The 72,089-nt window shown below is 43.9% G+C and overlaps 1 protein-coding gene across 1 annotated transcript; it reads left to right on the top strand.

The window, feature by feature from the left end:
- Positions 1 to 12,193: 12,193 nt before the first annotated feature.
- LOC124046731 (thyrotropin receptor-like) lies at positions 12,194 to 50,661 on the top strand. Its single transcript, XM_046367443.1, has 12 exons — positions 12,194 to 12,566; positions 13,222 to 13,293; positions 13,529 to 13,603; positions 17,733 to 17,807; positions 20,824 to 20,898; positions 29,400 to 29,477; positions 29,812 to 29,880; positions 30,746 to 30,823; positions 32,166 to 32,354; positions 45,389 to 45,420; positions 45,752 to 46,806; positions 47,096 to 50,661. The coding sequence occupies exons 1-12, from the start codon at positions 12,358 to 12,360 to the stop codon at positions 47,348 to 47,350; spliced, it is 2,262 nt and encodes a 753-aa protein (XP_046223399.1). The 5' UTR covers positions 12,194 to 12,357; the 3' UTR covers positions 47,351 to 50,661.
- Positions 50,662 to 72,089: the final 21,428 nt, after the last annotated feature.

Raw genomic sequence — 72,089 nt, 5'->3', positions numbered from 1 at the left:
ATTTAATCTCCGATGTGCTTTAATCCCCAATATGCTTTAATCCCAGATGTGCTTTAATCCCAGATGTGCTTTAATTCCAGATGTGCTTTAATCCCCAATATGCTTTAATCCCCGATGTGATTTAATCCCCGATGTGATTTAATCCCCAATGTGATTTCATCCCCGATGTGATTTAATCCCCGATATGCTTTAATCCCCGATATGCTTTAATCTCCGATGTGATTTAATCCCAGATATGCTTTAAACATGATTTTGTTCCATCTCGGTCTGGGTGTTTGTTGAATGGAGGGAGCAAGGACTGGCCGCAACTGAAAATGTATACATAGTTAAGCAATTAGCACCATTCATCCAATGAAATAATACATTCAAATTCTCCCATTCACATTCTCCTATTATTGAGAAGTCAGACACTATATCAAAGGGAAAATTCTAAATGTTGATACCCTCCCTGTATAACAATAGTTTAATGATCTCTACAGCACTATCCCAACTCAAAACACCTCATCTCACAGTTTGTCTCCTTTTTCTCCAACTACAAAGATACCTCTACTGGTCATCTCAAGGGCACCTGGGGTAAATAGTTAAATATAGACATATCCGATGATCTATAGGGAGAAGCCCTCTCTAGAATCACTCATGTTCCATCAATGACATATATTAATTGATAGAACACAAAGACATGCAGAGACTTCATCACTCCAAAACCAAATGAAATACACTTTACCCCAAGGTCTCCCCACTGTGTGACAGATGTAAACCCTCAGAGGGTTCATTAACCCAGAACTGTTTTGGCTCTCCCCCTAATTAATCATTTTTCAGAGGAACATCTTTTATTGAAATTCAAAGATATATGAGAGGGCCATTTGAACCTGACCAGAACTTGCTCTTTTTGGCTGTTCAGAGTCTGTTCTAAGATCACCCTACGAGGAACAACAGGCTCTGATGTTTTGAAAGGTGTCTGAAAAAAATAATCCTCACAGAATGGAAGTCACCCACACCCCTTTGCTTCCGTAGATGACTAGCAGAAACTCCTCCAGCAGACTAACTGCTCCAGCACTAACTCCTAACTCCTCCAGCACTAACTCCTAACTCCTCCAGTAGATGAACTCCTCCAGCCCTATCTCCACCAGGACTAACTCCTCCAGCAGATGAACTCCTCCAGTAGATGAACTCCTCCAGTAGATGAACTCCTCCAGCCCTATCTCCACCAGGACTAACTCCTCCAGTAGATGAACTCCTCCAGCACTAACTCCTAACTCCTCCAGCCCTAACTCCTAAATCCTCCAGGACTAACTCCTCCAGCAGATGAACTCCTCCAGTAGAGTAACTCCTCCAGTAGATGAAGTCCTCCAGCCCTAACTCCTAACTCCTCCAGGACTAACTCCTCCAGCAGATGAACTCCTCCAGTAGATTAACTCCTCCAGCCCTATCTCCACCAGGACTAACTCCTCCAGCAGATTAAATCCTCCAGCCCTAACTCCTAACTCCTCCAGGACTAACTCCTCCAGTAGATGAACTCCTCCAGCACTAACTCCTAACTCCTCCAGGACTAACTCCTCCAGCAGATGAACTCCTCCAGCAGATGAACTCCTCCAGTAGATGAACTCCTCCAGTAGATTAACTCCTCCAGTAGATGAACTCCTCCAGCACTAACTCCTAACTCCTCCAGGACTAACTCCTCCAGCAGATGAACTCCTCCAGTAGATGAACTCCTCCAGTAGATTAACTCCTCCAGTAGATGAACTCCTCCAGCCCTAACTCCTAACTCCTCCAGGACTAACTCCTCCAGCAGATGAACTCCTCCAGCAGATGAACTCCTCCAGTAGATTAACTCCTCCAGCCCTAACTCCTAACTCCCCCAGGACTAACTCCTCCAGCAGATGAACTCCTCCAGTAGATGAACTCCTCCAGCCCTAACTCCTCCAGGACTAACTCCTCCAGCAGATGAACTACTCCAGTAGAATAACTCCTCCAGTAGATTAACTCCTCCAGCACCAACTCCTAACTCCTCCAGGACTAACTCATCCAGCAGATTAACTCCTCCCTCACTAACTCCTAACTCCTCCAGCAGATTAACTCCTCCAGGACTAACTCCTACAGCAGATTAAATCCTCCAGCACTAACTCCTAACTCATCCAGGACTAAGTCCTCCAGTAGAATAACTCCTCCAGTATATTAACTCCTCCAGCACCAACTCCTAACTCCTCCAGGACTAACTCATCCAGCAGATTAACTCCTCCCTCACTAACTCCTAAATCCTCCAGCAGATTAACTCCTCCAGCACTACCTCCTAACTCCTTCAGGACTAATTCCTCCAGTATATTAACTCCTCCAGCCCTAACTCCTCCAGCAGATTAACTCCTCCAGCACTACCTCCTAACTCCTTCAGGACTAACTCCTCCAGTATATTAACTCCTCCAGCCCTAACTCCTCCAGCAGATTAACTCCTCCAGCACTACCTCCTAACTTCTTCAGGACTAACTCCTCCAGCAGATTAACTCCTCCAGCACTACCTCCTAACTCCTTCAGGACTAACTCCTCCAGCAGATTAACTCCTCCAGCACTACCTCCTAACTCCTTCAGGACTAACTCCTCCAGCAGATTAACTCCTCCAGCACTACCTCCTAACTCCTTCAGGACTAACTCCTCCAGCAGATTAACTCCTCTGGCAGATTTGTCAAGATTGTGGGTCCCTTTCTGGACCTTCTGGACAGAGATTGTGAACACCAACTAGGCATGCTTATTGTTGTTGTAAATGTCATTGTTCCTCTATTCTTGTCCCATGTCCAAGATTGTTTAAATATATACAGTACCAGTCAAAAGTTGGGACACACCTACTTATTCCTGGGTCTTTCTTCATTTTTACTATATTCTACATTGTAGAATAAAAGTGAATAAATCAAAACTATGAAATAACACATATGGAATCATGTAGTAACCAAAAAAGTGTTAAACAAATCTAAATATAAGTTATATTTGATATTTGATATATTCTTCGAAGTAGCCACCCTTTGCCTTGATAACAGCTTTGCACACTCTCAACCAGCTTCATGAGGTAGTCACCTGAAATGCTTTCCCAACAGTCTTGAAGGAGTTCCCACATATGCTAATTACTTGTTGGATGCTTTTCCTTCACTCTGTGGTCCAACTCATCCCAAATCCCAATTGGGTTGAGATCTGGTGATTGTGGAGGCCAGGTCATCTGATGCAGCGCTCCATCACTCTCCTTCTTGGTCAAACAGCCTTACACACACGGGAGGTGTGTTTTGGGTCATTGTCCTGTTGAAAAACAAATGATCGTCCCACTGAGCACAAACCAGATGGGATGGCGTCTCGCTGCAGAATGCTGTGGTAGCCATGCTGGTTAAGTGTGCCTTGAATTCTAAATAAATCACTAACAGTGTCACCAGCAAAGCACCACCACACCATCACACCTCCTCCTCCATGCTTCACGGTGGGAACCACAAATGCAGAGATCATCCGTTCACCTACTCTGCATCTCACAAAGACACAGCGGTTGGAACCAAAAATCTAAAATTTGCACTCATCAGACCAAAGGACAGATTTCCACCGGTTGAATGTCTATTCCTCGCGTTTCTTGGCCAAAGCAAGTCTCTTCTTATTATTGGTGTCCATTAGTAGTGGTTTCTTTGCAGCAATTTAACCATGGTGGCCTGATCCACTCAGTCTCCTCTGAACAGTAAATGTTGAGATGTGTCTGTTACTTGAACTCTGTGAAGCATTTATTTGGGCTGCAATCTGAGGTGCAGTTAACTCTAATGAACTTATCCTCTGCAGCAGAGGTAACTCTGGGTCTTCCTTTCCTGTGGCGGTCCTCATGAGAGCCAGTTTCATCATAGCGTTTGATGGTTTTTGATTTATTTTTTGAACCAAATAATTTGGGACTTTTACTCAAATAGTATTTTACTGGGTGATTCTCACATTTACTTGAGTCATATTCTATTAAGGTATCTTTACTTTTACTCAAGTATAACAGTTGGGTACTTTTTCCACCACCTCAGAAGAGCGTGAGTTAAGAGGAAAAAGTGATGGGAGGTGTAGTGTGAAAATGTCTGTGTAAAATAACATCCAAATGTAATTGTAAAGCACTTCTTACATCAGCTGATGTTTATTTTACCTTTATTTAACTAGGCAAGTCAGTTAAGAACAAATTCATATTTTCAATGACGGCCTAGGAACCGTGGGTTAACTGCCTGTTCAGGGGCAGAACGACAGATTTGTACCTTGTCAGCTCAGGGATTTGACATTGCAACCTTTCAGTTACTAGTGCAACGCTCTAACACTAGGCTACCCTGCCGGCCCACAAAGTACTGTACAGAAACCCAGCCTAAAACCCCAAACAGCAAGCAATGCAGGTGTAGACGCACGGTGGCTAGGAAAAACTCCCTAGAAAGGCCAGAACCTAGGAAGAAACCTAGAGAGGAACCAGGCTATGAGGGGTGGCCAGTCCTCTTCTCGCTGTGCCGGGTAGAGATTATAACAGAACATGGCCAAAATTTCCAAATGTTCATAGATGACCAGCAGGGTCAAATAATAATAATCACAGTGGTTGTAGAAGGTGCAACAGGTCAGCACCTCAGCAGTAAATGTCAGTTGGCTTTTCCTAGCCGATCATTCAGAGTATCTCTACCGCTCCTGCTGACTCTATAGAGTTGAAAACAGCAGGTCCAGTGAACAGATCAGGGTTCCATAGCCGCAGGCAGAACAGTTGAATCTGGAGCAGCAGCACGACCAGGTGGACTGGGGACAGCAAGGAGTCCTCAAGCCAGGTAGTCATGAGGCATTGTCCTAGTGCCCTGGTCCTCCGAGAAAGAAAGAGTTAAAGAGAGCATACTTAAATTCAAACAGGACCAGGGATAAGACGGGAGAAATACTCCAGATATAACAGACTGACCCTAGCCCCCCGACACATAAACTATTGCAGCATAAATACTGGAGGCTGAGACAGGATGAGTCGGGAGACACTATGGCACGTTCCAACCATACACCCGGACAGGGCCAACCAGGCAGGATATAACCCCACCCACTTTGCCAAAGCACAGCCCCCACACCACTAGACGGATATCTTCAACCCCCAACTCACTACCCTGAGACAAGGCCAAGTATAGGCCACAAAGATCTCCCCCACAGCACAACCCAAGGGGGGGAGCCAACGCGGACAGGAAGATCACGTCAGTGACTCAACCCACTCAAGTGACGCACCCCTCCTAGGGACGCCATGGAAAAGCACCAGTAAGCCAAACCCTGTAATACGATTTGAGGCAGAGCATCCCAGTGGAGATAGGGGAACTGGCCAGGCAGTGACAACATGATCAGAATGTGATCTGTAGCTTTGAGAGAGGGGAACTGGCCAGGCAGAGAGAACAGAGTGTGATCTGTAGCTTTGAGAGAGGGGAACTGGCCAGGAGGAGACAACAGAATGTGATCTGTAGCTTTGAGAGAGGGGAACTGGCCAGGCAGAGACAACAGAATGTGATCTGTAGCTTTGAGAGAGGGGAACTGGCCAGGCAGAGACAACAGAATGTGATCTGTAGCTTTTAGAGAGGGGTTTCCGGAGGGGCGAGAGCGGACGCCAAACTCAGTATTCACAGTCACGGGCTTAGCTATATTCTTGTTGTGGCAGGGTAGCCTAGTGGTTAAAGCATTGGACTTGTACCAAAAGGTTGCAAGATCAAATCCCTGAGCTGACAAGGTAAAGATACGTCAGACCACTAATAGAATATGTTTTTTAATTCATCAAGAATCAATGGGTGCATATAATTAATAATGAATCCAAACATCGATGTGGCTACTGCAGATGGCATGTAAATGTCTTTAAAGGGGCAATAGGCAACCCAATTTAAGCAGGAGACAGCATTCTTATTATTGGCTGATCTCTACCAACCCCCAAAAATGCCCACTAGGTTGACAACTTTGAAATGGTGGAAGCCCTCAATGGCAAGGTCTATTCTAAAATGGGTTATATGCATCTGGAGCCCTCTTTCTACCTCTATGGGACAAACCTCTGGCACCTCGTGATATTTGGGCTCAGTTTCCCAAAAGCATCTTTCTAAGTATAGTATTAGAACCTTCATAAGAGCATCTTTAACTTTCCATCTTTCGTCTTTCATTGCACTTGAAATCTCTCCGTATTTAATGCCTGCCTCAGACCACTAATAGAACAGCGAAGTGCGTCCTTAGATCATCGTTTACCCTCCCACGTCAATTTATACACTAAAGACAGAATGAAGATGTTTATCTCTCTGTGACCAGTGAACCTAGAAAACGTCATATAAATAGCCTAAACGTTTTGCAATGTTATAAACAAGCAAAGCTAGGAAGCTTTAAAAATGTTTACATCCAAAATAATCAAATTATAATAGCTAGATTATTAGGCTAAATATTGACATCACTTTCAAATACACTACATATGTGGAGACCTGCTCATCGAACATCTCATTCCAAAATCATGGGTATTAACGTGGAGTTGGTCCCCCTTTGCTGCTAGAACAGCCTCCACTCTTCTGAGAAGGTTTTCCACTAGATGTTGGAACATTGCTGCGGGGACTTTCTTCCATTCAGCCACGAGAGCATTAGTGAGGTCGGGGACTGATGTTGGGCAATTAGGCCTGGCTCGCAGGCGGCGGTCCAATTCATCCCAAACGTGCTTGATGTGATGCTGGACAGGCCAGTCAAGTTCTTCAACATTGATCTCGACAAACCATTTCTGTACGGACCTTGCATTGTGCACGGGGGAATTGTCATGCTGAAACAGGAAAGGGCCTTTTCCAAACCGTTGCCACAAAGTTAGAAGCACGGAATCATCTAGAATGTCATTGTATGCTGTAGCGTTAAGATTCCCCTTCACTGGAACTAAGGGGCCTAGTCCAAACCATGAAAAACAGCCCCAGACCATTATTCCTCCTCCACCAAACTTTACAGTTGGCACTATACATTCTGGCAGGTGGCAATCACCTGGCATCCTCCAAACCCAGATTCGTCAGTTGGACTGCCAGATGGTGAAGCGGGATTCTTCACTCCAAAGAACGCGTTTCCATTGCTCCAGAGTCCAATGGTGGCTAGCTTTACACCATTCCAGTCGATGCTTGGCATTGCACATGGTGATTTTAGGCTTGTGTGCGGGAACCCATTTCATGAAGCTCCCAACAGACAGTTCTTGCTCTGACATTGCTTTCAGAGACAGTTTGGAACACGGAAATTAGTATTACAACCAAGGACAGACGAGTTTCACATCCTATGCTCTTGAGCAGTCGGCGGTCCCGTTCCGTTAGCTTGTGTGACCTACAACTTTGTGGTTGAGGCGTTGTTGTTCCCAGACGTTTCCACTTCACAATAACAGCACTTACAGTTGACCAGAGCAGCTCTAGCAGGGAAGAAATTTGACCAACTGACTTGTTGGAAAGGTGGCATCCTTTCACTGAGCTCTTCAGTAAGGCCATTCTACTGCCAATGTTTGTCTATGGAGATTGCATGGCTGTGTACTCTATTTTATACATCTGACAGCAACGGGTGTGGCTGAAATAGCCAAATCCACTAATTTGATAGGACGTCCACATACGTTTGTCTATATATTGTATGTGCAATCGATAGACCAACTTAGTATTAAGTCATAAAGCTACTGAGTCATAAGGCTACATCTGAGCTGCTTCAATATTTGTATCTATTAGACTTATATATTAGTATCATCTAAAAGCTCCCTCATTTCACTGTAGCCTAACCAATAGCTTGAAGGTCAACATATTAGGTTTCATGGCAACACAGCAACTTGCTACTTCATGTTTAATTACATTTTTTATTTTTATTTCACCTTTATTTAACCAGGTAGGCAAGTTGAGAACAAGTTGTCATTTACAATTGCGACCTGGCCAAGATAAAGCAAAGCAGTTCGACAGATACAACGACACAGAGTTACACATGGAGTAAAACAAACATTCAGTCAATAATACAGTATAAACAAGTCTATATACAATGTGAGCAAATGAGGTGAGAAGGGAGGTAAAGGCAAAAAAGGCCATGGTGGCAAAGTATATAAAATATAGCAAGTAAAACACTGGAATGGTAGTTTTGCAATGGAAGAGTGTGCAAAGTAGAAATAAAAATAATGGGGTGCAAAGGAGCAAAATAAATAAATTAATTAAATACAGTTGGGAAAGAGGTAGTTGTTTGGGCTAAATTATAGGTGGGCTATGTACAGGTGCAGTAATCTGTGAGCTGCTCTGACAGTTGGTGCTTAAAGCTAGTGAGGGAGATAAGTGTTTCCAGTTTCAGATATTTTTGTAGTTCGTTCCAGTCATTTGCAGCAGAGAACTGGAAGGAGAGGCGGCCAAAGAAAGAATTGGTTTTGGGGGTGACTAGAGAGATATACCTGCTGGAGCGTGTGCTACAGGTGGGAGATGCTATGGTGACCAGCGAGCTGAGATAAGGGGGGACTTTACCTAGCAGGGTCTTGTAGATGACATGGAGCCAGTGGGTTTGGTGACGAGTATGAAGCGAGGGCCAGCCAACGAGAGCGTACAGGTCGCAATGGTGGGTAGTATATGGGGCTTTGGTGACAAAACGGATTGCACTGTGATAGACTGCATCCAATTTGTTGAGTAGGGTATTGGAGGCTATTTTGTAAATGACATCGCCAAAGTCGAGGATTGGTAGGATGGTCAGTTTTACAAGGGTATGTTTGGCAGCATGAGTGAAGGATGCTTTGTTGCGAAATAGGAAGCCAATTCTAGATTTAACTTTGGATTGGAGATGTTTGATATGGGTCTGGAAGGAGAGTTTACAGTCTAACCAGACACCTAAGTATTTGTAGTTATCCACGTATTCTAAGTCAGAGCCGTCCAGAGTAGTGATGTTGGACAGGCGGGTCGGTGCAGGTAGCGATCGGTTGAAGAGCATGCATTTAGTTTGACTTGTATTTAAGAGCAATTGGAGGCCACGGAATGAGAGTTGTATGGCATTGAAGCTTGCCTGGAGGGTTGTTAACACAGTGTCCAAAGAAGGGCCGGAAGTATACAGAATGGTGTCGTCTGCATAGAGGTGGATCAGAGACTCACCAGCAGCAAGAGCGACCTCATTGATGTATACAGAGAAGAGAGTCAGTCCAAGAATTGAACCCTGTGGCACCCCCATAGAGACTGCCAGAGGTCCGGACAGCAGACCCTCCGATTTGACACACTGAACTCTATCAGAGAAGTAGTTGGTGAACCAGGCGAGGCAATCATTTGAGAGACCAAGGCTGTCGAGTCTGCCAGTGAGGATGTGGTGATTGACAGAGTCGAAAGCCTTGGCCAGATCAATGAATATGGCTGCACAGTAATGTTTCTTATCGATGGCGGTTAAGATATTGTTTAGGACCTTGAGCGTGGCTGAGGTGCACCCATGACCAGCTCTGAAACCAGATTGCATAGCAGAGAAGGTATGGTGAGATTCGAAATGGTCGGTAATCTGTTTGTTGACTTGGCATTCGAGGACCTTAGAAAGGCATGGTAGGATAGATATAGGTCTGTAGCAGTTTGGGTCAAGAGTATCCCCCGCTTTGAAGAGGGGAATGACCGCAGCTGCTTTCCAATCTTTGGGAATCTCAGACGACACGAAAGAGAGGTTGAACAGGCTAGTGGCAACAATTTCGGGGGTGGCAACAATAGGGGTGGCAACAATTTCGGCAGATAATTTTAGAACGAAAGGGTCCAGATTGTCTAGCCCGGCTGATTTGTAGGGGTCCAGATTTTGCAGCTCTTTCAGAACATCAGCTGAATGGATTTGGGAGAAGGAGAAATGGGGAAGGCTTGGGCGAGTTGCTGTTGGGGGTGCAGTGCTGTTGACCGGGGTAGGAGTAGCCAGGTGGAAAGCATGGCCAGCCGTAGAAAAATGCTTATTGAAATTCTCAATTATGGTGGATTTATCAGTGGTGACAGTGTTTCCTATCTTCAGTGCAGTGGGCAGCTGGGAGGAGGTGTTCTTATTCTCCATGGACTTTACAGTGTCCCGGAACTTTTTTGAGTTAGTGTTGCAGGAAGCAAATTTCTGCTTGAAAAAGCTAGCCTTGGCATTTCTAACTACCTGTGTATAATGGTTTCTAGCTTCCCTGAACAGCTGCATATCACGGGGGCTGTTCTATGCTAATGCAGAACGCCATAGGATGTTTTTGTGTTGGTTAAGGGCAGTCAGGTCTGGGGAGAACCAAGGGCTATATCTGTTCCTGGTTCTAAATTTCTTGAATGGGGCATGTTTATTTAAGATGGTTAGGAAGGCATTTAAAAAAAATATCCAGGCATCCTCTACTGACGGGATGAGATCAATATCCTTCCAGGATACACAGGCCAGGTCAATTAGAAAGGCCTGCTCGCTGAAGTGTTTCAGGGAGCGTTTTACAGTGATGAGTGGAGGTCGTTTGACCACTGACCCATTACGGATGCAGGCAATGAGGCAGTGATCGCTGAGATCTTGGTTGAAGACAGCAGAGGGTTATTAAGAGGGGAAGTTGGTTAGGATGATATCTATGAGGGTGCCCGTGTTTAAGGCTTTAGGGAGGTACCTGGCAGGTTCATTGATAATTTGTGTGAGATTGAGGGCATCAAGTTTAGATTGTAGGATGGCTGGGGTGTTAAGCATGTTCCAGTTTAGGTCGCCTAGCAGCAGGAGCTCTGAAGATAGATGGGGGGCAATCAGTTCACATATGGTGTCCAGAGCACAGCTGGGGGCAGAGGGTGGTCTATAGCAGGCGGCAACGGTGAGAGACTTGTTTTTAGAGAGGTGGATTTTTAAAAGTAGAAGTTCAAATTGTTTGAGTACAGACCTGGATAGGAGGACAGAACTCTGCAGGCTATCTTTGCAGTAGATTGCAACACCGCCCCCTTTGGCAGTTCTATCTTGTCTGAAAATGTTGTAGTTTGGAATTAAAATTTCTGAATTTTTGGTGGTCGTCCTAAGCCAGGATTCAGACACAGCTAGAACATCCGGGTTGGCAGAGTGTGCTAGAGCAGTGAATAGAACAAACCTAGGGAGGAGGCTTCTAATGTTAACCTGCATGAAACCAAGGCTATTACAGTTACAGAAATCGTCAAAAGAGAGCGCCTGGGGAATAGGAGTGGAGCTAGGCACTGCAGGGCCTGGATTCACCTCTACATCACCAGAGGAACATAGGAGGAGTAGAATAAGGGTGTGGCTAAAAGCAATAAGAATTGGTCGTCTAGAATGTCTGGAACAGAGAGTAAAAGGAGGTTTCTGGGGGCGATAAAATAGCATCAAGATATAATGTACAGACAAAGGTATGGTAGGATGTGAATACAGTGGAGGTAAACCTAGGTATTGAGTGATGAAGAGAGATATATTGTCTCTAGAAACATCATTGAAACAAGGAGGTGTCATTGCATGTGTGGGTGGTGGAACTAATAGGTTGGATAAGGTATAGTGAGCAGGACTAGAGGCTCTACAGTGAAATAAGCCAATAAACACTAATCGTTTAGTATGACTCAATTGTATAATATCTGTAGGCCTACACAGGGCTCAATTCCTGTCCGTCCATTAGGCTACAATGATTTGTTGCGCAATTACGAAAAACGTTGTCATCATATTCTAGTTATAGCTGATAGTTGATATTTTCGATTTAGATTTTTATTCATTCTTGCACACAGTTTACATAAACTGAAGAAATTCGGAGTTTACATCAATCAAACATCGCATAGAAAATAGCACGAGAAAATACTTAGATTACATAACATAACACATGGCAAACATATAGTACAGAAAAATACATAACAGGCTCCAGTTTACTCTTTAGCCTTTATTCTGGAATAATTGTCAGCATTGGACAGCTCTTGTAACGACACAGGTACGTTTCCGTTTGTATCGAGTGCCCTTCGTGGTGTTTTGGGAAACGTGTGTGACGTCTACGGCCGTTATTTTGTACAATGCATCGCCATCGGGAAACGGGCCATAGATGGTTCATATGAATCTACAAATCTCCTGGCCCCAGATCCTACAATCTGTCCAATATTAAAATATTATTGGAACTGCATATTTCCAATAAATAACCTACAGTACAACGCATTAATTTAAACATCCTGAAAAGTCCGAATGCAACGTAACAGGCTATATAGCCTGTAAAAGTAACTCCCCACCCCATGCCGTGTGATTCAGCCACGTTCAACGCACGCAAGTTTCAGATGAACGGAACGCCCCCGTACCGCATCTCTATCAATTTTGACATCGACTTAACTTGGGAGTACATGTCCACATGAGATGCTATACGGGCGAATACAACTGTAATATACCTTGACATTGGAAATTAAACTTTAATGTGCCGAATATGCGTTCATAGGCTTCACGCAATACCAAATAATGAGCGAGTATATCGATTCAGTAATCTATCTGAAAATGAATCTAATTATTCGTATGTTTATACTTTTCATCGCTTCACCGGTCGATTCAACTGATAACATCGACGTTTGCCCAACTTTTTGCGACTGCACCAAATGGGACAGTACGAAAACAGTGTCATGCTTCGAAATTGACGTCCTACCTGCATTCCATCCCAGCACTAAAGAGGTGTAAGTACTCTCGTTTCCGTATCTTTCTACTGTTTCTTTTTACCGGCCCTGTCAGTCAGTCGAAGTGATGCTGATTTAAAGGAATAACTCAGCAAAAGAGAAGTTCACTTAATTGACATACGACGAATAATACCTAGTAGTGGGTTTCAGTTTTAAGCTACAGTCTGGGATTCAAGAAATCTGTTGGTGATGTGAATTCTTTATATTTACCTATTGATTCTTACCTCATGGGTTTAACACAGCTGTCTGTTTTTATCATTACCCAACATACAAAGAAGGTATTCTCATCTTGTAAATGTGTATAATCTAATAATAACAATAATAATAATCAGCTTCTATTGGATACTATGTCTACAGAACAATCCCTCTCTCTTTCTGCAGATCTACACTGACCAGTAACCATCACCCCATAGCCCCCAAATATGTTTCTATTAACTATATAATGTCTATGGATGTAACAGGTCAGGCAATAGTTACTTTGTATTTGCAGATAACTAAATTACAAACAAAAAAAGCTAATGCGGTATAATAATGTGTTGCATGGATATTATAGAGATGTGAAAACTAGAATGGATGCCATTACACGAACAACACAAATGAAATGAAAAGCACTATAAAAACAATGCAACGGATTATCGATGTATTATCACAACAGGTGGCTTGTGGAGACAAGACTGACCTCCATATCTCAGGATGCCTTCGCCAACTTGATCAACATCTCTCACATGTAGGTTTTTGTTTATAACATATGCTACTGTGTTATATCTGTAGTGGTAAAAGTATAATATCGTAGAACTGAACAGCCCGTCATTGATGATCTCACTTCCATACACTTCCATAGGGCCTACAGGGGAACAGCCTGGGATGTAGATGTAGCTCAGGACTGTACACAATGTATTTCTACCCAATCTGTTCTTGCAGTGAAAAAGTTATACATTTCCATTCTATATTTTCCAAATCAGTTACATATCAGATGATGAAAGTCTGAGGAGTCTGGAGAGACATTCTTTTCACAAGCTGCCCAAGGCTATCCACATGTAAGTACTAGAGGGTAGGCGGCCCCGCCACAGTCCCTCTTTTTCCATCGGAAACCCTTTTCTCTCTTATCTCATATATCTATCTACCTCAGCTCAGGGTTGAAGCGCATAACAGAGCCTCCAATCTACCATTAAGAGTTTGCGTTTTAACCCAACGGTATGTGGTTTGGAATTGGAGGCTGTTTTAGACCAACCATGTGGTTTGGAATTGGAGGCTGTTTTAGACCAACCATGTGGTTTGGAATTGGAGGCTATTTTAGACCAACCATGTGGTTTGGAATTGGAGGCTGTTTTAGACCAACCATGTGGTTTGGAATTGGAGGCTGTTTTAGACCAACCATGTGGTTTGGAATTGGAGGCTGTTTTAGACCAACCATGTGGTTTGGAATTGGAGGCTGTTTTAGACCAACCATGTGGTTTGGAATTGGAACAGGAGGTGCCTGAATCTTCATTTAGCCTAAAAGGTTTAGAGAAATATCAATTACATGACCAAACGAGAGTCTGAATAAAAATATTGGAAAATAACATGCATTTACATGAATTCTCAACGGCTGGCACAGAGGCAGGGCCCGGATTACCGACCGGACCACATGCCCCGCGGCCCCAGGTGACGTCCACTGATTTTATTATACTGTTTGAGTTACTCAGACAACATAAGAAGAAGGCATAAGCCATGTCGAAATGTGTAAATCTACAGGAAATACGAGCACATTTTTCTCTCAAAGGCAAAATGTGTAGAATTGCTAGAATTCAGTTTTAAAACAGCAAAAATGTATTTCTACCACAAAGAGTAAGGGGCCCCAGATTTGGTTAGTCCGGCCCTGCACAGATGCTGTTGTTGTTGTGGTTGCAGTCTCCCAAACAGCCACGGTAGACATGCACAGACTCTGGGTTGTGGCTTAAGGAAAGGGAAAGGGGATACCTACTCAGTTACACAACTGACTACATTCGGCTGAAATGAGTCTTCTCAAGAGGCAATATTCAGCTGCTATATCCTTTTTGACTTATAGGATGATGATATGTACCCTTTGATTCTTAATGAATATAACTTATAAATGTCTCATGAGCTTAGTTCAGCTGTTGTACCCCATCAGATCCCAAAATATAAGCTTGTTTTACTCAAATGTTTGTAAACATAGTAAATGTAAACAAACACTATATAGCCTCAAAACATAGTTAAAACTATACTTTGGATATTATATATTATATATTATGTATTATATATTATATATATATATATATATATATATCATGGATCCCTGTATCCGTAGCTCTGTCTATGAATTTGAGAGTGTTTACATGTCTCCAGCCCCGTCCCTCAGCTTTTTACCAAAACAGGGGCGAGGATTACTGATCCAACCCTATCTTTTCTCTTCCTGGGTGATTATGATTGCATTTCAGTATGGTAGAAATGTGTTTGGCAACATGGCAACATGGCAACATAGAACATGGTAACATGGTAACATAGAAGATGGTAACATAGAACATATAACATGGTGACATAGAACATGGTAACATAGAACATGGTAATATGAAACATGTTTTAACATAGAACATGGTAACATGGTAACATAGAAGATGGTAACATTGAACATATAACATGGTAACATAGAACATTGTAACATGGTAACATAGAACATGGTAACATGGTAACATAGAATATTGTAACATGGTAACATAGAATATTGTAACATGGTAACATAGAACATGGTAACATGGTAACATAGAACATGGTAACATGGTAACATAGAACATGGTAACATAGAACATGGTAACATAGAACATGGTAACATGGTAACATAAAACGTTGTAACATGGTAACATAGAACATGGTAATATAGAACATGATAACATGGTAACATAGAACATAGTAACATGGTAATATAGAACATGGTAACATGGTAACATAGAATATTGTAACATGGTAACATAGAACATGGTAACATTGTAACATAGAACATGGTAACATGGTAACATAGAACATGGTAACATAGAACATGGTAACATGGTAACATAAAACGTTGTAACATGGTAACATAGAACATGGTAATATAGAACATGATAACATGGTAACATAGAATATTGTAACATGGTAACATAGAACATGGTAACATGGTAACATAGAACATGGTAACATGGTAACATAGAACATGGTAACATAGAACATGGTAACATGGTAACATAAAACGTTGTAACATGGTAACATAGAACATGGTAATATAGAACATGATAACATGGTAACATAGAACATAGTAACATGGTAACATAGAACATAGTAACATGGTAATATAGAACATGGTAACATGGTAATATAGAACATGATAACATGGTAACATAGAAGATGGTAATATAGAACATGGTAACATTCAAGATGGTAATATAGAACATGGTAACATGGTAACATAGAAGATGGTAATATAGAACATGGTAACATGGTAACATAGAAGATTGTAACATGGTAACATAGAAGATGGTAATATAGAACATGGTAACATTCAAGATGGTAATATAGAACATGGTAACATGGTAACATAGAAGATGGTAATATAGAACATGGTAACATAGAACATGGTAACATAGAACATGGTAACATGAAACATGGTAACATAGAACATAGAACATGGTAACATAGAACATGGTAACATGGTAACATAGAACATGGTAACATGGTAACATAGAACATGGTAACATGGTAACATAGAACATGGTAACATAGAACATGGTAACATGGTAACATAGAACATGGTAACATTCAAGATGGTAATATAGAACATGGTAACATGGTAATATAGAACATGGTAACATTCAAGATGGTAATATAGAACATGGTAACATGGTAACATAGAAGATGGTAATATAGAACATGGTAACATGGTAACATAGAAGATTGTAACATGGTAACATAGAAGATGGTAATATAGAACATGGTAACATTCAAGATGGTAATATAGAACATGGTAACATGGTAACATAGAAGATGGTAATATAGAACATGGTAACATAGAACATGGTAACATAGAACATGGTAACATGAAACATGGTAACATAGAACATAGAACATGGTAACATAGAACATGGTAACATGGTAACATAGAACATGGTAACATGGTAACATAGAACATGGTAACATGGTAACATAGAACATGGTAACATAGAACATGGTAACATGGTAACATAGAACATGGTAACATAGAAGATGGTAATATAGAACATGGTAACATAGAACATGGTAACATAGAACATGGGAACATGAAACATGGTAACATAGAACATAGAACATGGTAACATAGAACATGGTATTATAGAACATTAACATGGTACTATAGAACATGGTAACATGGTATTATAGAACATAGTAACATGGTATTATAGAACATGGTATTATAGAACATATTACATGGTATTATAGAACATTGTAACATGGTATTATAGAACATGGTAATAATAATAATAATAATATATGCCATTTAGCAGACGCTTTTATCCAAAGCGACTTACAGTCATGTGTGCATACATTCTACGTATGGGTGGTCCCGGGAATCGAACCCACTACCCTGGCGTTACAAGCGCCATGCTCTACCAACTGAGCTACAGAAGGACATGGTAACATGGTATTATAGAACATGGTATTATAGAACATGATATTATAGAACATGGTAACATGGTATTATAGAACATGGTAACATGGTATTATAGAACATGGTATTATAGAACATGGTATTATAGAACATGGTATTATAGAACATGGTAACATGGTATTATAGAACATGGTATTATAGAACATGGTATTATAGAACATTGTAACATGGTATTATAGAACATGGTAACATGGTATTATAGAACATGATATTATAGAACATGGTAACATGGTATTATAGAACATGGTAACATGGTATTATAGAACATGGTAACATTGTAACATAGAACATGGTAACATGGTATTATAGAACATGGTAACATGGTATTATAGAACATGGTATTATGTAACATGGTAACATGGTATTATAGAACATGGTAACATTATGGACATTTTGGACTGTGTGCTGTGGTTGTTTTTCAAGTGTGTGCGGATTACATTAATTTACTGTGTGTGTGTCTGTGTGTGTGTTTGTGTTTATGTTTGTCACAGAGAGATAAGGGGTATCAGAAGCCTGTCTTACATTGACCCAGAGGCATTCAAGGACCTAACAAACTTAAAGTACCTGTAAGTGGGGGAAATTATTTAATTTAATTTATTTACCCTTATTTTACCAGGTAAGTTGACTAAAAACCTATTTTGATGCAACAATTAACTGTCAGCTTCAGACCTTATTCACACATTTTTAAAATATATTTATGTTCATAATTTTTAATGGGGTAAGAATGCTCCCATGCATAAACCCTGCAGATCAAAAACCGCTTCACACCGCAACGATTAATATTTGTATTTGGATACTCAGAAAAAATAATTCTAGCCATGATGTGATGGTTTTTAAAAAGACCCAACCGTTTATCAGCTACCCACAAATAATGTAAAATTCAGGTGCTACCATATTAGTCAAGTAAAACCTCAGGTGCTACCATATTAGTCAAGTAAAACCTCAGGTGCTACCATATTAGTCAAGTAAAACCTCAGGTGCTACCATATTAGTCAAGTAAAACCTCAGGTGCTACCATGTTAGTCAAGTAAAACCTCAGGTGCTACCATATTAGTCAAGTAAAACCTCAGGTGCTACCATGTTAGTCAAGTAAAACCTCAGGTGCTACCATATTAGTCAAGTAAAACCTTCCACACGTGTTCAAGAAAAGGAAGAAGCAGAGAACTGTGAAATGGCTACAAGAAACAGTGGTCCAGTCACTTAATGAGTATGTCTCCCAGGAGCCCTTTCATCAATGAAGTGTTGTCTTGTTCATGTTGGTATTCTCCTGTCCTTTTACAGGAAGATGCATTAGATTCGGGCTTCACTTTGACTACCTAATTTATAATAATTTAATTTAATCATTTATCAGAACCCTTTTATCCAGAGCAACTTACATTGATGTGTGCACCATGCTCCATGCTCTACCAAATGAGCTACCTGGTCCCATACAGTGGGGCAAAAAAGCTTTTAGTCAGTCACCAATTGTGCAAGTTCTCCCACTTAAAAAGATGAGAGAGGCCTGTAAATTTTCATTATAGGTACACTTCAACTATGACAGACAACATGAGAAAATAAATCCAGACAATCACATTGTAGGATTGTTAATGAATTTATTTGCAAATTATGGTGGAAAATAAGTATTTGGTCACCTACAAACAAGCAAGATTTCTGGCTCTCACAGACCTGTAACTTCTTCTTTAAGAGGCTCCTCTGTCCTCCACTTGTTACCTGTATTAATAGAACCTGTTTGAACTTGTTATCAGTATAAAAGACACCTGTCCACAACCTCAAACAGTCACACTCCAAACTCCACTATGGCCAAGACCAAAGAGCTGTCAAAGGACACCAGAAACAAAATTGTAGACCTGCACCAGGCTGGGAAGACTGATTATGCAATAGGTAAGCAGATTGGTTTGAAGACATCAACTGTGGGAGCAATTATTAGGAAATGGAAGACACAAGACCACTGATAATCTCCCTCGATCTGGGGCTCCACGCAAGATCTCACCCCGTGGGGTCAAAATGATCACAAGAACGGTGAGCAAAAATCCCAGAACCACACGGGGGGACCTAGTGAATGACCTTCAGAGAGCTGGGACCAAAGTAACAAAGCCTACCATCAGTAACACACTACGCCGCCAGGGACTCAAATCCTGCAGTGCCAGACATGTCCCACTGCTTAAGCCAGTACATGTCCAGGCCCGTCTGAAGTTTGCTAGAGAGCATTTGGATGATCCAGAAGAAGATTGGGAGAATGTCATATGGTCAGATGAAACCAAAATATAACTTTTTGGTAAAAACTCAACTCGTCGTGTTTGGAGGACAAAGAATGCTGAGTTGCATCCAAAGAACACCATACCTACTGTGAAGCATGGGGGTGGAAACATCATGCTTTGGGGCTGTTTTTCTGCAAAGGGACCAGGACGAATGATCTGTGTAAAGGAAAGAATGAATGGGGCCATGTATCGTGAGATTTTGAGTGAAAACCTCATTCCATCAGCAAGGGCATTGAAGATGAAACGTGGCTGGGTCTTTCAGGATGACAATGATCCCAAACACACAGCCCGGGCAACGAAGGAGTGGCTTCGTAAGAAGTATTTCAAGGTCCTGGAGTGGCCTAGCCAGTCTCCAGATCTCAACCCCATAGAAAATATTTAGAGGGAGTTGAAAGTCTGTTTTGCCCAGCAACAGCCCCAAAACATCACTACTCTAGAGGAGATCTGCATGGAGTAATTGGCCAAAATACCAGCAACAGTGTGTGAAAACCTTGTGAAGACTTACAGAAAACGTTTGACCTCTGTCATTGCCAACAAAGGGTATATAACAAAGTATTGAGATAAACTTTTGTTATTGACCAAATACTTATTTTCCACCATAATTAGCACATAAATTCATTAAAAATCCTACAATGTGATTTCCAGGATTTTTTTTTCTCATTTTGTCTGTCATAGTTGAAGTGTACCTATGATGAATATTACAGGCCTCTCTCATCTTTTTAAGTGGGAGAACTAGCACAATTGGTCGCTGACTAAATACTTTTTTGCCCCACTGTATGTGTTGTGTTTGTGTTTCTCATCAGAATGTGTGTGTGTAAGTGTAAGCATGTGTGAAAGTATGGGTAGAGACCAGTGTGTGTGCATAGAGTCAGTGCAAGAGAGTTTGTTTAAAAAACAAGTTGTTTTGCAGTCTTATCGCTTCTTTTTCTTTTTTCTTTTTTTTAGTACATAATGTAGAAAAACACTTTTTTTATCAATGAGAAACTGGGTATACAGTACTGGAGATAATGAATGTGAAGTTATTAGCTTGAGCTTGCATGCCCAGTTAGGTGGAATTTAGCCAATCACAGACGTTGATCAATTAGCTCAGTTGGTAAGTCATTAGCAGAGTTAACTGTGCATGGTGCTCGTTTGTAAATAAACCCTGCCGTGTCATTCCAAGACGTTGGTCATACCTGCAGGGTTGACTCACAGAACACTAGATAAAACCCTAGAATGGAAATTGTCATACAGTCGACTACACCACGACCATCTGGGTTAATATTGTATCTCTATGGGTAGCCTAGCCCTGATGGAGACTGATACTGTATTTGTTCCACTGCAGGGGTATCTTCAACACTGGCCTGCCCTCCTTCCCTGCTCTGGGACAGATCCGTTCCAGCCAAGACGACTTCATCTTGTAAGTGTGTCCGCTTGTTGGTCCTTCTGTCTGGGCTTTTCTATTATATCGCCCCCACACCACCACCCCAATTATCATCACCACCACCATCACCACAAATACCAGCACCACCACCAATACCACCACCAATACCATGACCACCACCACTATCACAACCTTACCATCACCACAAATACCATCACCATCATCATCACCACCAATACCATCACCACCATCACCACCACCCCTATCATCACCTCTCCCATCATTTCCAACATCACAACCACCACCATCATCACCACCATCATCACCACCAATACCATCATCAATACCATCATCACCATCACCACCAATACCATCATCACCATCACCAATACAATCATCACCACCATCATCACCACCATCTTCACCCCCATCATCACCACTCCCATCATTATCCCCATCACAACCACCACCATCATCACCATCCCCATCATCACCATCACCACCACCACCACCACCAATACCACCATCACCACCATCACAACAACCATAACCACCATCATCATCATCAATACCATCACCAATACCATCACCACCACCACCATCATCACCACTCCCACCATTTCAAACATCACAACCACCACCATCATCACCAATACCATCATCACCACCACCATCATCAACATCACCACCACCACTACCATCACCACCAATACCATCACCACCACCATCACAACAACCATAACCACCATCATCATCACCAATACCATCACCACCATCATTACCACCCCCATCATCACCACTCCCATCATTTCCAACATCACGAAAACCACCATCATCACCACCAATACCATCACCACCATCACAACCACCACCATCATCTCCACCAATACCACCATCATCACCACCATCATCACCACCATCTTCACCACCATCATCACAACCCCCATCATCACCACTCCCATAATTTCCACCACCACCGTCATCATCACCATCACAATCACCACCATCATCATCACCACCAATACAATCATCACCACCATCATCACCACCATCTTCACCACCATCAGCACAACCCCCATCATCACCACTCCCATCATTATCCCCATCACAACCACGACCGTCATCACCATCCACATCATCACCACCACCACCACCACCACCACCAATACCACCACCACCACCAATACCACCATCACCACCATCACAACAACCGTAACCACCATCATCATCACCAATACCATCACCAATACCATCACCACCACCACCATTATCACCACTCCCACCATTTCCAACATCACGAAAACCACCATCATCACCACCAATACCATCACCACCATCACAACCACCACCATCATCTCCACCATCACCACCACCACCATCACCACCACCATCACAACAACCATAACCACCATCATCATCACCACTCCCATAATTTCCACCATCACAACCACCACCATCATCTCCACCATCACCACCATCACAACAACCATCACCACCATCATCACTCACTACCAATATCATCATCTCCACCCTCATCATCACAACTCCCACCATTTCCACCATCACAACCACCATCACCACCAAAACCGACACCATCACCACTACTGTAATCACCACCATCATCACCACCATCACAACCACCACCATCATCACCACCAATACCACCATCATCACCACCATCTTCACCACCATCATCACAACCCCCATCATCACCACTCCCATAATTTCCACCACCACCGTCATCATCACCATCACAACCACCACCATCATCATCACCACCAATACAATCATCACCACCATCATCACCACCATCTTCACCACCATCAGCACAACCCCCATCATCACCACTCCCATCATTATCCCCATCACAACCACCACCATCATCACCATCCCCATCATCACCATCACCACCACCACCACCACCATCAATACCACCACCATCACCAATACCATCATCACCACCATCACCATCATCACCACCATCACCATCATCACCACCATCACCATCATCACCACCATCACCACCATCATCACCACCATCACCATCATCACCACCATCACAACCACCACCATCATCACCACCACCATCATCATCACCAATACCATCACCACCATCATCACCACCCCCATTATCACCACTCCTACCATTTCCAACATCACGAAAACCACCATCATCACCACCAATACCATCACCACCATCACAACCACCACCATCATCTCCACCATCACCACCACCACCATCATCTCCACCATCATCTCCACCACCATCACCATCACCATCACAACAACCATAACCACCATCATCATCATCAATACCATCACCACCATCACCACCACCCCCATCATCACCACTCCCATAATTTCCACCATCACAACCACCACCATCATCTCCACCATCACCACCATCACAACAAACATCACCACCATAGTCACCACATATACCATCAACACCACCATCACCCCCACACACATCATCCCCACTCCCATTATTTCCACCACCATCACCATCATCTCCACCACCATCACCACCCACCGTCACCACCATCAATACCATCACCACCATCATCACCACCCCCATCATTTCCACCATCACAACCACGACCACCACCACCATTATACAAATACCAATCTCCATCACCACCATCACCACCATCACCACCATCAACACCATCACCACCACCAATACCATCACCACCACCATCACCACTATGACAACCACTACCACCATCATCACCAACACCACCATCAACACCACCATCACTACCAATACCAACACCAACACCACCACCACCATCACCGCCACCATCATCAACACCAATACCATCATCTCCACCATCATCACCATCACCATCACAACAACCATAACCACCATCATCATCATCAATACCATCACCACCATCATCACCACCCCCATCATCACCACTCCCATAATTTCCACCATCACAACCACCACCATCATCTCCACCATCACCACCATCACAACAACCATCACCACCATCACAACAACCATCACCACCATAGTCACCCCATATACCATCAACACCACCATCACCCCCACCCACATCATCCCCACTCCCATTATTTCCACCACCATCACCATCATCTCCACCACCATCACCACCCACCGTCACCACCATCAATACCATCACCACCATCATCACCACCCCCATCATTTCCACCATCACAACCACGACCACCACCACCATTATACAAATACCAATCGCCATCACCACCATCATCACCAACACCACCATCAACACCACCATCACTACCAATACCAACACCAACACCACCACCATCACCGCCACCATCATCAACACCATCAACACCAATATCATCATCACCACCCTCATCACCACTCCCATAATTTCCACCACCACCACCATCATCAACACCACCACCATCATCACCACCAATACATTCATCACCACCATCATCAACACCACCATCACCACCACCACCATCATCACCACCACCACCACCATCATCACCACCAATACATTCATCACCACCATCATCAACACCACCATCACCACCACCACCATCATCAACACCACCATCACCACCACCACCATCATCACCACCAATACCATCATCACCACCACCAATACCATCACCACCATCTCAACCACTACCACCATCACCCTCATCATCACAACTCCCACCATTTCCACCATCACAACCACCATCACCACCAAAACCGACACCATCACCACTACCGTAATCACCACCAATACCATCATCACAACCACCAGCATCATCACCACCAATACAAGCCCATCACCACCACCATCATGACCACTTCCATCATTTCCACCATCACAACCACCACCATCATCACCACCATCACCACCACCAACATCATCAGCAGCACCATCACCACCACCATCACCACCATCATCACCGCCCCATCATTAACCCCATCACAACCACCACCAGCACCATCATCACCATCCCCACCACCAACATCACCATTACCACCATCACCACCACCAATACCATCACCACCACCATCATCATTACCACCAATACCACCACCACCACCACCACCATCATCAGCAGCACCACCACCACCACCACCACCATCATCAGCAGCACCACCACCACCATCATCACCACCCCATCATTAACCCCATCACAACCACCACCAGCACCATCATCACCATCCCCACCACCAACATCACCACCATCCTCACCACCATCCTCACCACCACCACCATCACCACCACCATCCTCACCACCACCACCATCACCATCACCACCATCACCACCACCATCATCACCACCAATACCACCATCACCACCACCATCATCATTATCACCACCATCACAAGCATCATCATCACCACTCCCATCATTTCCACCAGCACAACCACTACCACCACCATCACCAGCAATACCATAATCTCCACCACCATCATCACCACCACCACCACCATCACCACCATCATTACCACTCCCATCATTTCCACCATCACAACCACCACCACCACCATCATCACCATCATCATCACCACTCCCAACACCTAACAGTATGGTCCCCATCCCCTAACAGTATGGTCCCCATCACATAACAGTATGGTCCCCATCACCTAACAGTACAGTCCCCATTACCTGCCAGTACAGTCCCCATCACCTGCCAGTACAGTCCCCATCACCTAACAGTACAGTCCCCATTACCTGCCAGTATGGTCCCCATCACCTAACAGTATGGTCCCCATCACCTAACAGTATGGTCCCCATCACCTAACAGTACAGTCCCCATTACCTGCCAGTATGGTCCCCATCACCTAACAGTATGGTCCCCATCACCTAACAGTATGGTCCCCATCACCTAACAGTACAGTCTCCATCACCTAACAGTACAGTCCCCATCACCTAACACTATGGTCTCCATAACCAAACAGTATTAACCCCATCACCTAATAGTACTATTCCCATCACCTAACAGTGCAGTCTCCATCACCTAACAGTGCAGTCCCCATCACCTAATGGTATGGTCTCCATAACCAAACAGTATTAACCCCATCACCTAACAGTACAGTCCCCATCACCTAACAGTACGGTCCCCATCACCTAACAGTACGGTCCCCATCACCTAACAGTACAGTCTCCATCACCTAACAGTACAGTCTCCATCACCTAACAGTGCAGTCCCCATCACCTAACAGTACAGTCCCCATCACCTAACAGTGCAGTCTCCATCACCTAACAGTGCAGTCCCCATCACCTAACAGTACAGTCCCCATCACCTAACAGTGCAGTCCCCATCACCTAACAGTGCAGTCCCCATCACCTAACAGTGCAGTCCCCATCACCTAACAGTACAGTCCCCATCACCTAACAGTACGGGCCCCATCACCTAACAGTACAGTCCCCATCACCTAACAGTGCAGTCCCCATCACCTAACAGTACAGTCCCCATCACCTAATGGTATGGTCTCCATCACCAAACAGTATTAACCCCATCATCTAACAGTACGGTCTCCATCACCTAATGGTATGGTCTCCATCACCTAATGGTATGGTCTCCATCACCTAATGGTATGGTCTCCATCACCAAACAGTATTAACCCCATCATCTAACAGTACGGTTCCCATCACCTAACGCTACAGTCCCCATCACCTAACAGTGCAGTCTCCATCAACTAACAGTGCAGTCCCCATAACCTAATGGTATGGTCTCCATCACCAAACAGTATTAACCCCATCACCTAACAGTGCATTCCCCATCACCTAATGGTATGGTCCCCATCACCTAACAGTGCAGTCCCCATCACTGAACAGTCTGGTCTCCATCACCTAACGCTACAGTCCCCATCACCTAACAGTGCAGTCTCCATCAACTAACAGTGCAGTCCCCATAACCTAATGGTATGGTCTCCATCACCAAACAGTATTAACCCCATCACCTAACAGTGCATTCCCCATCACCTAATGGTATGGTCCCCATCACCTAACAGTGCAGTCCCCATAACCTAATGGTATGGTCTCCATCACCAAACAGTATTAACCCCATCACCTAACAGTGCATTCCCCATCACCTAATGGTATGGTCTCCATCACCTAACAGTACGGTCCCCATCACCTAACAGTACTTTCCCCATCACCTAACAGTGCAGTCCCCATTACCTAATGGTATGGTCTCCATCACCAAACAGTACAGTCCCCATCACCTAACAGTACAGTCCCCATCACCTAACGGTATAGTCCCCATCCGTTTGAAGTTTTTAGATTCAAGATCGGGATAGGAGATGGCAGGATCAACAGTCCACAGTAATCTGCAGTACTGGAATAGTTTTTAACTGAAGAGGGGGGAGATGTAGAAATACTGTATGGTGAGTGTAGAAATACTGTATGGGGGGATGTAGAAATACTGTATGGGGAGTGTAGAAATACTGTATGGGGAGTGTTGAAATACTGTATGGGGGGATGCAGAAATACTGTATGGGGGATGTAGAAATACTGTATGGGGGGTGTAGAAATACTGTATGGGGGTGTAGAAATACTGTATGGGGGTGTAGAAATACTGTATGGGGGTGTAGAAATACTGTATGGGGAGTGTAGAAATACTGTATGGGGAGTGTAGACATACTGTATGGGGGGATGTAGAAATACTGTATGGGGGGTGTAGAAATACTGTATGGGGATGTAGAAATACTGTATGGGGGGTGTAGAAATACTGTATGGGGAGTGTAGAAATACTGTATGGGGAGGGTACAAATACTGTATGGGGAGTGTAGAAATACTGTATGGGGGTGTAGAAATACTGTATGGGGGGTGTAGAAATACTGTATGGGGGGATGTTGAAATACTGTATGGGGAGTGTGGAGCATTTCATAAAACAAATGAACTGTGTAGGCCTAATATAGTGTGCTTAATACAAATATATATATATATATATATATATATATATATATATATATATATATATATATATATATATATATATATATATATATATATATATATATATTGTAATTTCCCCCCACCCTCGCTCTTCACTCAATTTATAGCCAGTCACTAATTTACATCAGTGAATGTTGCAGCGTCTTGTTGCAGCGAAGGACCCATCACCAACATTAAAGCAATTTAAGAGAAAGAGTCATGTTTTAACAAAATGTATTAGAGTTTTTCTTTGGCATGAAGGAACCGGGTACGCGGCAGCAGTTTAATTAAATACCAACCGGAGAGCGGGACACGCGCCCTGAAGCGGCGTCGCTAGCTCTTCCTAGTACCAACAACGCTTCCGGTCAAGCCTAATTGTTCCTTCAAAAAACACTCGGAGACAATTGCACAAGGCCATATCATGAGTTCATCTGACTCTGAGTAAGTAGAAGAGGGCTACCTTCGTTGCCAAAGTCTGGTCATGTAGTTGCTATTAGCTGTGTGTGCAGGGCAGGCTACTGTCTGGTGAGAACTGAACAGCAGCCAAACAGAGCAGTTGCTATGGTTACTCACAATGCCGTCAGGGCAGGTCTGCTGGTTTTGATGAGCATACACAGCAGGTTAGGATCATTAGGTTAAGGTTGAGAAAAGGATTATAGTTAAGGTTAGCTAAAATACCAAAATTGTCTAGGACGCCACTTCAACTTAACGCATCTAGCTACAACCAGATCTGCTCTGAGAACAGTCTTGGTTTATTTTTGACAAGACGGGACAGGAATTCTATTTTTACTCCATTTGTGTCAACCTCTAGTCCCGATGTCTTGCTACTCCAGCCACTTAAGCCAATTGTAGACAGGCTGTGGTGCAGAGACCCAGGAGTATCTCTATCTCATAGAGATCCTATTAAATTACTAGAGGGGCTATGTCATAAACCCTCATATTGGTAAGGGAGAAATCCAAACCGGTCACGTTGGAATGATTGGCAGCAGAGGCATAATCCTGATTTTACTATGCAGGAGAATAAAAGTTATGTATTAGAAATGGTATAATATAATTATTGTCAACTTAATACTGTCATATGATATAAATATAGTTTATGCAGGTTTTATTAAAGAAAAATCTGTATAAGAACATACACTTTGAGCAAATTGAAGCGAAGGTAGCCTACTCTTTTCCCACTTGCAAAATGTTCTGATCCTAAAACTGTTTGGCAAGCTAACTGACAAACAGAGTGCATTTGAAAAAAAATATGGTTGACCAAAATGGCTGACCTTTATTTAGCCTTTAGTCATTTAGCAGATGTTCTTATCCAGATGTTCTTATCCAGATGTTCTTATCCAGATGTTCTTATCCCCCCTCTGTTCACCGTCCACCATAGAATTTCTCCTCTTTGTGAAAAAATATGATCTGTAGTTGAGCCAGTGATATAAAACAATGTTTCTAGCCATTGCATCAATAGCTCAATAAAGTTTGGCCATTGGGGCTGGTAGATAATAATCAGAACAGACATTGATTCTCTCTCTCCCTCTCTCTCCCCTCTCTCTCTCTCTCTCTCTCTCTCTCTCTCTCTCTCTCTCTCTCTCTCTCTCTCTCTCTCTCTCTCTCTCTCTCTCTCTCTCTCTCTCTCTCTCTCTCTCTCTCTCTCTCAGGGAAATTGTGGATAACCTCTTCATCAGAGAAATTCCTGCCAACTCATTCAATGGGATCTCAGAGAATGAAATCACCCTGTAAGTGAACTGTGGATTGTTTCATCTAGTTCTGCTGTACATACTATGTGTATGATTGGAGCTTGGCCTGATCCATTTCCTCTGGTCGTTAACATACTAACTCAACAGCTCTGTCCTAGTAGGTGGTATCACACATGTTCTCTCAGAGAATTACTATGACATCATGTCAGGGTTTAACAGGTAAGTGCAACCTAGCTACAGTTTATCTCTTTGGCCAGTTGGCTGTGTATGTAACAGAAGAAACTAGGAAGATGAACGGCGATGCTGTAACTCTAGTGAACACCTGTATTTGTATTTATTATGGATCCCCATTAGCTGCTGTGTTGTTTGGCAGGATGCTGAACAGCAACGGTCTGACGGACATCCAACCCTACGCCTTCAATGGAACCAGACTGGAGGAAGTGTATGTAGTAACAGTAGTAATACTAATGGATGTATATAGCGCCTTTCAACCAACTGTGCTTTAAATAGTAACGGGGAATCTCACCTCATCCACCACCAATGTGTGGCACCCACCCGGGTAATGCATGGCAACTGTTATTGTGCCAGAACACTCAGCACACATCAGCTAGCATGGTGAGGAGGTGAGTAGTGACAATGTGATTTGCGGAAGGGGGGGGTCTGTAAACAAGACTATCTGGAGGTCTCTTTAGACTATTTGCCTGGGTATTTTACTGATCGAAACTCTTACTGGCCGAAATAAAACTATTGGTGCAAAGGCAGGTGTTATAAAGCATTATAATGGCAGGGGTTATAAAGCATTATCATGGCAGAGGTTATAAAGCATTATAATGGCAGGGGTTATAAAGCATTATAATGGCAGGGGTTATAAAGCATTATAACGGCAGGTGTTATAAAGCATTATAACTGCAGGAGTTATAAAGCATTATAACTGCAGGAGTTATAAAGCATTATAATGGCAGGAGTTATAAAGCATTATAATGGCAGGGGTTATAAAGCATTATAACTGCAGGGGTTATAAAGCATTATAACTGCAGGAGTTATAAAGCATTATAATGGCAGGGGTTATACATTATTTTAACTGCAGGCTTTAAGTAAAGTGTCACCCATCTGTTTACTCAACCTTCCTCTCACTGTCTTTGTGAAGCCGGCATCAGTGTGCTAACCTAGCAGTATTAGCTTAGCAGTATTAGCTTAGCAGTATTAGCTTAGCAGAAGCTGTTCTTCTCTCCGTTACATTAATAACCCTTTCTTCCATTCTACACTCTTCTCCTCTCTTTCTCATTCTGTCCACCTTTTCTATTTAGTTACCTCTATAGGAATGTGGATCTGGTGCGGTTGGACGAGAGGACATTTTCTGGCGTGATCAGCGGGCCAACTCTTCTGTGGGTGAAAGGCTTGTACTCTTGACCTCTTAAGGATCCGACCATTTTTTTCAATTTTCGCCTAAAATGGCCTGAAGCAAGAATATGCATATTCTTGATACCATTTGAAAGGAAACACTTTGAAGTTTGTGGAAATGTGAAATTAATGTAGGAGAATATAACACATTAGATATGGTACCATCATCTTTGAAATGCAAGATAAATGCAATAATGTATTATTCCAGCCCAGGCGCAGTGTCTATTTTGGCCACTAGGTGGCAGCAGTGTACGTGCAAAGTTTTAGAGTGATCCAATGAACCATTGCATATCTGTTCAAAATGTTGTATCAAGACTGCCCAAATATACCTAATTGGTTTATTAATACATTTTCAAGTTCATAATTGTGCACTCTCTTCAAACAATAGCATGGTGTTCTTTCAATGTAATAGCTACTGTAAATTGGACAGTGCTGTTAGATTAAGAAGAATATATGCTTTCTGCCCATATCAGATATGTCTATGTCCTGGGAATTTGTTTTGTTACTTACAACCTCATGCTAATCACATTTGCCTACGTTAGCCCAACAGTCCCACAGGGGGTCACTGATCCCATAGAGGTTTTAAGAAATCAGAAAGATGTTGGGAAGACATCAAGCCATGCAACTGTGCCAAAGTCCCCTAATCCCTTTCAGGAGCCTTTTTATTCAACCTTGTCTGAAAAGTTTTCCATTCAAAAGTGCAGGAAGTAGCCTCCGAAGTGGCCTCCCAGTCTATGGCACTGCGTCGCCACACTTATCACCACAGATCCGGGTTTAATCCCGGGCTGTGTTGCAGGCGGCCGCGACAGGGAGACCCATGAGGCATCACACATTCGGGCCCAGCGTCATCTCGGTTAGGGGAGGGTTTGACCGCCTGGGATGTTCTTGTCCCATTGTGCTCTAGCGACTCCTTTTGGCAGCCGGACGCATGCACGCTGACTTCGGTTGCCAGTTGTACAGTGTTTCTTCCTAACAAATTGGTGCGGCTGGCTTCCGGGTTAAGCGAGCAGTGTGTCAAGAAGCAGTGCGGCTTGTCCGGGTCATGTTTCGGAGGATGCAACGCTCTCGACCTTCGCCTCTCCCAAGTCCGTATGGGAGTTGCAGCGATGGGACAAGACTGTAACTACCAATTGGATGTCATGCAATTGGGGAACAAAAAGGGGTAAAATGTAAAACAATAGAAAAAAATGAAAGAAATTAAGTGCAGGAAAACAAAGGAGATTTCACATTCAAACTGGAAACAACTAAAACACATCATTGTTTTGGGGTTTTGTTGTGAGCTGAGAATAGAAAGTGAATTCCGCTCCCCTCTTCTGTCCCCCCCAGAGACGTTTCCGAATCAAGAGTGAACTCCTTACCCACAATGGGTCTGGAGGCTGTTCAGAAACTGAAAGCTAAAAACACTTGGGCCCTAAAGAAACTACCCCCCCTGAGGGCCTTCCAGCATCTGCAGAGTGCTGAGCTCACCTACCCCAGTCACTGCTGTGGACTGAGCAAAGTGAAGAGGAGGAGAGGGTAAGAAATAAAAAACTTTTATACAACAGACCGGTTTCCCACGCTCCTGTTTCACGCTTCTTTCACCGATGTGTGTGCACGTGTCTGTGTGTGTGTCTGTGTGTGTCTGTGTGTATGTGTGTTGGGGGGATGCTGAATTGGGTACTCAGAATAGGGAGAACAAAATAACTCTTCACACACTACGATCTGCAGATGCTGTCAAGTGTTGGTTTAAACAATGTTACAAAACACGTTTTTAGTAAAACACACATGGGAGCATGTGTGAAAAAGTGGATAAAAGTCCTCTTTTATATTTTTGCCATACATATTATTTGACCTTTGAAATCAGTGGATGTGTGGATATCACATTTTGTTAGTTTAATTCAGGATTTCCCAACCCTATTTCCTGCTGAGCTGCACTCCTGTAGATTTTCAAACCAGCGTCAGTAACAACTAACCTGATTCAGTTTATCAACCAGTTAAACATTAGAACCAGGTGTGCTAGATAAGGTTTGGAACAGCAACACTAAGTGACAGTAGCTCTCCGGGAAAAGGTCCCAGTGTCCGTGGATGAAGTATTTATCCCGGCCTTACATTATGCAGGAATGTGTCATCAAGCAACATGTATCCAGCTAATTTGGGGGTGCCAGAGTAGCCTAGTGGTTAGAGCGTTGGACTAGTGACCGGAAGGTTGCAAGTTCAAACCCCCGAGCTGACAAGGTACAAATCTGTCGCTCTGCTCCTGAACAGGCAGTTAACCCACTGTTCCTAGGCCATCATTGAAAATAAGAATTTTTTCTTAACTGACTTGCCTGGTTAATTTTTTATTTTTATTTACTATTATAGAGCCAGCCTCTCCATATCCATATATCTCTCCTCTTTTCCTATACATTTGAATGAGGAGTCATTTGTGGTGGAATTATTGTAATCAATAAAGACATTTTACATTTACATTTAAGTCATTTAGCAGACGCTCTTATCCAGAGCGACTTACAAATTGGTGCATTCACCTTATGACATCCAGTGGGACAGTCACTTAACAATAGTGCATCTAAAACTTAGGGGGGTGGGGTGAGAGGGATTACTTAACCTATCCTAGGTATTCCTTAAAGAGGTGGGGTTTCATTGTTTCTTCAAAACAATTAAACTGTATTGTTTAATTAGTGCAGTAATGGAGCTGGTCGGTAACCACCCCTGGAGGTGATCACTGAGAACTCAACCAGTTGGTCGGTAATCACCCCTGGAGGTGATCACTGAGAACTCAACCAGCTGGTCGGTAATCACCCCTGGAGGTGATCACTGAGAACTCAACCAGCTGGTCGGTAATCACCCCTGGAGGTGATCACTGAGAACTCAACCAGCTGGTTTGAGCCACAGCATTTTATAGTGGAGCCATCTCTCCCTGATTACCGTATAGAACATAAACATTACCGTATAAACATTACCGTATAGAACAACACACTCATGCACCGGAATGTGGTATCCTCAAAGACGTGGTAGATCTCCCAGAGGCCCATCCTCAGTAGAACAAACACAGAGATGAGCTTTCTAACAACCCCTTATTCTGTTGCAATAAAACAACCATTTGATGCAATAAAAGTATTATGACATAATCTTGCAATTTGCGCTCACTTTTCCCGTTTTGAGCATCCTCTCAACTTCAAAGAACATTTCAAGATTTGAGAACATTCATTCACATGTAGAAAATGCATACATTCTACATAAACCAAGAAGCATAAAAGCAATAACTCATGGGTTCCTCCTGCACATGACCGGCTGCTGTATCACTGGCTCAGCTTCCTCCCAAGAAACTTAGCACTGTCTCCCATTTCATCCTCTACCAATTTGTCTGGAGAGGTTATGATACACAGTCACTTGCACGAACCCACGAAGAAAAACTAAAGATGCATACAGTTTATGAGATTCAAAGCTACATCTTCAAAGACAGTGAAAAGTACATGTTTAATGCATAATGCAGTACATGCAACAATGGAGTTTAATAAAATGAGCCTTAGTTATCTGTCACACTCCAATGGATCAGCATGGTGGAAATAACTATTTCCATCCCAGAAACTAACATTAGCATATCTTGTTGGACATGTCCAGGTTGTGCCTGCTGGTTTAAGTCAAATGTATTCCGTTGGTGCCTAATGAACATGACCCAAGATAAGCATCATGATTCTCCTATTCATAAGGCAATGCCTATAGATCAAATAGATTAGGATCAGTTTCACTCTCTGGATCAGAGTTTACCCTCTCCATTCACCAGGGCATGCTGAGAATAGTGTCACCATATTTAATTCATAACAACAATCAAAACAATCATAATACATTAATTGCTTCACTCATATAGTAATTAAGATACTAAACTCAAATCAATCCTTCAGTTTTAAAAATCCTTCAGTTTCCAAATCATAATCAAAACCCAATTAATTAGTCAACCAAAATTTAGAATTATTATTATTTTTTTTAACCTTTATTTAACCAGGCAAGTCAGTTAAGAACATATTCTTATTTTCAATGACAGCCTAGGAACAGTGGGTTAACTTCCTGTTCAGGGGCAGAACGACAGATTTGTCAGCTCGGGGGTTCGAACTCACAACCTTCCGGTTACTAGTCCAACACTCTAACCACTAGGCTACGCTGCCGCCCCAAATGACATTGCTCAGTGATTCAAATTGGTCCTATCACTCAAACTCAAAACCCCTCAAATTAACACACATCAACATTGGCAGAATGTACATTTATATTAACATCCAGTATAATTATCCTATAATTCTACTATTACATTTCTTATCACGATTAATTGTTTGTTTTAATCTAACTCAATGTTTATGTGCCCCTAATTTAGCATATGCTATCCTTAGACAGGTGCTATCTCTCCACCGAGTCTAACAATTCACTCCCATATCATTTGACTGGTCTCTCTTTCCCATAACAATTCACTCCCATATCATTTGACTGGTCTCTCTTTCCCATAACAATTCACTCCCATATCATTTGACTGGTCTCTCTTTCCCATAACAATTCACTCCCATATCATTTGACTGGTCTCTCTTTCCCATAACAATTCACTCCCATATCATTTGACTGGTCTCTCTTTCCCATAACAATTCACTCCCATATCATTTGACTGGTCTCTCTTTCCCATAACAATTCACTCCCATATCATTTGACTGGTCTCTCTTTCCCATAACAATTCACTCCCATATCATTTGACTGGTCTCTCTTTCCCATAACAATTCACTCCCATATCATTTGACTGGTCTCTCTTTCCCATAACAATTCACTCCCATATCATTTGACTGGTCTCTCTTTCCCATAAAAATTCACTCCCATATCATTTGACTGGTCTCTCTTTCCCATAACAATTCACTCCCATATCATTTGACTGGTCTCTCTTTCCCATAACAATTCACTCCCATATCATTTGACTGGTCTCTCTTTCCCATAACAATTCACTCCCATATCATTTGACTGGTCTCTCTTTCCCATAACAATTCACTCCCATATCATTTGACTGGTCTCTCTTTCCCATAAAAATTCACTCCCATATCATTTGACTGGTCTCTCTTTCCCATAACAATTCACTCCCATATCATTTGACTGGTCTCTCTTTCCCATAACAATTCACTCCCATATCATTTGACTGGTCTCTCTTTCCCATAACAATTCACTCCCATATCATTTGACTGGTCTCTCTTTCCCATAACCATGTAAAAGTATCCATTACTAAATGTAATACTTTTGTTTTCTGTCGCAAATATAGTCCATTTCTCAGTGTAAGGAATCAGTCATATTTGATCCCTGGCATTTAATAAAAATTTGTTTGAGACGTGCTTGCCTACGTCTTCCTTAACATACATAGTGTAGAGGACTTCCATCAGTCCCTGAAGGAAGTATCCTACTCAAAACACATCAGAAACTACAGTGCATGCACCTAAAATAAACATTAAACACACCCGTAACCCCTTTCCAGGAATCGAATCATTTTAATCTGTTTCATTAATTTAGTAAAAATAAAAACTAGTTGTTTAACAAATCTAGAACCTTCAAAAAGTTGGTGCTGTCTCATCAGCGTAATAGTCAAAATTAACTGTTCAGCCTGTACATTAATGATCTGCCTTCTGTATGTACTGGGTCTGAAGTTCAAATGTATGCAGATGATACAGTGATATATGTGCAAAGAGCAAACAACAAGCTGCACAAGAACTCACTACTGTAATGGTCCAGGTTCCAAAGTTTCTCTCAGGGACTCATCTTAGCATCTCAATGTAACAAAAAACAGTTTGCATGTTCCTCACAAAGAGGACAACTGATACCAGATGTATATTTGTCAGGGGAGAAGCTCCAGGTATTATCCGATTTTAAGTACCTTGGCATCATACTTGATTCCAACCTCTGTTTTAAAAAGCAGGTGAAAAATGTTTCTAATCATTTCTAATACATGCGAAATTGTTTTACTACAGAGGTAGTAAAACTGTACTTCAAATCTATGATATTCCCTTACTTAACATACTGCTTGACGAGTTGTGTCCAAGCTTGTGGTACAACATTAAAACCTATTCATTCTGTCTGCAAACAGGCTCTCAAAGTGCTTGATAGGAAGCCCAGTAGCCATCATTGATAGGAAGCCCAGTAGCCATCAAGTCCTGAGTTGGAAAGTACACTGACGAATATCTTGTATTCAATATCCTAAATGGCCTGGCTCCCCCTCCACTCAGTAGTTTTGCTAAACAGAAAGCCCAACCCTATGGGGAGCAGGTCCACAAGGTCTGCCATGAGAGGTGACTGTAAAAGCACCTTTGGTCAACTTGCTTTCTCTGTGAGAAGTTCCCATGTCTGGAATACCCTGCCATCAGACTCACACAACTGTGATTAATGTGCACTGTCCCTGTAAAAATACAAATAAACTCAAAGTTAATCCAACCTAATGACAGAATATTGTTTCATGTAATGGGAACAGATTATAATGTTAGATTACATTAACTTCCTGCTCAAAATCACCGGTGTTACCTAAGCTATAAAACCAAGCAACAATAGTCAGCAAACGTCTCATACCTCTAGTTCAAACGTCCCACTGCCTGCTCGCTTTCAACCACAGCTAATCTTTTTTACAATCTCAAGGCTCAATCCCTCTACTCATCATTCAACCTTGTATTGAAACCTGAGCTTTTCAAATGACTAAAATATCGCATCATTAGAGCGCTATAAAAAAAACACTAATAACATATTACCATTCACATACTGTCCACACTCGTTAAGTTTACATCAATCCTCCTTATCAATATGACTATATTTGTATCACTAACCACTAATTCACACTTATGAAATGTCCAAGACTTTAAACAGAACATGTAATGCGCCAAATCTGTAAAATAATCCATCAGTCAATCCATCAGTCAATCCATCAGTCAATCCATCAGTCAATCCACCAGTCAATCCATCAGTCAATCCATCAATCAATGTCAATCCATCAGTCAATCCACCAGTCAATCCGTCAATCCATCAATCAATGTCAATCCATCAGTCAATCCACCAGTCAATCCATCAGTCAATCCATCAGTCAATCCATCAGTCAATCCATCAGTCAATCCATCAGTCAATGTCAATCCATCAGTCAATCCATCAGTCAATCCATCAGTCAATGTCAATCCATCAGTCAATCCATCAGTCAATGTCAATCCATCAGTCAATCCACCAGTCAATCCACCAGTCAATCCACCAGTCAATCCACCAGTCAATCCACCAGTCAATCCATCAGTCAATCCATCAGTCAATCCACCAGTCAATCCATCAGTCAATCCATCAGTCAATCTATCAGTCAATCCATCAGTCAATCCATCAGTCAATCCATCGGTCAATCCACCAGTCAATCCACCAGTCAATCCATCAGTCAATCCATCAGTCAATCCACCAGTCAATCCATCAGTCAATCCATCAGTCAATCCACCAGTCAATCCATCAGTCAATCCATCAGTCAATCCATCAGTCAATCCACCAGTCAATCCATCAGTAAATCCAAAATCAAATCAAACCAAATCAAATGTTATTTGTCACATACACATGGTTAGCAGATGTTAATGCGAGTGTAGCGAAATGCTTGTGCTTCTAGTTCCGACAATGCAGTAATAACCAACAAGTAATCTAACTAACAATTCCAAAACTACTGTTTTATACACAGTGTAAGGGGATAAATAATATGTACATAAGAATATATGAATGAGTGATGGTACAGAGCAGCATAGGCAAGATACAGTAGATGGTATCGAGTACAGTATATACATACGAGATGAGTATGTAAACCAAGTGGCATAGTTAAAGTGGCTAGTGATATATTTACATCATTTCCCATCAATTCCCATTATTAAAGTGGCTTGAGTTGAGTCAGTGTCAGTGTGTTGGCAGCAGCCACTCAATGTTAGTGGTGGCTGTTTAACAGTCTGATGGCCTCCATCAGTCAATCCATCAGTCAATCCACCAGTCAATCCATCAGTCAATCCATCAGTCAATCCACCAGTCAATCCACCAGTCAATCCATCAGTCAATCCACCAGTCAATCCATCAGTCAATCCATCAGTCAAACCATCAGTCAATCCATCAGTCAATCCATCAGTCAATCCATCAGTCAATCCACCAGTCAATCCATCAGTCAATCCATCAGTCAAACCATCAGTCAATCCACCAGTCAATCCATCAGTCAATCCATCAGTCAAACCATCAGTCAATCCATCAGTCAATCCACCAGTCAATCCACCAGTCAATCCACCAGTCAATCCATCAATCAATCCATCAGTCAATCCATCAAAATCAAAATAAAAACATTTCAGTGGGCATAGCTCAATCGCAAATACCTCTCCGCTATTATTAGAATTCATCAGATTTAGTTAACTTTCTCTTTTTTGATTCAGTTATGTAAATACGAATCCATTCTCAATATGTTATTCCAGCAGACCATTTAGGCAACAGACAATATATTACATCGAAATCGCCTCGCTATTTATGTTGAATAAATTAATCGTTCAATTTGAACTCAGCAAGTTTTTAAAACGTTCAGTTTAAATCTTAATCAAACACTGGTGGCCGCATCTGTCCAAGCAAAACATAACAATAGTTGAACTAAAATCTTTAACCCAGATTGTAGTAAGTATCATAGACCAGTCAATCCATGCTATTGGTTAGTACCATAGACCAGTCAATCCAATGCTATTGAAATGATGAAGTAATCCCGCAAATAACCCAATTTACAATTGTCTGTAGTCGTAACGTCAGGTACATTGTAACGACACAATCCCCAGACAAATAGCCTTAAAACCTCTTGGTGAACCTATCCCTTTAGCGGGATAATTGTCATCAACTTCCGCTGAATTGCAGAGCGCCAAATTGAAATTAAATTACAAAAAACAAATGTAATTGTCATGAAATCACAAGTGCAATATAGCAAAACACAGTTTAGCTTGGTGTTAATCCACCTGGCGTGTCAGATTTCAATACAGCTTTTCGGCGAAAGCATAACAAGCGTTTATGTAAGAACATCTCTCTCAGTAGACAAAATATTACAAAAATCTAGCAGCCAAGTAGATTGGTCACGAAAGTCAGAAAAACAATCAATTAAATTGCTTACCTTTGATGATCTTCCGATGTTTGCACTCCTTTTGTTCCATAAAGATTATTTTTATATCCAAAATACCTCCATTTGTTTGGCGCGTTATGTTCAGAAATCCACAGGCTCGAGTGGTGTTAATGGTGTTAAGGGAATTTTTTATCAATAAGACTAATTATGTATACATTTCAATCAGGACTGACTAAACAGAATACTATTATGTTACTGCATATGTATGAATTTTCTTTTTAATCCTAGTACTGAATATAATGTGTGTAAATATAATCAAGAATTAGAACAATGACTGTCTGGTCCTTGGTAGAAATGAATGAACTTATCGCTAGACTGGCTAGAATGCTTATCTACACAGGCAGACCTTGGCTCTGATCGTAAATTATCTTAGTAGGGAGAGACGATGTGGGAAGGCTTGAGAACCATACAGCCATTGTACTGGAGCGGAGATGAGACGGGCTAGTACGAAAACTAATGACGTCATTCTCAGTTTATAACCTGGGGTAAAATGTATCATGGGCAGTACTCTCGAGAATAAACGCTGCTGGTTGATTTTTAAGACTGGTCTCTGTCCATTTTATACAAATAAGAGTCTTACAAATTCTTATGAATTGACAGAATGTTTCATTTTAATTGGTTATTAAAACATAGAGGAATATAATTCCTGTAACAAGCGGTCACGACATCGCAGACGAAAATTCCAAATAGTAACTGTAAAGTGCTTAGAAAGATGTCAAATGTTTTTTATAATCAATCCTCAGGTTGTTTTTACAATATATCATCGATAATATGTCAACCAGAATGTAACTTCTTCCATAGGCGAGAGAAAGAAAATGGCTGTTGCGCATGAAAAACTCTGCTGGCACCCAGCCATCCACTGACGGGATGGGTTCTTTTTCGCTCATTTTTCAAAATAAAAGCCTGAAACTATGACTAAAGAATGTTCACAGCTTGAGGAAGCCATAGGAAAAAGGAATCTGGTTGATATCCCTTTAAATGGAGCGAAGGCAGGCTATGGAACATGGAACTTTCAAAATAGAAGCCACTTCCTGGTTTGATTTTCCTCAGGTTTTCACCTGAAATATCAGTTCTGTTATACTCACAGATAATAATTTGACCGTTTTGGAAACTTTAGGGTGTTTTCTATCCTAATCTGACAATTATATGCATGTTCTAGATTCTGGGCATGAGAAATAGGCAGTTTCATTTTGGGTACGTTTTTCATCCAAAAATCTAAATACTGCCCCCTAGTTTCAAGATGTTTTAATTAATTAAAGGTCCAAGCGTTTATCTGCAGAGATTCTCACATGCACAAAAGGAATAGATTTGCAGTCAAAGAAATTAAATCAACATCCATTGACTCAAATCCAGATCTGGCGCCTTGTAATAAAAGCAGATAATATTTTCTTTAGAATTTAACGGCAGTTTTTTCTAAATGTAATACCTGGAGGGAAAATAATCCCATAAGCATTTAGACAGTCATACAACGCGTTGTTACGGATACAGGTATTCTATGTGTGTATCCTGTGTGTGTGTGTGTATTTCTTTTCTCTCATTATCCCCTCCTCACAGGTGGCAATCATCATTCCCCAATCAGTCGTAAATCAGTCGCTAATCAGAAGACACACCTCCCCTGTTTCCATTACCCTTGGTTTAAAATAAACCTGTCTGTTGTTTGCTCTAGAGCTCAATCTCTCTGTCAATGCCATCTGTCTGTAGATCTCTCTCTCAATACCATCTGTCTGTAGATCTCTCTGTCAATGCCATCTGTCTGTAGATCTCATGTCAATACAATCTGTCTGTAGATCTCTCTGTCAATGCCATCTGTCTGTAGATCTCTCTCTCAATACCATCTCTGTAGATCTCTCTGTCAATGCCATCTGTCTGTAGATCTCTCTCTCAATACCATCTCTGTAGATCTCTCTGTCAATGCCATCTGTCTGTAGATCTCTCTCAATACCATCTCTGTAGATCTCTCTGTCAATGCCATCTGTCTGTAGATCTCTCTGTCAATACCATCTGTCTGTAGATCTCTCTGTCAATGCCATCTGTCTGTAGATCTCTCTGTCAATGCCATCTGTCTGTTGATCTCTCTCAATACCATCTCTGTAGATCTCTCTGTCAATGCCATCTGTCTGTAGATCTCTCTCAATGCCATCTGTCTGTAGATCTCTCTCAATACCATCTGTCTGTAGATCTCTTGTCAATACCATCTCTGTAGATCTCTCTGTCAATGCCATCTGTCTGTAGATCTCTCTGTCAATGCCATCTGTCTGTTGATCTCTCTCAATACCATCTCTGTAGATCTCTCTGTCAATGCCATCTGTCTGTAGATCTCTCTCAATACCATCTCTGTAGATCTCTCTGTCAATGCCATCTGTCTGTAGATCTCTCTCAATACCATCTCTGTAGATCTCTCTGTCAATGCCATCTGTCTGTAGATCTCTCTGTCAATGCCATCTGTCTGTTGATCTCTCTGTCAATACAATCTGTCTGTTGATCTCTCTGTCAATGCCATCTGTCTGTAGATCTCTTGTCAATGCCATCTGTCTGTAGATCTCTTGTCAATGCCATCTGTCTGTAGATCTCTTGTCAATGCCATCTGTCTGTAGATCTCTCTCAATACCATCTCTGTAGATCTCTCTGTCAATGCCATCTGTCTGTAGATCTCTCTCAATACCATCTCTGTAGATCTCTCTGTCAATGCCATCTGTCTGTAGATCTCTCTGTCAATGCCATCTGTCTGTAGATCTCTCTCAATACCATCTGTCTGTAGATCTCTCTGTCAATGCCATCTGTCTGTAGATCTCTCTCAATACCATCTGTCTGTAGATCTCTCTGTCAATGCCATCTGTCTGTAGATCTCTCTGTCAATGCCATCTGTCTGTTGATCTCTCTGTCAATGCCATCTGTCTGTAGATCTCTCTGTCAATGCCATCTGTCTGTAGATCTCCCCCTGTTTTCCATTACCCTTGGTTAAAAAAAAATCTGTCTATTGTTTGCTCTAGAGCTCAATCTCTCTGTCAATGCCATCTGTCTGTAGATCTCTCTCAATACAATCTGTCTGTAGATCTCTCTGTCAATGCCATCTGTCTGTAGATCTCTCTGTCAATACAATCTGTCTGTAGATCTCTCTGTCAATGCCATCTGTCTGTAGATCTCTCTCAATACCATCTGTCTGTAGATCTCTCTCAATACCATCTGTCTGTAGATCTCTCTGTCAATACAATCTGTCTGTAGATCTCTTGTCAATACCATCTGTCTGTAGATCTCTTGTCAATACAATCTGTCTGTAGATCTCTTGTCAATGCCATCTGTCTGTAGATCTCTCTGTCAATGCCATCTGTCTGTAGATCTCTCTGTCAATGCCATCTGTCTGTAGATCTCTCTGTCAATGCCATCTGTCTGTAGATCTCTTGTCAATACCATATGTCTGTAGATCTCTTGTTTGGTTTTCACTACTACATGTCACTTTGTCCCCACCTGTGAGTATTGGTTTTGTTTTGGTATTTGTTTGAAGGTAATTTAGTTGTCTGTGGTTATTTCGTTCTCTCTGTGGTTATTTTGTTCTCACTCTTACTTTTTCACTATTATACTTTGCATGAGTTATGTTACGAGTCTCGTTACCATCCTCCCTAGACTGTCGGGCCAAAAGGGATTTGTAACACGCGTTAACCTTATCACTTATCAAATTACCCATAAAGGGGACGAACTCAGAAAATGTGTATTTATTATTTTTCCACCCGACGTACTTCTATGTCTAGCTGCGCAAGTTAGTACATTATTAATCATTTAGATCCATCCTTACTTCATCAAATCTCTAGTATTCGATTATACAGTTGAAGTCAAGAGGTTTACATACACTTTAGCCAGATAACTGTTTTTAAATGTTTCACAATTCCTGACATTTAGTCCTAGTAAAAATTCCCTGTCTTAGGTCAGTTAGGATCACCACTTTTTTGTTTAAAGAATGTGACCTGTCGGAATAATAGTAGAGGGAATGATTAATTTCAGCTTTTATTTCTTTCATCACATTCCCAGTGGGTTAGAAGTTTACATACACTCAATTAGTATTTGATATCATTGTCTTTACATTGTTTTAACTTGGTTCAAACGTTTGGGGTAGCCTTCCACAAGCTTCCCAAAATAAGTTGGGTGAATTTTGGCCCATTCCTCCTGACAGAGCTGGTGTAACTGAGTCAGGTTTTTAGGCCTCCTTGCTCGCACATGCTTTTTCAGGTCTGCCCACAAATCTTCAATAGGATTGAGGTTAGGGCTTTGTGATGGTCACTCCAATACCTTGACATTGTTGCCCTTAAGCCATTTTGCCACAACTTTGGAAGTATGCTTGGGGTCATTGTCCATTTGGAAGACTAATTTGCGACCAAGCTATAACTTCCTGGCTGATGTCTTGAGATGTTGCTTCAATATATCCACATAATTTTCTGTCCTTATGAAGATATCTCTTTTGTGAAGTGCATCAGTCCCTCCTGCAGCAAAGCACCCCCACAACATGATGCTGCCACCCCTGGGCTTCACGGTTCAGATGGTGTTCTTCGGCATGCAAGCCCCTCCCTTTTTCTTCCAAACATAACGATGATCTTTATGGCCAAACCGTTCTATTTCTTTTTCATCATACCAGAGGACATTTCTGCAATAAGGACGATCTTTGTCCCCATGTGCAGTTTCAAACCGTAGTCTGGCTTCTTTATTGCGGTTTTGGATCAGTGGCTTCTTCCTTGCTGAGCGGCCATTCAGGTTATGTCGATATAGGACTCGTTTTACTGTGGATATAGATACTTTTGTACCTGTTTCCTCCAGCATCTTCACAAGGTTCTTTGCTGCTGTTCTGGGATTGATTTGCACTTTTTGCACCAAAGTATGTTCATCTCTCAGAGACAGAACGCGTCTCCTTCCAGAGCGGTATGACGTCCGTGTGGTCCCATGGTGTTTATACGTTCATACTATTGTTTGTACAGGTGAACGTGGTACCTTCAGGTGTTTGGAAATTGCTCCCAAGAATGAACCAGACTTTCTGAGGTCTTGGCTGATTTCTTTTGATTTTCCCATGATGTCAAGCGAAGAGCCACTGAGTTTGAAGGTAATACGTCCACAGGTACACAGGTACATGATTTCATTTTCTTGATTTTTCCAAACTGTTTAGAGGCACAGTCAACTTAGTGTATGTAAACTTATGATGCACTGGAATTGTGATACAGTAAATTATAAGTGATAAAGTCTGTCTGTAAACAATTGTTGGAAAAATGAAATGTGTCATGCATGTTAATCTTATCTGTTTCTAACCACAGAAACAATTTCAGAACAATCTGAGATGATGGGTGTCGGAAACTTCCTTCTTGTGCTTTTTGAGGTGGAACAATTCTATACTTATTTCCCTCTTTGTATTGGACCATGCTCATGTAGATATTTAATCTTCTAGACACGTGGAGTCCGTCATTTGCAACCTGACCAGCTCTACAAGACGACAACAATCAACTAGGCCCTCTGGAACTCCCTCTGAGGCCTACGAGGGGCAGCACCCCAAACACGCTCATCCCACCAGCAGCAACCCTTCCCCCCGAGACCCTCAACACCTCCATCCCACCAGCAGCAACCTCTCCACCCGAGACCCCCAGCACCATCCCACCAGAAGCAGCCCCTCCCCCCGAAACCCCCAACACCTCCATCCCACCAGCAGCAATCTCTCCCCCCGAGACCCCCAACACCTCCATCCTACCAGCAGCAACCTCTCCCCCGAGTCCCCCAACACCTCCATCCCACCAGCAGCAACCTCTCCCCCGAGACCACCAGCACCATCATCCCACCAGAAGCAGCCCCTCCCCCCGAGACCGCCAACACCTCCATCCCACCAGCAGCAACCTCTCCCCCCAAGACCCCCAACACCTCCATCCCACCAGCAGCAGCCCCTATGACTACCAGTACTACTACGATAACTACAGCTGTCCCCCCTCCGGTGAGTGCTTCTACATAGTGTTCCCTACGGAGGGCCCAGACGAAGGCTTCGACTATACCCTGTGCGATGATGACAGGGAGGACCAGGGGGTCCCCTGCACCCCTCTGCCCGATGCCTTCAACCCCTGTGAGGACGTGATGAGCCTGGGCTTCCTGCGGGTGTCTGTTTGGCTGGTTAGCTTGCTAGCCGTTCTGGCTAACCTCTTGTTCCTGTTCATTTTGCTGACCAGCCACTACAAACTGACCATCACCCGCTTCCTCCTGTGCAACCTGGCCATGGCAGATCTCTTCATGGGTGTGTACCTCTTGCTCATCGCGTCTGTGGACCTCTACACGCGCTCCCAGTACCACCACTATGCCATTGACTGGCAGACTGGTGCCGGATGCCAACTGGCTGGGGTGCTCACAGTGTTCGCCAGCGAGCTGTCGGTCTACACGCTGACCGCCATTACTCTCCAGCGCTGGCACGCCATCACCTTCTCCATGAGGCCCGGGAGGAAAGTGCGACTACGCCACATAGTTGTGCTAATGCTAGCCGGATGGCTGCTCTGCCTGGTGTTAGCCGTGCTACCGCTAGCTGGCATTAGCAGCTACCAGAGGGTTAGCATCTGCTTGCCCATGGACACAGATTCAACCGCGGCCATGGTCTACGTGGTCACCCTGCTAATGCTGAACGTGCTCGCATTCGTGTTGGTGAGCGTGTGCTACATACACATCTACTGCATGGTGCACAACCCACAGCACCCGTCGAGCCGAGGGGACGCCAGCATGGCCAAACGCATGGCCGTGCTTATCTTCACCAATTTCCTGTGTCTGGCACCCATCTCCTTCTATGGCCTGTCTGCTGTGCTGCACCACCCACTCATCACCGTCACCGACTCCAAGGTCCTCCACATCACTCCTCTTTTTATCCATTTATTCATCCTATCATCATCATCCATCCTCTCATCATCATCCATCCATCCATCCATCCATCCTCTCATCATCATCCATTCTCTCTTTACCATCATCCTCTGATCAACGTCATCCATCATCATCATCTATCCATTCTCTCATTATCATCATCATCTCATAATTCATCCTCATCTTCATCATCAACTTAATTTATTAATATTAATTTATCATCATCATCCTCATTTATTGACTCATCTTTTTATCCCTCCATCTCTTCCAGGTGCTGCTGGTGCTATTTTACCCGTTGAACTCATGTGCCAACCCCTTCTTGTACGGTATCCTGACACGAGCCTTCCATGGGGACGTCCTGATTCTGCTGAGCCGCTTGGGGCTGTGTCAACGTCAGGCCCAGCTCTTCCGAGGAGCGCAGTTCGACGTGGGCAGCCCCGCTGGGGTCAAGAGGCGCCAAGGGGTCCCCCGTCTTGGAGCCCACATACCCCAGATCCTGGAGCTCCGCAAGAGGCAGAGACTGTAATGACACCAAGGAGCAGGTCATCGAACTGGAAGGTCCCAACGCGATGCCGAACACCAGGGAGAATTACAACCACAGCTGAGAGGCTGGATTTTGTTCGTTCTCCAGTTGAATGGTGGTTCCCGCACCTTTCGGACAGACAAAACCATGTATCAGGTCCCAATTAAGGGCTGGATTCAATCCATATTGCAGAAGTATCACGGAAGGTCTGCATTCAAATGTAAAGGTAATTTTTGTTTGAGCCGACATATGCAGCGTTTATAGTGAATGCAGTCTCTGTGAATGCAGGAACATTGCCTTTAAATTTCAATGTGTATCTTTCGCAATACGGATTGAATTGAGTCTTGATCCGTGATCTAAGCTTGACTGGCCATTATGACCAACCAGGAATTGTAAATTGAGGAACTGAACATGGAATTTAAATGGCCCTTTTAATTTATATATTGTGTTGTTTTTAAATTCGTGTTGTATATTGCATTTCTGAGTTGACTAGAATGAGAACCAGCTAGAGGTGTGTAGTAGAGCACCAGCTAGAGGTGTGTAGTAGAGAACCAGCTAGAGGTGTGTAGTAGAGAACCAGCTAGAGGTGTGTAGTAGAGAACCAGCTAGAGGTGTGTAGTACTGGTGTGTAGTAGAGAACCAGCTAGAGGTGTGTAGTAGAGAACCAGCTAGAGGTGTGTAGTAGAGCACCAGCTAGAGGTGTGTAGTAGAGAACCAGCTAGAGGTGTGTAGTAGAGAACCAGCTAGAGGTGTGTAGTAGAGAACCAGCTAGAGGTGTGTAGTAGAGAACCAGCTAGAGGTGTGTAGTAGAGAACCAGCTAGAGGTGTGTAGTAGAGAACCAGCTAGAGGTGTGTAGTAGAGAACCAGCTAGAGGTGTGTAGTAGAGAACCAGCTAGAGGTGTGTAGTAGAGAACCAGCTAGAGGTGTGTAGTAGAGAACCAGCTAGAGGTGTGTAGTAGAGAACCAGCTAGAGGTGTGTAGTAGAGAACCAGCTAGAGGTGTGTAGTAGAGAACCAGCTTAGAGGTGTGTAGTAGAGAACCAGCTAGAGGTGTGTAGTAGAGAACCAGCTAGAGGTGTGTAGTAGAGAACCAGCTAGAGGTGTGTAGTAGAGAACCAGCTAGAGGTGTGTAGTAGAGAACCAGCTAGAGGTGTGTAGTAGAGCACCAGCTAGAGGTGTGTAGTAGAGAACCAGCTAGAGGTGTGTAGTAGAGAACCAGCTAGAGGTGTGTAGTAGAGAACCAGCTAGAGGTGTGTAGTAGAGAACCAGCTAGAGGTGTGTAGTAGAGAACCAGCTAGAGGTGTGTAGTAGAGAACCAGCTAGTGGTGTGTAGTAGAGAACCAGCTAGAGGTGTGTAGTAGAGAACCAGCTAGAGGTGTGTAGTAGAGAACCAGCTAGAGGTGTGTAGTAGAGAACCAGCTAGAGGTGTGTAGTAGAGAACCAGCTAGAGGTGAGTAGTAGAGAACCAGCTAGAGGTGTGTAGTAGATAACCAGCTAGAGGTGTGTAGTAGAGAACCAGCTAGAGGTGTGTAGTAGAGAACCAGCTAGAGGTGTGTAGTAGAGAACCAGCTCGAGATGTGTAATAGAGAACCAGCTGGAGGTGTGTAGTAGAGAACCAGCTAGAGGTGTGTAGTAGAGAACCAGCTAGAGGTGTGTAGTAGAGAACCAGCTAGAGGTGTGTAGTAGAGAACCAGCTAGAGGTGTGTAGTAGAGAACCAGCTAGAGGTGTGTAGTAGAGAACCAGCTAGAGGTGTGTAGTAGAGAACCAGCTAGACGTGTGTAGTAGAGAACCAGCTAGACGTGTGTAGTAGAGAACCAGCTAGAGGTGAGTAGTAGAGAACCAGCTAGAGGTGAGTAGTAGAGAACCAGCTGGTATCCTCGGACTGTCTGAGTGTGTTAGATATATTGTTTTTGCAGAGGCTTTACAAGGGCTCTCTTAACACGTGGAATTTGAATTGTGTGCCCTCGTAATTTACATGGATGAAATTGACAGCAAAGCTATAGGCTTCTGTTGGGCTGAACCTGCAGCGTCCATGTATACGCTTTAGAACGTGTTAATTATAGTCCAGGCTTTCTTCCCATTGTTGTTTTGCAATTTTTGTCATGTTAAATATTGGCCACTATCAGGAGCCACCCTCAGTAATACTCACATACATTTATAACGGTCACTTTACTTACATTTGAGTCATTTATCAGACGCTCTTATCAAGAGTGACTTACAGTTCAGTCGTCTTAAGATCGCTAGGTGGGACAGCCACATACATATCAAAGGCAGAGAAATGACATTTTTACTCTAATTTAGCTATCAGTAGAGTCAGAGCTAGAAGGTCTTGTAGTGGATACGAACTTCGACTGGAAGCCAGTGGAGTGTGCGGAGGAGCAGGGGGACATGAGAGAACTTGAGAAAGTTGAAACCCAGGGGTTTGATGGCACAAGCCTGGAGCCCAGCCAACTGTGAGTTGCGTTAGTGCAGATAGGAGATGACAGGTGCCTGGATTAGGACCTGCGCCGCTTCCTGTGTGAGGTGGGGTTGTACTCTACGGATGTTGTAGAGCACGAACCTGCAGTAGTGCAGATGGGAGATGACAGGTGCCTGGATTAGGACCTGCTCCGCTTCCTGTGTGAGGTGGGGTTGTACTCTATGGATGTTGTAGAGCACGAACCTGCAGTAGTGCAGATGGGAGATGACAGGTGCCTGGATTAGGACCTGCGCCGCTTCCTGTGTGAGGTGGGGTTGTACTCTACGGATGTTGTAGAGCACGAACCTGCAGTAGTGCAGATGGGAGATGACAGGTGCCTGGATTGGGACCTGCGCCGCTTCCTGTGTGAGGTGGGGTTGTACTCCAAGGATGCTGTAGAGCACGAACCTGCAGTAGTGCAGATGGGAGATGACAGGTGCCTGGATTGGGACCTGTGCCGCTTCCTGTGTGAGGTGGGGTTGTACTCCACGGATGCTGTAGAGCACGAACCTGCAGTAGTGCAGATGGGGGATGACAGGTGCCTGGATTAGGACCTGTACCGCTTCCTGTGTGAGGTGGGGTTGTACTCTACGGATGTTGTAGAGCATGAACCTGCAGTAGTGCAGATGGGAGATGACAGGTGCCTGGATTAGGACCTGCGCCGCTTCCTGTGTGAGGTGGGGTTGTACTCTACGGATGTTGTAGAGCACGAACCTGCAGTAGTGCAGATGGGAGATGACAGGTGCCTGGATTAGGACAGGTACCACTTCCTGTGTGAGGTGGGGTTGTACTCTACGGATGTTGTAGAGCATGAACCTGCAGTAGTGCAGATGGGAGATGACAGGTGCCTGGATTAGGACAGGTACCACTTCCTGTGTGAGGTGGGGTTGTACTCTACGGATGTTGTAGAGCATGAACCTGCAGTAGTGCAGATGGGAGATGACAGGTGCCTGGATTAGGACCTGCGCCGCTTCGTGTGAGGTGGGGTTGTACTCTACGGATGTTGTAGAGCATGAACCTGCAGTAGCGAGTCACTGCTTTGATGTTTACAGAGAACGACAGGGTGTTGTCCAGGGTCACGCCAAGGTTCTTTGCACTCTGGGAGGGCGACACTGGAGTTGTCAACCGGGATGGAGAGGTCTTCAATTTGTACCTTACATTTAGCATCATTTAGCATCATTCCTTTAACCTTTCTTTCCTTTGTCATGTCCTTGTCGTTGCTCCTGAGGGTCACTAGCATTAGTGGATTATATTAGGCTAACGTTGTTTAGTAATTTAGGATATGTAGCCCATTTTGAATCATTATGGAACTCAGACCACCACATAGCAGGTTAAACCTGGCACCTGGCTGACGGTTCACAACAGCTGGAAGGTTGCCATACAGTTCCATGATTGGTGGGAATTATGGTAGATTTATAGGACTATTGTTCAACCCCTATTTACATGTTTTATCCACCTTCCAATATTATATGGATTGAATTTGAATATGATAACTTTCAGGATGAATCAAACCACTGTATTTTTTATTCATCAATATATTTATTGCGTAAATGATCTCAAAACCAGTTTTATTTCATGAATCATACATACTATCCTGACCCTAAAATGTCCCTAAATTATCAACAAAACCAGAGTATCTATGGAGACGAATATGCATAGATGGCATTCTTTCATTGATCCCTATTTTCTGAACCCATTCTCCCCCAAAAATGTTGTGTGTATTGACAAAATTCAAATTAAAGTGTACACCATATTTAAAGGGATGGCTTATAATAAATGTATTGAAATCCCTGCTGAATGAAAACTCCACGAGAAAATCTGTTGGGCACCAAGTGGGAGGGTTTTCAGCAGTTGAATTGCATTTATTCATCATGCAAAATGGAACCACGCCTGCAAAGCCTGTTATGTGCCTGCATAAGGTAAGTCTCAATACAAACTACTGAGAAGTGCGTAAGAAATCCCAATCAGGCCCAATCAGGCCCTTTATGAACACAGGTGAGAAAGTGAGGTTCAAAAATCTTCTATACAAGAGGGAGGTAATGTTGATTACCCTCACTGTGTAGCATGCATACATCTCCATAAAGTGTATAGTAAGTAATGCCGAACTTGGCTCACTCGTACCATATAGTATCACACTCAGATACACATATCAGCGGCGCCGTCTATTGGCCTGGCAACATGTCATAACGTCTTCCTTCACACAACAAATGAAGATAACTCCTCATAAACAGGAGAACTGGGGTTAGGCCCTTGCCAATGAAAACATTACACTGTTAACAAAAAATATAACTGTGTTCTAATTTAAAGTACTTTCAATAAGCATCAACTTTAAAGTCAATAAGAAGGCTAACCTCTTACAAAAAAAAATATATATATATATATATATATATATATATATATATATATATATATATATATATATATATATATATATATTGTGGCAAAGAAGGGGGTCGAGCAATAAATGGCAGACATGTGAGAGCAGAACTAATAAACTTGCTCTGCCCGATTACTAAAATGGCCACCCCGATCAGAACTACAGATCACAAAATGGCCGACTGCCAAAACTACAAGTCCCAGAAGCAAGGGGAACCCTTGTCGGTGGAGCCGACCCACAGATAAGGGTCAAGAAAAACCAGGGGGGACTGGAAGGATCTATGAACCATAGAGAAAGAGACAATAGAGATTGGCTGGATTTGCCATGTATGAGCTGGACTGTTTTGGACTTACCTGTTGGCGTTTGGACCTTGTTCAAACCTCCATTTGTTCTTCACGTTTGGTTGAGAAATCCACCGGAAACTGCGGTCATGACAACGGCAAAAAAATATTCCAAATTAGATCCATACTATCGACAGAAACATGGCAAACGTTTTTATAATCAATCCTCAAGTTGTTTTTCAAATATCTATTCGATAATATATCAACCGGGTCAGTTGGCTTCTTAGTAGGTGTTACAGTAATGAGTGAAGAGGTGTGGAGTCAGGCGCAGAGAGCAAAAGATGTGGGAAAAACAACACGCTTTAACCTGTTAAGACTCTAGGGGCAGTATTTCATTTTTGGATAAAAAGACATGCCCGTTTTAAGCGCAATATTTTGTCACGAAAAGATGCTCGACTATGCTTGGAATTGATAGTTTTGGAAAGAAGACACTCTGACGTTTCCAGAATTGTAAAGATTTTCACTGTGAGTGCCATAGAACAGAATCTACAGGCAAAACCAAGATGTTTGAGTGACCAGGAAATCAACAGGATTTCTGGAGGCACGTTTTCCATGATCTCCTTATATGGCTGTGAATGCGACAGGAATGAACGGACACTTCCTATCGTTTCCCCCAGGTGTCTGCAGCATTGTGACGTATTTGTAGGCATATCATTGGAAGATTGACCATCATTGGAAGATTGACCATGGCCCACCTTGCCTGACGAGGATTCAGTTTCCTAGCTGATCGGATATACTCCAGGTTACGATGGTCAGTCCAGATAAGGAAAGGGTGCTTAGCCCCCTCAAGCCAGTGTCTCCACACCTTCAGGGCCTTAACCATAGCCAACAACTCCCTATCCCCCACATCATAATTCCGCTCCGCTGGCCCGAGTTTCTTAGAAAAAAAGGCACAGGGGCGGAGCTTCGGTGGCACACCCGGACGCTGTGAGAGCACCGCTCCAACCCCAGCCTCGGATGCGTCCACCTCTACTATAAACGCCAAAGAAGGGTCCGGATGCGCCTTAGTAAACATCGCCTTCAACTTATGAAAAGCTCCGTTTGCCTCTGCTGACCACTGTAAACGCACCGGCCCCCCCTTCAGCAGTGAGGTAATAGGGGCAGCTACCTGACCAAAACCCTGGATAAACCTCCAGTAGTAATTGGCAAATCCCAAGAACCGCTGCACCTCCTTTACCGTGATTGGAGTCGGCCAATTACGCACGGCATTAACGCGGTCACCCTCCATTACCAAACCAGAGCTGAAAACTCACATTTCTCCGCCTTCACGTCTAAGAACCTTGCGCACAAGAGATACATGCGCAGAGCGTGTAGCGGAGTAGATCAAAATATCGTCAATATAAACCACTACACCCTGTCCGTGCAGGTCTCTGAGTATTTCATCCACGAAGGATTGAAATATAGCTGGAGCATTCTTTAAACCGTATGGCATGACGAGGTACTCATAATGGCCCGACGTAGTGCTAAATGCAGTTTTCCACTCATCTCCCTCCCGAATACGCACCAAATTATATGCACTCCTGAGATCCAGTTTAGTGAAGAACTGCGCTCCGTGAAATGATTCCACTACCGTAGCAATGAGAGGTAGTGGGTAACTAAAACCCACTGTCATGGAATTTAGACCTCTATAATCAATAAACGGACGCAAACCACCATTCTTCACAAAAAATAAACTCGAAGAGACAGGTGACATGGAGGGCTGAATGTACCCCTGTCCCAGAGCCTCGGTGATATAATTTTCCATAGCCACCTTCTCCTCCTGGGACAAAGGATACACATGACTCCTGGGGAGTGCAGCGTTAACCTGGAGATTTATCACGCAATCCCCCTGCCTATGGGGTGGTAATTGGGTCGTTTTCTTTTTACTGAAAACGATAGCCAAATCGTCATACTCAGCTGGAATGCGCACGGTGGAAACCTGGTCTGGACTCTCCACCGTTGTAGCACCGATGGAAACCCCTACACACCTGCCTGAACACTCATCAGACCACCCCTGTAGAGTTCCCTGTTTCCACGAAATCGTAGGATTATGAATAGCTAGCCAGGGAATCCCCAGAACAACTGGAAACGCAGGTGAATCGATAAGGAACAAACTAATTCGCTCCTTGTGATTCCCCTGCGTAATCATCTCCAACGAAATTGTGGCTTTCTTCACTAGCCCTGACCATAATGGTCGACTATCTAAAGAGTGCACGGGAAAAGGGGGGTTTACTTTTACTAACGGAATCCTCAACCTCTGAGCGAGTCCGCGATCTATAAAGTTTCCAGCTGTGCCTTATGCTGGAGAGAAGGAGAATAATTTAGGAAACAAATTAATAGGAACATGTGACCAACAGGAAACTCTGGGAGAGTGTGGTGCTTACTCACCTGGGGTGACCGATGAGTGTTCTGCCTGCCCTCATGATTCCCAGATGAATTCCTCCAGCACCGACCAGACGTGTGCCCTCTCCGGCTACAAATGGAAAAGGAGGACCTTCTTCCTCCGATCTCCCTTGACGCTGTAACTCCTAGCTCCATCGGGATAGGGGCAGGAGGATCAGGAGGTAGAACTGACAGGACCCTTTCAGAACGTCCACGAGCAGCTAGCAGATGGTCCAACCGGATCGACAGGTCTATCAGTCCATCCGGGCCAAGTGTAGTATCCCGACAGGCCAGCTCCCTACGGACGTCCTCTCTCAGGCTACACCTGTAATGGTCTATCAGGGCCCTGTCGTTCCACCCTGCTCCCGCAGCCAAGGTCCGGACCTCCAGCTCGAAGTCCTGCGCGCTCCTCGTCCCCTGTCTCAGATGGAACAATCTCTCACCCGCCGCACGGCCCTCTGGAGGGTGATCGAACACGGCCCTGAAACGGCGGATGAAAATGTTACATGGTCGCTGCCCATATCATTGCATAATGCGAAAAATACACAAGAGTTCTGCGGCCTTGTTTTAACAAAGTTAACCATTTTCACTGTAGTGTCAAAAGTCTTTCAAGCTGTCAGGCATTCCCTTTGCAGCAAGAGCCTCTCGGTGGATGCTGCAGTGTACCCAGGTGGCGTAGGGAGCAACAGCTTGCATGCTCGTTACCACTCCACTATGTCTACCTGTCATGGCATTTGCACCATCAGTACAGACTCCAACACAGCTTGACCACCAAAGTCCATTTGATGTCACAAAGCTGTCCAGTACTTAAAAAATATCCTCTCGTGTTCCCTGGTTTCCAGTGGTTTGCAGAAGAGGATCTATTCCTTAATTGACACCCCACAAACGTAACGGACATATACCAGGAGCTGTGCCAGGCCCGCCACGTCTGTTGACTCATCCATCTGTAACATATAATTCACTGGCTTGTATGTGAAGCAGTAATTGTTTCAAAACATCGCCTGCCATGTCACTGATGTGTCGTGAAATGCTGTTGTTTGATGAAGGCATTGTCAGTATAGTTTTTGGGGCATTTTCCCCCATCATAATGACAGGGTAATGTACTGAACCACAGTAATGACAGGGTAAGTCATTAGACATGTACTGAACCACAGTAATGACAGGGTAATGTACTGAACCACAGTAATGACAGGGTGGTAATGTACTGAACCACAGTAATGACAGGGTAAGTTATTAGACATGTACTGAACCACAGTAATGACAGGGTAAGTCATTAGACATGTAGTGAACCACAGTAATGACAGGGTAAGTCGTTTGGCATGTGCTGAACCACAGTAATGACAGGGTAAGTCGTTTGGCATGTGCTGAACCACAGTAATGACAGGGTAAGTCATTTGGCATGTACTGAACCACAGTAATGACAGTGTAAGTCGTTTGGCATGTACTGAACCACAGTGATGACAGGGTAAGTCGTTTGGCATGTACTGAACCACAGTAATGACAGGGTAAGTCTTTGGCATTCAATGTTTGTTGTTATCCCCTGTCTACAACAGACGGATACAGCAGCGCCATCTATTGGCTTGGAGACATCTCGTAACAACATGCTAACCTCTCGCCCTTTCCAATAACAAGAGGTTAGCATCTTTCACCCTCTAACTTTATCACGCATCATTATTCTGGATTTATTCTGGATTATCAGTAATCATAGTAGCATCCACAATTAATGTAGTATTTAGAACCATTATATACTTATTTACAATAAAAGTGCCTTCAAAATGACTGAATACATTTACCATTACATTTACATTTACATTTAAGTCATTTAGCAGACGCTCTTATCCAGAGCGACTTACAAATTGGTGCATTCACCTTATGACATCCAGTGGAACAACCACTTTACAATAGTGCAACTAAATCTTTTAAGGGGGGTGAGAAGGATTACTTTATCCTATCCTAGGTATTCCTTAAAGAGGTGGGGTTTCAGGTGTCTCCGGAAGGTGGTGATTGACTCCGCTGTCCTGGCGTCGTGAGGGAGTTTGTTCCACCATTGGGGGGCCAGAGCAGCGAACAGTTTTGACTGGGCTGAGCGGGAACTGTACTTCCTCAGTGGTAGGGAGGCGAGCAGGCCAGAGGTGGATGAACGCAGTGCCCTTGTTTGGGTGTAGAGCCTGATCAGAGCCTGGAGGTACTGAGGTGCCGTTCCCCTCACAGCTCCGTAGGCAAGCACCATGGTCTTGTAGCGGATGCGAACTTCAACTGGAAGCCAGTGGAGAGAGCGGAGGAGCGGGGTGACGTGAGAGAACTTGGGAAGGTTGAAGACCAGACGGGCTGCGGCGTTCTGGATGAGTTGTAGGGTTTAATGGCACAGGCAGGGAGCCCAGCCAACAGCGAGTTGCAGTAATCCAGATGGGAGATGACAAGTGTCTGGATTAGGACCTGCGCCGCTTCCTGTGTGAGGCAGGGTCGTACTCTGCGGATGTTGTAGACCATGAACCTACAGGAACGGGCCACCGCCTTGATGTTAGTTGAGAACGACAGGGTGTTGTCCAGGATCACACCAAGGTTCTTAGCGCTCTGGGAGGAGGACACAATGGAGTTGTCAACCGTGATGGTGAGATCATGGAATGGGCAGTCCTTCCCCGGGAGGAAGAGCAGCTCCGTCTTGCCGAGGTTCAGTTTGAGGTGGTGATCCGTCATCCACACTGATATGTCTGCCAGACATGCAGAGATGCGATTCGCCACCTGGTCATCAGAAGGGGGAAAGGAGAAGATTAATTGTGTGTCGTCTGCATAGCAATGATAGGAGAGACCATGTGAGGTTATGACAGAGCCAAGTGACTTGGTGTATAGCGAGAATAGGAGAGGGCCTAGAACAGAGCCCTGGGGGACACCAGTGGTGAGAGCGCGTGGTGAGGAGACAGATTCTCGCCACGCCACCTGGTAGGAGCGACCTGTCAGGTAGGACGCAATCCAAGCGTGGGCCGCGCCGGAGATGCCCAACTCGGAGAGGGTGGAGAGGAGGATCTGATGGTTCACAGTATCGAAGGCAGCCGATAGGTCTAGAAGGATGAGAGCAGAGGAGAGAGAGTTAGCTTTAGCAGTGTGGAGCGCCTCCGTGATACAGAGAAGAGCAGTCTCAGTTGAATGACTAGTCTTGAAACCTGACTGATTTGGATCAAGAAGGTCATTCTGAGAGAGATAGCGGGAGAGCCAGCCAAGGACGGCACGTTCAAGAGTTTTGGAGAGAAAAGAAAGAAGGGATACTGGTCTGTAGTTGTTGACATCGGAGGGATCGAGTGTAGGTTTTTTCAGAAGGGGTGCAACTCTCGCTCTCTTGAAGACGGAAGGGACGTAGCCAGCGGTCAGGGATGAGTTGATGAGCGAGGTGAGGTAAGGGAGAAGGTCTCCGGAAATGGTCTGGAGAAGAGAGGAGGGGATAGGGATCGGATGTCGTCGACCTTCTTTTCAAAATTGTTGACGAAGTCATCTGCAGCGAGGGAGGAGGGGGGGGGGAGGATTCAGGAGGGAGGAGAAGGTGGCAAAGAGCTTCCTAGGGTTAGAGGCAGATGCTTGGAATTTAGAGTGGTAGAAAGTGGCTTTAGCAGCAGAGACAGAGGAGGAAAATGTAGAGAGGAGGGAGTGAAAGGATGCCAGGTCCGCAGGGAGGCAAGTTTTCCTCCATTTCCGCTCGGCTGCCCGGAGCCCTGTTCTGTGAGCTCGCAATGAGTCGTCGAGCCACGGAGCAGGAGGGGAGGACCGAGCCGGCCTGGAGGATAGGGGACATAGAGAGTCCAAGGATGCAGAAAGGGAGGAGAGGAGGGTTGAGGAGGCAGAATCAGGAGATAGGTTGGAGAAGGTTTGAGCAGAGGGAAGAGATAATAGGATGGAAGAGGAGAGAGTAGCGGGGGAGAGAGAGCGAAGGTTGGGACGGCGCGATACCATCGAGTAGAGGCAGTGTGGGAAGTGTTGGATGAGAGCGAGAGGGAAAAGGATACAAGGTAGTGGTCGGAGACTTGGAGGGGAGTTGCAATGAGGTTAGTGGAAGAACAGCATCTAGTAAAGATGAGGTCGAGCGTATTGCCTGCCTTGTGAGTAGGGGGGGAAGGTGAGAGGGTGAGGTCAAAAGAGGAGAGGAGTGGAAAGAAGGAGGCAGAGAGGAATGAGTCAAAGGTAGACGTGGGGAGGTTAAAGTCGCCCAGAACTGGATTTATATTGGGCACAAAACTATCTGAAACCACCAAAACGAACTGTGTATGCATTCAAAACGTTTGTAGTCGCAAGTTGAATGTAGTCATTGTGTGCAAGGAATATGGGATCAAATAAACTTTTGACTATTGTATTTATAAAAATATTTAGGGTTGTCAATCATTTTGACCATCTTTTTTGAGAAAAAAATGTATTACCTGTGAAACAACATCTCTTTTTATCTGAAGCAATTATATTATTATAAAAAAATATATATAATTTCCCAACATGCATTTGAACAAACAATATAGATCAGTATTATTGCTCATCTTTATTAAGGGTGTCAATAGTTGTGAATAATTTCAGATAACACTGTATATTAATACATAGTACCCACTCTTCCAAAACAACTGAAAACAACTGAAAAAGCAAAAATAAATACAGTATATATATTTAGTTGATTTTTCCAGTTTGAAGTATCACCACATTCATCGGATATGCTGTACCTCTTCAGCGGTTTTGAGTTCTCCTGTTGGGTCTGTGGAGAGGAACAGATTATATCTTCATTGTGTTGCATGGGGGGGATTATTTTTGGAACAATTTACAGAGTTGTCTGAAATGAGATGTTCAGTCCCCCCTCGATCAGTTCAGAGTAGTGATCAGAGACCTCTATGTTGATAAATGTGTCTGTTTTTCTTAATATATTTTGTATATGTTTGATGGATTTATGCAGGGCTCTTCTATAAAAGAGATCCTAGTCTCAGTATTAATTTCCAGTAAAAATAAATGTTGAATAAATAAATATTGAACAAATAAAATGTACAGGATGCAACTACTAATATAAACAGTTGCAAATTACAAAACACAAAACCTTGTTACCATGACAGACTGAACCAATGTCCCTGAAAACATCTCTTCAGGGTACAAGTGCACAAAAACAGAGCACAATCAATTATAGTACCTATAAGGAAATGGTCATGAAGAACAGAAATTCCATAGATTTACCAGACTGCATCAGTTACTGTGGTTGTTTCATTTATGTTGAAGTTTTTGTAAAACGATTGAAATGTACTTCACTTATACAACAGGCTTTTGTTAGGAAATTGATCTTCGAGGTCTCAAAAGAGTGGAAAAAGTTTAAATAAAAGGATTAAAAATGACCAATTTATACATCATTCTCTGGACTCATTTCCATTCAGATCAAATGAAATGTATTTATATAGCCCTTCTTACATCAGCTGATATCTCAAAGTGCTGGACAGAAACCCAGCCTAAAACCCCAAACAGCAAGCAATGAAGGTGTTGAAGCACGTTGGCTAGGAAAAACTCCCTAGAAAGGCCAAAACCTAGGAAGAAACCTAGAGAGGAACCAAGCTATGAGTCCTCTTCAGGCTGTGCCAGATAGAGATTATAACAGAAAATGGCCATGATGTTCAAATGTTCATAAATGACCAGCATGGTCGAATAATAATAATCACAGTAGTTGTCGAGGGTGCAACAGGTCAGCACCTCAGGTGGAAATGTTAGTTGGCTTTTCATAGCCGATCATTAAGATTATCTCTACCGCTCCTGCTGTCTCTAGAGAGTTGAAAACAGCAGGTCTGGGACAGGTAGCATGTCCAGTGAACAGGTCAGGGTTCCATAGCCGCAGGCAGAACAGTTGAAACTGGAGCAGCATCACGGCCAGGTGGACTTGGGACAGCAAGGAGTCATCAAGCCAGGTAGTCCTGAGGCATGGTACTAGGGCACAGGTCCTCAGAGAGAGAGAATTGGAGAGAGCATACTTAAATTCACACAGGACACTGGATAAGACAGGAGAAGTACTCCAGACTGACCCTAGCCCCGACACATAAACTACTGCAGCATAAATACTGGAGGCTGAGACAGGAGGGGTCAGGAGACACTGTGGCCCCATCAGATGATTCCACCGGACAAGGCCATACAGGCAGGATACAACCCCATCCACTTTGCCAAAGTACAGCCCCCACACCACTTACCATCCTGAGACTTACCATCCTGAGACAAGGCCGAGTATAGCTAACAAAGATCTCCGCCACGGCACAACCCAAGGAGAGGCACCAACCCAGACAGGAAGATCACGTCAGTGACTCAACCCACTCAAGTGACGCACCCCTCCTAGGGACGGCATGGAAGAGAACCAGTAAGCCAGTGACACAGCCCCTGTAATAGGGTTAGAGGCAGAGAATCCCAGTGGAGAGAGGGGAACTGGCCAGGCAGAGACAGCAAGTGTGGTTCGTTGCTCCAGAGCCTTTCCGTTCACCTTCACACTCCTGTGCCAGAGTACACTCAATCATATGACCCACTGAAGAGAGGAGTCTTCAGTAAAGACTTAAAGGTTGAGAGCGAGTCTGCGTCTCTCACATGGGTAGGCAGACCATTCCATAAAAATGGAGCTCTATAGGAGAAAGCCCTGCCTCTAGCTGTTTGCTTAGAAATTCTAGGGACAATTAGGAGGCCTGTGTCTTGTATGTGTAAGTATGTACGGCAGGACCAAATCAGAAAGATAGAACTTGGCTTCACCAAGTTTCATTGAAATGGAGAGCTGTGTGTCATCTGCATAGCAGTGAAAGTTAACATTATTGTCAGGATTTGGCCAGGGTTGTCCCGGGTTTTGGTCACTAGATGCCCCTATTGTGCCTTTTGACCTTTTGTTTTCCCTTGATCCCCATTATTATTTGCACCTGTGCCTCGTTTCCCCTGATTGTATTTAAACCCTTTGTTTTACTCAGTTCTTTGTTCTGTGTTTGTATGTTAGCACCCAGCCCTAGTACTCTGTGAGCTCTTGTTGATCCCGGTGGACTCTCTTGTGGAGTTCTGTTTTTTGTTCTTGTTTGTTTGTTTTTGAGTATTTTTTAGGCTTTTTGTGCTGTGCCTTCCACCTTGTGGATTTGCCTTTTTGTCTTGGAGGATTGCCTTTGTTCTTTTGGAATTCCTTTTGAGGTTGTGGAGTTACATGTTTTCCTGAAGAACTTCACTTTTTACTTCATTAAATACACCGTCTCAAGTACTGCTGTGTCTGCCTCATCTTCTGGGTTCTGCTGACTATTTGTGGCTCAGTTGGTTTAGTGACTGTTTCTCACTCTGGAGACCCGGGTTCGTAACCGGTTCCTGACAGAAACACAGAGCCAGAAATGAACCCAGAGGCAGCCAGTTCCCAGGACCTTGTTGCCATGCTGGCCCACCACCAGGAGACTGTCCAACGCCACGAAGCTGCCCTGGTTCAGCAAGAGGCCTTAATGGCTAGACATTCTCATCTTCTGTCGGAGATGCTGACTTCCATAAAGCAGATATCTGATCGACTTACCCCGGCAACAGTTCCCGTCCCAGTACCTCAGATTCACGTACCCATGGCAGTTAACCCTCTGGCTGAACCTCGTCTTCCACCTCCCCAACGGTTCTCAGGTGATCCAAGTGCTTGTAAAGGGTTTCTCACCCAATGTTCTCTCTCCTTCGAGCTGCAACCCTCGTCGTTCCCCACCGACCGGTCTAAGATCGCATATATCATCACCCTGCTGTCGGAAAAAGCCCTGGCCTGGGCTACTGCTGTGTGGGATGCCCATGCCAGCTACTCTGCCTTTTTTGAGGAATTCAAACGAGTGTTTCAAGGCCCAAGCAGTGATCCTGACTCAGCCAAACAGCTCCTGACTCTCCAACAAGCTATGACGGACTATGCCATCCAGTTCCGCACGGTGGCAGCAGCGAGTGGCTGGAACAACGAGGCGCTCACGGTGTGCTTTCTGAAAGGCCTTTCCGACACTATCCAAGATGAACTGGCCACTCGGGAACCACCAGACAATCTCGAGTCCCTGATCAAGTTGGCCTCACGCATTGACCAGTGTCTGAGAGAGAGAGAACACAACCGTAGACCTCTAGCCCCTATCAGTCCCAGCTCCGAGTCCCCACTTTATCCTCGCTGGCTCCACCGGAACCCATGCAGATTGGACGCATCTCCCAGGCTGAGAGAGACCGCCGGATGAGGGAGCGACGCTGTCTATATTGCGGCAACCGGGCCATTTCCGTTCCACGTGTCCGAGGCTCCAGGGAAACGCTCTGTCCCGTACAGACCGGGGGGAACTGTAACGGGAAACTTAACCTCCTCCCATCCGTCCAACTCCCGTCTGCTCATTCCAGTGACCCTTTCCTGGGACAACCACAAGCTTCACCTTCAAGCCTTGGTAGACTCTGGAGCCGCAGGTAACTTCATGGATGGTGTCTGGGCGAAGGAGAATGGCGTTCCCTCTGAACCTCTAAGTGACCCCATGAGGGTTACTACATTGGATGGAAGCCCTTTGGGATCTGGACTTGTCACTCATGTCACTACCTCCTTGCGACTTTCAGTTTCACAACACCAGGAATTGATGAACTTTCATTTGATCTCCTGTTCCGAGTTCCCTCTCGTCCTTGGATACCCCTGGCTTCACAGCCATAACCCTCACATCGACTGCTCTGTGGGCACTATCAAGCAGTGGGGTCCTACGTGCCAAGCTACTTGTATTTTCCCGAATTCCCCGAGTTCTACTCCAGAGTCTTTAGAATCCATCGACCTGACCCGAGTTCCCGAGTGTTACCATGACCTCAAACTGGTATTTAGCAAACAGAGGGCCACCATGCTACCACCCCATAGACCTTATGATTGCCCCATCGAACTGTTTTCGGGCACTTGCTCCCCAGGGGTCAGATCTTTTCCCTATCTCCACCCGAATGAGCTGCTATGGATACCTACATCAAGGACGCTCTGGAAGCAGGCCTCATGCGTCCATCCACCTCCCCGGCGGGAGCAGGGTTTTTCTTTGTGGCCAAGAAAGACGGTGGATTACGTCCTTGCATCGACTACCATGGACTCAATGCCATAACCGTCCGTAACCGTTACACGCTACCCCTTATGGCGACAGCCTTCGAGCTGCTCCAGGAAGCAGTTGTTTTCACTAAGCTTGACCTGCGGAACACATACCATCTTGTGCGGATCAGACCTGGTGACGAGTGGAAGACCGCTTTCAACACGCCTACTGGTCACTATGAATACTTGGTGATGCCCTTCGGCCTGACCAACGCCCCAGCGGTGTTCCAAGCGCTCATAAACGATGTTCTTAGGGATATGCTTAACATATTTGTGTTCGTTTACTTGGATGACATCCTCATCTTTTCGAGCTCTCTTCAAGAACACACTAAGCATGTCAGACAAGTACTCAAACACCTCCTAGACAGCCATCTGTACGTTAAGCCGGAAAAATGTGAATTCCATTCATCCCGAGTACAATTCCTGAGATTTGTAGTGGAACCCGGTCGAGTCCAAATGGACCCCAGGAAGGTAGGGGCGGTAGCGGATTTCACATTTCCTTATTAAAACCTGTTGTTTTTTCTCCCCTTGTCCCGGCAGACAGACCTCCCCCTCCGCCTCGTGTCATTGGAGGCCAGCCGGCTTATACCGTCCATCGGATACTGGATTCCCGCCGGGTGCACCGGTCCTGGCTGTATCTGGTGGACTGGGAAGGCTACGGTCCCGAGGAGCGCTCCTGGGTTCCTGCCAAAGACATACTGGACCCTGACCTCATTCGTCAGTTCAGGGCCCTCCACCCTGAGAGAGCTGGTAGGAACGTCAGGAGCTGTTCCTAGGGGGGGGGGGGATTCTGTCAGGATTTGGCCAGGGTTGTTCCGGTTTTTGGTCACTAGATGCCCCCATTGTGCCTTTTGACCTTTTGTTTTCCCTTGATCCCCATTATTATTTGCACCTGTGCCTCATTTCCCCTGATTGTATTTAAACCCTTTGTTTCACTCAGTTCTTTGCTCTGTGTTTGTATGTTAGCACCCAGCCCTAGTACTCTGTGAGCTCTTGTTGATCCCGGTGGACTCTCTTGTGGAGTTCTGTTTTTTGTTCTTGTTTGTTTTTGAGTATTTTTTTAGGCTTTTTGTGCTGAGCCTTCCACCTTGTGGATTTGTCTTTTTGTCTTGGAGGATTGCCTTTGTTCTTTTGGAATTCCTTTTGAGGTTGTGGAGTTACATGTTTTCCTGAAGAACTTCACTTTTACTTCATTAAATACACCGTCTCAAGTACTGCTGTGTCTGCCTCATCTTCTGGGTTCTGCTGACTATTCGTGGCTCAGTTGGTTTAGTGACTGTTTCTCACTCCGGAGACCCGGGTTCGTAACCGGGTCCTGACAATTATGTTTTCAAATAACATCCCCAAGAGGTAAAATATATAGGGAAAACAATAGTGGTCCTAAAATGGAACCTTGGGGAACACCGAAATTTACAGCTGATTTGTCAGAGGACAAACCATTCAGAGACAAACTGATATCTGTCCGACAGACAAGATCTAAACCAGGCCAGAACTTGTCCATGTAGACCAATTTGGGTTTCCAATCTCTCCAAAAGAATGTGGTGACCGATGGTATCAAAAGCAGCACTAAGATCTAGGAACACGAGGACAGATTAAGAGCCTCGGTCTGACACCATTAAAAGATAATTTACCACCTTCACAAGTGCTGTGATGGGGTCTAAAAACAGACTGAAGCATTTCGTATACGTTGTTTTGTCTTCAGGAAGGCAGTGAGTTGCTGCGCAACAGCTTTTTCCTAAAACATTGAGAGGAATGGAATATTCGATATAGGCCGATACTTTTTATTTATTTTCTGGGTCAAGGTTAGGCTTTTTCAAGAGAGGCTTTATTACTGCCAATTTTAGTGAGTTTGGTACACATCCGGTGGATAGAGAGACGTTTATTATGTTCAACAGAGGAGGGCCAAGCACAGGAATCAGCTCTTTCAGTAGTTTAGTTGGAATAGTATGCAGTTTGAAGGTTTACATTTACATTTACATTTAAGTCGTTTAGAGGCCATGATTATTTTCATCATTGTGTCAAGAGATATTGTACTAAAACACTTGAGTGTCTCTCTTGATCCTAGGTCCTGGCAGAGATGTCCAGACTAAGGACAACTGAGCTTTGAAGGAATACGCAGATTTAAAGAAGAGTCCGTAATTTGCTTTCCAATGATCACGATCTTTTCCTCAAAGATGTTCATGAATTTCTTACTGCTGAAGTGAAAGCCAACCTCTCTTGGGGAATGCTGCTTTTTAGTTAGCTTTGCGACAGTATCAAAAATAAATTTCGGATGTGTCACGCCTTGGTCATTGTATCTTGTGTTTTTGTTATATGTTTGGGTAGGCCAGGGTGTGACATGGGTTTATATGTTGTATTTCGTATTAGGGTTTGTATTAATTGGGAGTGTGTATTATTAGGGGTGTGTCTAGTTAGGCTTGGCTGCCTGAGGCGATTCCTAATTGGAGTCAGCTGATTCTCGTTGTCTCGGATTGGGAACCGTATTTAGGCAGCCTGAGTGCGCGTTGTATTTGGTGGGCGATTGTACCTGTCTTTGTGTTAGTCACCAGATAGGCTGTAAGTAGTTTCACTCGTTTGTTGTTTTGTATTCTCAGTTATTTCATGTACCGCTTTATCTTTATTAAAAGTCATGAGTAACCTACACGCTGCATTTCGGTCTGACTCACTTCAAACAACAGACAAAGTTCTTTACAGAATCGCCCACCACGATTCACAGACCGAGCAGCGTGTGAACTGGCAGGATCTAAAGGAGGACGTTATGGACGGCAGAAGCAAGGAGTATACTACGTGGGAAGAAATCGACAGGTGGACGGCCGACGCAGAGCGAGTGCAGGAGCCCGCCTGAGATTCCCTACAGCAATGCGAGGAGGGCTACAGGCGAATCGAATCAACGAAAAAGACACGCCGGAGGAAACGGAGAGGCGCTGGTTTAAACAGGCAGCGACAGCTGGAGCAGCAAAGCGAGGATTAATTATTTGGAGAATGGACATGGGAAGACGTGTTGGATGGTAAAGGTTGTTACACTTGGGAGGAGATATTGAGAAGAGAGAAAAAGATCACCTCCCATGGGAACAGGTGGAGGCACTAAGGAGAGCAGAGGCAGCGGGAGATAGGAGCCGACGATACTAGGGAACACGGTTGGCAAGGAAACCTGAAAAACAGCCCAAATTTTTTTGTGGGGGAGCTAGAAGGGAGAATAGTTATGCCAGGTAGGAGACCTGCGCATACTCCCTGTGCTCACCGTTGGGCTAGAGAGACCGGGCAGGCACCGTGTTATGCTATGGAGCGCACGGTGTTTTCAGTGCAGGAGCATAGCCCGGTGAGGCACATACCAGCTCTTCCTATTGGCCGGGCTAGAGTGGGCATCGAGCCAGGTAAGCTTGGGCAGGCTCGGTGCTCAAGAGCTCCAGTGCGCCTGCACAGTCCGGTCTATCCAGAGCCACCTCTACACACCAGTCCTCCGGTAGCAGCTCCCCGCACCAGGCTTCCTGTGCGTGTCCTCGCGCCAGTACCACCAGTTCCAGCACCACGCACCAGGCCTCCAGTGCGCCTCGCCTGTTTAGCGCAGCCAGAGCTGTTCTCCTCTCCTGCGCTGTTGGAGTCTCCCGCCTGTTTAGCGCAACCAGAGCTGTTCTCTTCTCCTGCGCTATCGGAGTCTCCCGCCTGTTTAGCGCAGCCAGAGCCTTTCTCCTCTCTTGCGCTGCCGGAGTCTCCTGTCTGTCCAGCGCCACCAGTGCTCCCAGTCGGCCCAGCGCGTCCAATGCGCATCGCCTGTTCAGCACAGCCAGTGCTTTTCTCCCCTCCTGTGCTATCGGAGTCTCCAGCCTGTTTAGCGCAGCCAGAGCCTTTCTCCTCTCCTGTGCTGCCGGAGTCTCCTGTCTGTCCAGCGCCACCAGTGCTACCAGTCGGCCCAGCGCGTCCAGTGCGCCTCGCCTGTTCAGCGCAGCCAGAGCCTTTCTCCTCTCCTGCGCTGCCGGAGTCTCCTGTCTGCCCAGCGCCTCCAGTCGGCCCAGCGTCACCAGTCTGCCAGGATCCGCTAGAAGTGCCAGTCTGCCAAGATCTTCTAGAACGGCCAGACAACCTTAATCATCCAGGTCCACCAGCCAGCCAGGATTTACCGGAGCCTACTACCTGCCTGAGCTTCCTCTCAGTACTGAGCTTCCTCTCAGTACTGGGCTCCCTCTCTGTACCGGGCTCCCTCTCTGTACCGAGCTTCCTCTCAGTACCGAGCTTCCTCTCAGTACCGAGCTTCCTCTCAGTACCGAGCTTCCTCTCAGTACTGAGCTTCCTCTCAGTACCGGGCTCCCCCTCAGTACCGGGCTCCCCCTCAGTACCGGGCTTCCCCTCAGTACCGGGCTTCCCCTCAGTACCGGGCTGCTTCGGTCCCGGGCTGCCCCTCTGTCCCGGGCTGCCCCTCTGTCCCGAGCTGCCCTGCTGTCCTGAGCTGCCCTGCTGTCCCGAGCTGCCCCTCTGTCCCGAGCTGCCCCTCTGTCCCGAGCTGCCCCTCGGTCCCGAGCTGCCCCTCAGTTATGTGGGGATCAGGGTGAGGACTATTAGGCCATGGTCGGCGGAGAAGGTGGATTATCCTAGGATGCGAAGGGGAGGAACTAGGACATTTATGGAGTGGGGTCCACGTCCCGAGCCAGAACCGCCACCGTGGACAGACGCCCACCCGGACCCTCCCTATGCTCTTGAGGTGCGTCCCGGAGTCCGCACCTTAGGGGGGGGGTTCTGTCACGCCTTCGTCATTGTATCTTGTGTTTTTGTTATATGTTTGGGTAGGCCAGGGTGTGACATGGGTTTATATGTTGTATTTCGTATTAGGGTTTGTATTAATTGGGAGTGTGTATTATTAGGGGTGTGTCTAGTTAGGCTTGGCTGCCTGAGGCGATTCCTAATTGGAGTCAGCTGATTCTCGTTGTCTCGGATTGGGAACCGTATTTAGGCAGCCTGAGTGCGCGTTGTATTTGGTGGGCGATTGTACCTGTCTTTGTGTTAGTCACCAGATAGGCTGTAAGTAGTTTCACTCGTTTGTTGTTTTGTATTCTCAGTTATTTCATGTACCGCTTTATCTTTATTAAAAGTCATGAGTAACCTACACGCTGCATTTCGGTCTGACTCACTTCAAACAACAGACTAAGTTCTTTACAGGATGGTTCTTATTTTCTTCAGTTAAGTTGGAAAAATAAGATGATCGAGCAGCAGTGAGGGCTCTTTGATACTGCACAGAACTGTCTTTCCAAGCTAGTCGGAAGACTTCCAGTTTGGTGTGGCGCCATTTCCGTTCCAATTTTCTGGAAGCTTGGGTATTTTCTGTAAACCATGGAGCTAGTTTCTTATGACAAATGTTTTTAGTTTTTAGGGGTGTGTCACGCCTTGGTCATTGTATTTTGTGTTTTTGTTATATGTTTGGGTAGGCCAGGGTGTGACACGGGTTTATATGTTGTTTTCGTATTGGGGTTTGTAGTATTTGGGATCGCGGCTAATTAGGGGTGTTGTATAGGTTTGGCTGCCTGAGGCGATTCTCAATTGGAGTCAGGTGCTTTTCGTTGTCTCTGATTGGGAACCGTATTTAGGTAGCCTGAGTTCGCTTTGTATTTTGTGGGTGTTTGTTCCTGTCTCTGTGTAGTGTTCACCAGATAGGCTGTAATAGGTTTCACGTTCCGTTTGTTGTTTTTGTATTACAGTTATTTCATGTACCGCTATTCTGTTCATTAAAGTCATGAGTAACCTACATGCTGCATTTCGGTCCGACTTTCTTCATTCAACAGACGAACGCCGTTACAGGGTGCAACTGCATCTAGGGTATTACGCAAGGTTAAATTGAGTTCCTCAGTTAGGTGGTTAACGGATTTTTGTCCTCTGACGTCTTTGGGTTGGCAGAGAGAGTCTGGAAGGGCATCAAGGAATCTTTGGGTTGTCTGAAAATTTATAGCACAACTTTTGATGTTCCTTGGTTGGGGTCTGAGCAGATTATTTGTTGCGATTGCAAACGTAATAAAATGGTGGTCCGATAGTCCAGGACTATGAGGAAAAACATTAACAGTATATAATAATACATGTTTTGTCGTAACAAGAACACATTGCGCCAACCTAAACAGCAAATCCCCTTATCGATACATTTGTTGAGTTTGATGTATTGCGCTGTTGATAAGCATTTTGGAAACTTTAGAGTGTTTTCTATCCTAAGCTGTCAATTATATGCATATTCTAGCATCTGGTCCTGAGAAATAGGATCACCTTAAGATTTTGGTGATCTTTCCACCGAGGTAGGTTACAGTATCTTTTTCAGAGATGTTACAATCTGCTGGATAGACAGCTCCCTTCAGAACATTCATCTCACATTTGGAAAGATTTAATACCAAACCCAAGATTATGGAGAACTGCTTCACAATATCCAATGCTAATCTAGTTTGTGACAAATTTTTCCCCCAAAAAAGTGAGATGTCATGCCTTCAAATTGACTTTGATGAACTAATGAGCATAAGATTTGAGATACTAACAAAAATATAAAAGGTGAGATTGGACAACCTTGTCATATTCCTTTGTAAATGTTCAACCTTGAGGATGATCCATGACTGAGTTTGATACAGCAATTGCCATCATTATACAGAGTTTTAATAGCATCAAAAATGACCAAACTTCAAATGCTAAAGACAATCAAAGATGAAACTGTGACTTACTGAATCAAAAGCTTTCTGAAAATCCCCAAATAAGATAACAGTGAAGTTATCCAATAGATCACAATACTCAACCAAGTCTAGTAACATCAGCCTCAGATATCTAGATGTATGACTCCCTTTAATAAACCCATTAACCCATTTCACCATGATTATTAATGAGAGAATCAGAACATCAGCCTGAGTCCCAGAAATAGAAGAGTTCTAACAGAATGCAAAACATTTCAAAACATGCACATTCTGTGCTGAGAATGTTTGTGTCCCTTAGCAACCAAACCATCCTTGGATCCTTGATAGGTGCAATCTCACTGCAGAAACAGAGAGCTGCATCCTAGAGCCACCTGGATCTTGTACAGAAGCTCCATCCAATGACACTTCATAAGAGTAAGTAGAAAAGTCAAACTAAACCAACTATATGTTTCTGAACAATGACAACAAAGTCAGAGATTTATTGTGTTCTAGTGACTATCCACTAACGTTACCCAAGACCTTTGCAAACTAGTATGGGCCACTGATACAACCAATAACAAAGAAAAATGTCTGTTAGTTTAAATGCAGTTTTGGTAGGAAAGAATGTCTGTTAGTTTAAATGCAGTTTTGGTAGGAAAGAATGTATGTTAGTTTAAATGTATTTTTGGTAGGAAATAATGTCTGTTAGTTTAAATGTAGTTTTGGTAAGCAAGAATGTATGTTAGTTTAAATGTAGTTTTGGTAGGAAAGAATGTCTGTTAGTTTAAATGTAGTTTTGGTAGGAAAGAATGTCTGTTAGTTTAAATGTAGTTTTGGTAGGAAAGAATGTCTGTTAGTTTAAATGTAGTTTTGGTAAGCAAGAATGTATGTTAGTTTAAATGTAGTTTTGGTAGGAAAGAATGTCTGTTAGTTTAAATGTAGTTTTGGTAGGAAAGAATGTCTGTTAGTTTAAATGTAGTTTTGGTAGGAAATAATGTCTGTTAGTTTAAATGTAGTTTTGGTAGGAAATAATGTCTGTTAGTTTAAATGTAGTTTTGGTAGGAAAGAATGTCTGTAGGAAATGTAATGTCTGTTAGTTTAAATGTAGTTTTGGTAGGAAATAATGTCTGTTAGTTTAAATGTAGTTTTGTAGTTTGTCTGTTAGTTTAAATGGTTTTGGTAGGAAAGAATGTCTGTTAGTTTAAATGTAGTTTTGGTAGGAAAGAATGTCTGTTAGTTTAAATGTAGTTTTGGTAGGAAATAATGTCTGTTAGTTTAAATGTAGTTTTGGTAGGAAAGAATGTCTGTTAGTTTAAATGTAGTTTTGGTAAGCAAGAATGTCATCCATAAACAACCAAAGAGGCAATTCTGTGAGTTTAACATTGGTTGTGTAGAGTATGTATACAGCCAATCTTTTGAGATATCTATCAATGATCAAATACCCTGATCCATAAAACTCTCTCCTCTCCCTCCAGGTGGGTATGTGTGGTACATCGGCTACTTCTCGGCCCTGATGGTGTGTGTGTTGGTGC

Source organism: Oncorhynchus gorbuscha, linkage group LG10 (assembly GCF_021184085.1).
Source record: "Oncorhynchus gorbuscha isolate QuinsamMale2020 ecotype Even-year linkage group LG10, OgorEven_v1.0, whole genome shotgun sequence".
NCBI lineage: Eukaryota > Metazoa > Chordata > Actinopteri > Salmoniformes > Salmonidae > Oncorhynchus > Oncorhynchus gorbuscha.
Note: the sequence above shows the minus strand (reverse complement) of the source record. Positions and strands in the feature narration are given on the sequence as shown.

What these genes read in the sequence shown, in the direction of transcription:
- LOC124046731 (XM_046367443.1), top strand. Translation starts at nt 12,358, where the DNA reads ATGAGCGAGTATATCGATTCAGTAATCTATCTGAAAATGAATCTAATT. An exon ending in TTGATCAACATCTCTCACAT is followed by an intron (nt 13,294 to 13,528) that starts GTAGGTTTTTGT and finishes TTTCCAAATCAG; the next exon opens with TTACATATCAGATGATGAAA. An exon ending in CGTCATTTGCAACCTGACCA is followed by an intron (nt 45,421 to 45,751) that starts GCTCTACAAGAC and finishes CTCTCCCCCGAG; the next exon opens with ACCACCAGCACCATCATCCC.